Source organism: Amphiura filiformis, chromosome 1, assembly GCF_039555335.1.
Source record: "Amphiura filiformis chromosome 1, Afil_fr2py, whole genome shotgun sequence".
NCBI classification, from domain to species: domain Eukaryota; kingdom Metazoa; phylum Echinodermata; class Ophiuroidea; order Amphilepidida; family Amphiuridae; genus Amphiura; species Amphiura filiformis.
In genome coordinates this window covers 81,347,056-81,419,144 of record NC_092628.1, presented here as the reverse complement: position 1 = coordinate 81,419,144, position 72,089 = coordinate 81,347,056, and the positions used below count along the sequence as shown (strand labels likewise).

General features: G+C 36.4%; 3 protein-coding genes across 3 annotated transcripts in view; 1 reads left to right on the top strand and 2 right to left on the bottom strand.

Annotated features, from left to right (window-relative positions):
- LOC140154476 (small ribosomal subunit protein uS5) overlaps positions 1-1,813 on the top strand; it is a 4,148-nt gene extending 2,335 nt beyond the window's left edge. Inside the window, exons 3-5 of the mRNA XM_072177047.1 lie at positions 1-75; positions 418-577; positions 1,252-1,813. The exon at positions 1-75 is cut by the window's left edge and continues 99 nt beyond it. Coding sequence (XP_072033148.1) covers positions 1-75; positions 418-577; positions 1,252-1,424 — 408 coding nt within the window. The 3' untranslated portion in view covers positions 1,425-1,813. The remainder of the gene's footprint in view (positions 76-417; positions 578-1,251) is intronic.
- An 8,174-nt stretch (positions 1,814-9,987) lies between these two features.
- LOC140163466 (guanine nucleotide-binding protein subunit alpha-12-like) lies at positions 9,988-10,599 on the bottom strand. Its single transcript, XM_072186784.1, has one exon. The coding sequence runs from the start codon at positions 10,597-10,599 to the stop codon at positions 9,988-9,990; it is 612 nt and encodes a 203-aa protein (XP_072042885.1).
- A 15,725-nt stretch (positions 10,600-26,324) lies between these two features.
- LOC140154467 (guanine nucleotide-binding protein subunit alpha-12-like) lies at positions 26,325-52,823 on the bottom strand. Its single transcript, XM_072177037.1, is given in 4 exon segments — positions 26,325-26,966; positions 26,969-27,298; positions 38,061-38,111; positions 52,328-52,823. Coding segments are annotated over 4 exon segments (1,080 nt in total). The 5' UTR covers positions 52,787-52,823; the 3' UTR covers positions 26,325-26,726.
- Positions 52,824-72,089: the final 19,266 nt, after the last annotated feature.

Here is a 72,089-nt window from a genome sequence, read left to right as displayed (position 1 = left end):
AAGCTGTCCATTGTGCCTGTGCGCAGAGGATATTGGGGTAACAAACTCGGCAAACCCCATACTGTGCCTTGTAAGGTAAGCAAAAAAAACACCACTACAGCGATCGTACATGTACATTACCCAAATTGTAAACAAATGATGATGCCATTCCCATTGCCAATTAAAAAAATACACATTATTCGGCCCAATTTTATGTCATTTTGGCCGAAATCAGATTCAGATAAGCCATTTCATACATTTTAGTAAATTTCATATAATAAATTGTGCAACGTGAAGTTTGGTGCACAATTATACAACCAAATGATGCAGATCAGCAAATAAATAAAATCTGACCAATAAATAGGCAAACTTCAGATTTTGGAACGTCAGTTTTTCTAAGAAGTTTGAATTGACTTGATTTTTTATTAACTTCTACAGGTGACAGGCAAGTGTGGCAGTGTATTGGTGCGTCTCATCCCTGCACCACGTGGTACTGGCATTGTCAGTGCTCCAGTTCCCAAAAAGCTGTTGCACATGGCTGGTATTGAAGATTGTTACACCTGTGCCAAGGGAGCCACTGCAACTCTGGGAAATTTTGGTACGTTATCAGCTGACTAGGTTCTTGGGCTTGGGGAGATTCAGTGGTGTAGCATCATAGGGGCACATGTCTCCCCTGCATTGATCTGAAAATTAAAAAATCCCACAGGAATATAAAGAATATTGCCAAAATCTGGCTTGTGCCCCACACCCCTAGGGTGACTTGCCCTACACCACTGGGTGAATGCTGTGAACGTATCGGACACATAGCACTTGCATGGATATATATCTATGTGTCGCGTTTCTTTTCTTTGAACAAGTTCATTAGGAATGTTGATTTCAATTGTGACTTTTATTTATTTTGAACAATTCCAACTAAAAACGAAGGTGATTTACTCAAGTTTTTTGAACAAGCCAGTCTGAAGAAGCCACTAGTGTAGTGGTGAAACGTCACTAAAAAGTAAAATATGAGTAAATCACCTTCGTTTTTTAGTTGGAATTGTTCAAAAAGTCACAATGTGTCACGTTAACTGTTTAAAGCACATGATGACAATATTGTTTATTCAAAACTTTGGGAGAGTTTTTTGAATTGACTAACTGCCGAGTTGATTTATCATAAACAAACAATACTATACCCAGCTTCAAGTTCAAGCGATAGATTATAAAATGATCTACATTGAAAATAGTTTGGCTTTAACTTACCTTAATTTTTCATTTTGATGTTTTTTATTGCAGCCAAGGCAACATTTGCAGCTATCATGAACACCTATAGCTACCTGACCCCAGATATGTGGAAGGACACAGTATTCACCAAGGCACCATACCAGGAGTTCACAGACCATCTGGCTAAGTCGGCCAAGAATCAACCCATGGCTGCCTCACAGCAACGAGAACAGACAACCTACTAAGTAGGTCCGTCTTTCCTTCACCAAGTATTTCATACATGCAACGTGGGTGTAGTATTTGATGAAGATGAAAATCCTTGACTCAAAATTTAGTCCGATCATGATACATGGCTCTTTCATTGAATACATTATCAACAAGCTGCTACAGAATCGTGTTTGCAAAGTATTGAATTGCGCTTGGCAGCTGAATTGATGATGTAATCAATGCAACCAATTATATAAGCAGTGAAAAGAAATTGATATCTATTGAGTTAATGTGATTTTATTAAGATGTAAGAAATTCAGCAAAAGCTGAATTTGCTATACATCATACATTATTTGCCTAACAAGACGTCGTCTTGGAAGACACAATAAAAAGAAAAAGTTGAAAAAGATGGAAACTAAAACAAAAAGTTGTCTTTTGTATCATTTGTTGTACATTTCTTTAAATTTCTATTGTTGCAGTATGTAAAATATGCAAGATGTATGAAAAGTTGCAACAACATACCTGATACATAATTGGGAAACTTGCAACATTTCAGAAAAATCTTGCAACAGTGTCCGATTCCAGACATTATTATGCTTTGAGAATCTGCCATCCTATACTTTATACACATTTTTAAAAACCAATTATTCTGGATATTGGCGACCAATTTCACCTGAACACGGAGGTCTCTGCATCAGCTTGCAGTCCACGATCACCATACATGTAGTGTATAGATATCGTAACACCGTTTAACAACCCCACTTTTAGGCGGTTACAGAATATAATCGAGAAAATTAAAATTTTGACAAAAAATCACATTTTTGACCAAAAATCACTTTTTGACTAAAATCACTTTTTTGACCAAAATCACATTTTTGACCAAAAACAGATTCTCAAAGCATAATAATGATAAAATTGAATGGATCCTTTCAGACGATACATTAAAGATATTGGTCTTGCTGTGAGTTTAAAGATATCATGCTCGCTATCGCCGCATACGATATCTTTTAAAACTCACAGCTCGACCAATATCTTTGTGTATCATGCTCAATCCATCCAATTTTATATCAAATACAGCACCAATTTTGTTTGGAATGTTTGCCATATGCATTATGCACCCATGTTTTGTTAAGAAGCACTCGCATATTTTGACTTAAGTTTAGACTGTCTTGCACCTGTACATCCTATCCTATTAGAATTAACTGGCAATAAAATAGAAATAATGATATGTCAAATTTATGGGAAAAGGGCCAAAACCTGCAATTTTGCATGTTTTTATACAATTGCAGTTCCAAAATTCAAAGACAATCGTATTATTTTATGTTGATTTTAATAATTGTTATTAACTAGAATGCAAAGTGTTTGCTAATGCTATAGATGATAAGTCATTGCTAGTGGTAAAATTAGAATTGTATTGCCAGTTCCATCTAAAGGATTGAGGCGGTCTCATTTGGTAAACAAAAATTAGTGTTGTATTTTCCAAGAATGGAAAAGCCGTAGCTTGATGGCAGGTAACAACCGGGCTGTAGAGCCAGTTAGCACCAACTTGTGAGATGAGACCTGGTTTTAACTGCAAACTGCTTGGATGCAGGGCATGGAATTAGTGCTATAGTTTCATTAAGTACAATAGGGCTTGAGGTAATACACTAAGCCAAAAAAGAAACTTAAAATTTTTCACAAGGTCATATCTGAAAAATCCTCTCCATAAAATGAACAAAAATTGCACACAGGATTACTTCAATACTTTACTCTAAACACATGTCAGTAACCAAGCAGTTGTCCAATTGACACAACAGTAAAATGCACTGACACGGAACAGCTTCCGGGATCACATTCACAGGCGAATAATTGGAACCCAGCCAAAGAAATATGTTGCGCTGTGAATGTGGTCCAGGAAGGTATTGCATGTCAGTGCATTTTGCTGTTGTGTCAGTTGGACAACTGCATAGTTGGTGACATGTGTTTAGAGTAGAGTATTGAGGCAATCCTGTGTGTAATTTTGGTTAATTTTGATAGACAGGATTTTAAGATATGACCTTGTGAAGTTTCTTTTTTGGCTTAGTGTACTATATGGTTCAGAGAACCGGAGTGGTAAGGATTTTGGTACCAAAATGCGAGGTGGGCTTTTGTGGTTGTCAACCCTAGACTTGTTGAATTGAAATGAAAGCCTTAATTACAATTCGGTCCAACCTCCCTTATCCGGACCTCATTCATAGATCCGTTATCAAATTCCAAATAAATACACTAACAAAAGCATTCGTTCTTCTTGTTAAACTAGTGGGTCGGATGATCAAATTTTCAGTGAAACCCACTTAACTCCATTGGGCTATTCCAATTGAAATCCATATACCATTATGGAAGATGTGACCTTAATCTCCCATCATAGGGGTGTAGATTTCAAATGATGTTGCCCATTCGAGTAACCCCATTTGAAATATACATACACACACTGTGCGAAAGATTAAGGTCATGTGTTCCACAGGGATGTATGGATTTCAACTGGAATAGCCCTTAGACTCTTACCATGTACCTTAATGTGTGATTGCATCCTCAGAACAATCCATAATTACACCGGTAAACATCCAATCATAATAATTGTGACAACTTTTTCCCATAACCAGTTTTATTTCAAATGATCGTGCCAATTTACAAATGTTATAATACATTGCTATACAAATTTTTTTTCTACAAGGGTAATATTAAGGAAACTAAATATACTGTGCAAAACAAAATATATTAACATTAGGGGTACTTTACCTGCCCAATTTATGCCTATTTTTGCATTTTCTCAAAAATTATAGCGCATTAGGAACAAGTAAGATATGTATATTATAGGGGCAAGGACTACAACTACTGCACTGGAAATTTTATTTCAGCACAGACAACAGTTGTGGAGTTACAGTCAAAAATGAGGGAAACCCAATATTTGATCAATAAATCAATAACTACTTGCTTTGAGTTGCTGAATTTTCAGTACAGTAGTTGTAGTCCTTGCCCCTATAATATACATATCTTACTTGTCACCAATGTGCTATAATTTTGAGAAAATGCAAAAATAGGCAAAAATTGGCCAGTGTAGTACCCCTTAAAACAAAAACAATTTCTTAATTAAGGGGGTACTACACCCCTGCTCAATTTTGTGCCTATTTTTGCATTTTTCTCAAAAATTATAGCATATTGGGGACACGTAAGATATGTATATTATAGGGGCAAGGACTACAACTACTGCACTGGAAATTTTATTTCAGCACAGACAACAGTTGTGGAGTTACAGTCAAAAATGAGGAAAACCCAATATTTGATCAATAAATCAATAACTACTTGCTTTGAGTTGCTGAATTTTCAGTAAAGTAGTTGTAGTCCTTGCCCCTAGTATATACATATCTTACTTGTCACCAATGTGCTATAATTTTTGAGAAAAATGCAAAAATAGGCACAAAATTGGCCAGGGTGTAGTACCCCCTTAAGACAAACTAAATTGCAAAATAAAGTGGTTGAAAGATGGAGAATTTTGTTCTGCATACTTCGCTACCTCATTTGGCATGATGCGACTTAAGTGATATGCATTTGAATGACAAAAGGTAGGGTTTCAAAAGTGACAAATTCTCCTTCAGAGGCCTCAAAATACTTTTTTGATTACGAGGGCTATTTTTGACAGATTCTATGAAAAATAGCCCTCATGTATACATGTATTTTGCCATTGACAATTTTTTCTATAGGGACTATTTTGGGGAAATTGGGGGCGAATCGCCCTTTGGCCCGTGTATTTTGATCCCTGGTGTTCGGATACTTGTGCGCAGTATAGGTTTGCCGCTGACATACCCCGGCCTATTGCAGGCTATTTATGAGGGCTGAAGTGCTATAGACTGGGCCTTGAGGCTCCCCAAGTTAATTCAACATTTGGGGGTGCTTTAAAGGGCACTTTTGCCTGAATGTGCCCAATTGGTCTTTACTGAAAACCCACCATCGATATACTAAATACCAAACTGACTGAAAAGGCACCCCAAGATTGTGGCATATCCCTGTACACCTTCAACTAGGGAGGTTCAATACATTCAAATATATGATGTCATGTGACCTTGTTCCGTAAATCTGATCAATCAATTTTCATTTTCATTTTGGCATTTATTCAAGGCATACGCATGATCCAACTAAGACACTGCCCCTTGGCCACAATGAACCAGATATTAAGATTACAAAAAGGCACATCTATAGGTTCATAATAAATTTATACAAAAAGGCAAATCTGTGTATCATGTTAGGCCACGAGGCTATTCAATTAAAAAATACCTTTGGTGCTGCTTATTTACAGTGTTAAATGTTTTAGGTCTATATTTTGTGCTACATGATACCAGTACCATTGCAAATCTTGCAAAAGTAGTACATCAAGCAAGGTGATAAAGCATAATAATTATAACTCACTCCTGGACACTAACATTGACAGAGAGCTACAGAGCCCTTTGAAATGGGAACAATCAAAGCCATATTATAACATTTTTGTAAAAATAGTATTTATTCTCCATAAAATGTTAGCTTTTACAGTCAGATATGTCCCCTTTTAATTTTGAGTCAAACAAGTGGAAGTAAAGCAAAGAAAATTGGAATTTACTACTAGCGCCAATGCATCTAATTACTCCAGCGGTTGTAATACGGTATGACTGATGTGTGTGTATGCGTGTCCCGCATGCCGTGTACGTATACTGTGTTATGAACATCGCATACGTGTTCGACTAATATTTCCATCGTAATAATAAAACGACGGTTCCGGCGTTTTATTCAAAATCTCGGATTTGGACAAAACTACAGCACCTAAAATCTTGGTGGCGTTCTCCTCAGCAAATGTTATAATATGGCTTTAAGAAACCTGAACCAAAATTTTAACGATGTCCCCAGATTACCCCTATTCCACAGTAACTCTTGCCCGATCACTCCGCTGAAGTTGCATCAAAATCCATCAAATTCTGCAGACAAAGGAGCATTTTTAACAATTTTGGAAAATGACATGTGACGTTAAGTATACATGTAATACATCTCTAGTCTACTCATGGACATTTGTATGCAAGTTACATCATGACCAGAGGCTTTCAATTTATATGGAAGTGGACAATTTGAAAAACCTTAACCCTAAATAACCCCTAGATGACTTTGACCCCAAAGTCCTTTCATCTGAGAAACCTTCACCCAAGGATTACTCCAATAAAAATCCATCAAATTCTGTATCTAGTAGGAACATTTTTGGAAAATACCTTCCCAAAAAATGTATGTCCAAGTTGCATGGACAAGGGTAATGGGTAATTAGAGCCATTTTTAGAAACCTTGATCAAAACCGTAACACCCCAACATACACACACATCACTACAGAAAGAATTTGAAATGGTCATTCAGGCGACACAAAAACCAACAATCCCCATCTTTTCTTACAAAATCCATTGGATGTATGGCCCCTTCTAACATACGTGGGATGTATTGAAACAGGACACTGGACTGGATGTTATGGATTTAGGAACAGCCATGCAGGACAGAAGGATATGGCATACTGTTGTAGTTTGAGGACACCACTCATCTTAAAGCAAGTATGGCCAAACCGGGGGCCAAACAAGAAATTTTCTGGTGGACTAAGCAAGCTTTAAAAAGTACTCTGCAATCTTTGTTCGAGAACTAATATAAGCATGTATGTTCAGCCTAGTCATATCAATAAGGCCAAAGTGGTCAAGAAGGATCGAGACAAAACTTTTCCATTTTATTTCTTTTACTGCCCCAATTTCATCCAAACATGTTTTACCGAGGGGCTTTGCCACTTCCCCTGGTCATGCCCTAACATATTTTCCCTTTCTGGATTCATGTAGCTGCTGCTGCAGTGCACTCCAATTGCCCCTAACATATTTACTATCAAGGAGTTTATATAGGAAGGAGAGGAAATAGATTATGTAACGCTTATTGTTCCTTTGTGCCAACTGGAGTTCCCGACACGCTATTCATCGAGAGGTACCTTTTGTTCGAGACAATTGGCTTCCGCCATTAAATCGGTACCTGCCCTGACCAGCGTATTAACGCTATAATAGGCAGGCTACTGTCAATAAGTGACTAAACGAAAGTCACGTAAAAGCGCCTATACGAACGAGAGGTACCTTTTGTACTAGTCCATCCCAAGGGTGTGCGTGAGTTGTCGCATGCACACAAAACAGAGGTTCACCTACAATACAAACCAATTGCAGCGCCCAAATTGGTTTGGGCGCTCATTTGATTATACTCAGTGAACACGCTTTGCTCTACCATTTCGCTACGGACAGTTCAGCAGCATAGGCAAAGTGTGCGCTCTGTGTGGCGGATATAAGAATCTACACAAGTAAGTTGTCTACATTGTTTGCTAATAGGTCTACATATAAGGATTTGAAGTAATTATGATAGGCCTATCACTCCTACTGTAGTATTTTTAAGGACATTAGTCGCGGTCCACATCGTGTTTTATATTATGTATAGGCTAGTCGAGATTATGCACTTTCAGTTTCTCACGCGTTTGAACGGGAATTGGATTGCGTACTTTTTCGATGTCTAGTGAGCAAATTTCTTCAATATTTTGAGAAAATGTTGTCAAAATTTCTATTCTATATTGTTTGGTAATAATGTCTTTTGCCAATAGTATGTTTAAAGTTGTAATTTTGTGTTTTTGATCGCAAAGATCGGATATTTTCGTCCTCGATTCAATTCTGAACCTTTGCAAGGGTGCCGATTTCGCAGAACTTTGACGATAATTTTGCCTTTTGGACACTAAAATGCATTCGATCCTTAATTTTGTTTCAACCGAGTCTTAAATTAGCAAGCACAATAAGGTTGGTACCACTTTTATATACATTGATACAATTTTAAAGATTTTTTTTCAAGTTTCTAACCGGCGCAAATCGTTAGGTGTGTATTTCCCATTGACATCCAAAATGGCGTAAGCCAGTCCTTAATATACATAGGTACGGCATATATAGGACTGGCAAGCAAGTCTAGTATAGGCCTACCATAGTATTTTACATGAGCATCGCGTATATAGGAGTCTACCCTGGACCTCAAATGTGATATATTTGCTGATAACTCGAGAAGCATATAGCCATACTATTTCTGAATCAATCAATAAAGCAAAGCAAATCATACTTGTAGGCCTATAATACTATATTAAATATAATTGCGGACCAACCGATACAGCTCGACACGCCCAATGAATGAATAAAAGCACCTAACAATAAAGTCGCCCAATTGAACAGTTGTAGGTGTCGATCGTACGACTTCATTAATATTGATTGGCAACATTTTCCAATATGTCAGCGCTCAAATCGGACACAATAGAACAATAGACTCTTCAGTGCGTTGTTTACTATTCTCTCTCTGGATTTATAGCTCCTGTCTTGCAGTGCATTCCATTTCTGAGATATTTGCTGAAGGAAGAAGCTTGATGATGTAACAGGATTAACTACCATAGCAATAGGTTAAAACAACTTTCGAATATATTGTCTTGCACCACAAGCAGGTTGCACTCATGAGAGGCCTGTCGAGTGCAGGTCCGTCGGAACACGCTTTTCAATACGGAATAAATGCGAACCTCATCGTGACATCATCCCAGCAGCAAAGTTCATTTCCTGTTGAAAAGCGTTATCCGACGGATCTGCAGTCGACAATTCTGTGACCTGTGTATCTGCAATCATACATTGAATACAATACCACTCTTTTCAAAGATACTAATCTTACAGTTGCGAGTGATCAGCATGATATATTTGATAGAATCACGATCAGGTCTTTATCTCTGTTCTTTGAAATCTATGGTTCAATATAGAGGTGCCGTGTGAGCGTACTAGTGCAGTGTGATATATTCAAAAACCTATTGCTATTGTAGTTAATCCTGTTAAAGTATTATTCAGATTTCCATTTACAAATTAAGCGTACTGCTAGCCGTCCAGCGCGTATTATTTTGCACAATTCCAATGCACACGCTTGACGTCGCGCACGTATACGCGTTTTACGCGATGGTTAAGCTGTCAAAGGAACCTTGGAAAAGATTATACATCATCACTTCTACAGACCTGCCTACCTACCGAAGTCAGAATGAGGGACATAGAGGCCAAAACCTTGCACATGTACACAAACCAGATACTGCCAAAATCAAAGACTTGAGATGTGCAATACTTTCAGAATTTAGGGAAGGTTTTGCAGGTCTAAATTTATCCCAATTGACTAAAGAGAATGCTATAGCAAAATTTTAAAGTGAAATTTGCATCATTTCTGCTATTTTTACATTTACATTTGCCCTCACTGAAATTGTCAGAAAACAGGACTGTCCCTCTTTTTCACTTTGGAAAACCCCCAAATGAGGGACAGTCCCTCAAAATGAGGGACAGTTGGCAGGTCTGTTTCTACGACAAGAAGAGTGATAGTGACAGCAGAATGGAGTGGATCAAAACAATGGGTAAAAAATTTTGAGTTGTCTTTCATTTGTTCAGTTCTGAATAGAAGCTAATATTAAAACCAAAGATTAAAACTTGTGGTTGTGGTTGTCTCTTTCTCCCATGAATACAGCAAAATGTATTTCTAGAGTTTGCTTATTGTCATTACACTTTCAGACTAATAAGGCGCATGTCCCTCTCCATCACTAGCTCCTTGGCCAAGCGTTGCTTCCAGATTTCTTTCTAAGATGATTTCATGAACAGCATCAAAAACTCTCTTGATGTTGCCTGTGTCAACTGCTGTTGTGAAATGATGGTAAAGCGACTTATTTTGATCTTCACGTCGTGAATTGTACATAGCCAGAATAAACCCTTGGACATCACCTAAACTTGCTGGATCTCCTTTGAAGCCTTGGAACCATTTGTTGATCCTAACACCCTGGTCCACTTTCTCTTCTAAAAGATCAGTCTTGTTGAGGAAAAGAATGACCGCTACTTTCTGGAAATATTTGTGATTGATTATTGTATCAAAGATGTTGACGGACTCCACCATTCTGTTGGTCATTCGATCCTCCATGAGGAACTGATCATACTCACTTGATGAGGCTAGAAAGATGATGGCGGTCACATCAGTGAAACAGCGATACCATTTCACACGTTCACTGCGCTGGCCACCAACATCAACAAAACGGAAGGGCACAGTCCGACTTTTGTTGCCGATTTCTATAATATGCTCCGTTATACCCCTGGTAGCCTTTCGTGCGTAGAGAATATCTTGTTGGGATGGCATATAGTCCTGCAATAAAATCATATTCATAAATTATTATCAAATTTGTTTTGTTTTGATGTGTAGTCAAACATTCATCATGAAGATGCAAATTGCTTGCTTCAATTTCAACTTGCACTGTTGGACCAGTAACCCTAGTATGAGTGTAGCACTGTAGCAGTATGTATTTGCTGACAAGGACCCCACCTTCACCCAAGTTAAAACAAGGAATGAAGCGGAATAGGTACAATGAACTGAGAACCCATTATTCAACATGAAGAAATGACTCTAAATAAAAAGTGTTTTTAATTTTTCCTTATCTGCTCTTCAAATGATCAATTATGCTTGCTGATTTATCCTTAGCTTTTGGTCCTACTACATGAAGCGTTTACAACTTTGTCACCAATATATGAAGAGCTTATTTCCAAACCGTGTTAAGTCCACAAACACATGTATCTGATTTCCTTGTGCGATATTGCAATGCTATAGGTATTTTAGTTTCAGTTTAATGCACCATTACAAAGCAAACCAACAGTAACAATACTGTGTGCGCATTTGTTTCCCGAATAAGAACAATAGTCTGCATATTGTTATGCAGCATTGTTAGTCTGCATATTGTTATGCAGCATTGTTATGGTAAATAATAGCTTGTAGAGGCCTACAACTCATGTCAAACTTGTCATGACAACACTACCTTCTGGAACTACATTGTAACTCTTCTAATCTAAATGCAATACATCCATTTGAAATTATGGGCCTGTTTCACATTAAATATAACAGTTTTGTTTATGGTTTACTGGAAATCGGTATTAGCATCAATCATTTTGATACATGTACAATGAAATCGATCAAAAAAAGTTCTGGCATTCAAACTTCATAAGAAATTAGCAACCTTTCAAAAATTAATTATATAATATTATCCTGATCCAAGTAGATGCTGGTCCAACAATTTGTCACAAATCTTGCATGGTAACTTACAAAAATGCTGTGTTAATATACCACCACCGTATTAGTGTGTTACATACAGTAAGTTATAAGACAAGTTATGCACACTCACCCCTACAGCTTGATGAGACTTGCAGTGTGGTCATTCTATTGTTACACACCATGTTGCTAATAAACAGGAAAGCGGATTGCAGGATTAACGCTATTAGTTAAATGTCGCTAGTTTACTATCGGATTAGTTTTCAAAACCTTATTGCCACTTGTTACCTGCTTAAAGATCAAACTATTCTTGTCGCGTATAACTGGCTACTTCTATATTTATGCAAGCGTCAATTTGAAGCTTGAACCTACCTACCTCAAGCCTTGACATATTATTGACATTGATTTGATGCGAAGATTGAGGTCATACTTTTGTTGACCTCATATCATCGTCATCGAATCGACAATATGCCGAGGCTTGAGGTGGGTAGGTTCCAAGCTTCAAATTGATGCTTCCATTAGCTTCATGTAGAGCACAGCCTGTAGAAATATAATGCTATCTTTCAAAGAATTAATATAAAATTCACATTATCATGACTTAATCCTTTTACAGAAATTAATGCTCTTGATTTAGTTGAAATTGAACATCTCAATTAGAAGAGCTATTTATCTCTGTAAAAGCTACATGGATGTGAATGGGTGATTTTAAAATAATGTTTTCTTTTTTTGTGTGTGTAATGTTTTTGTTTCAAAGAGGATAGACCAGCTAGGGCACACAGCAACTCGCTTATTGGTGAGTCACCATGTATTGATATAGGATGGCATGTAAATTTTACCCTACACAAATGTAAGATGGGACTTTATTGCGTAGTTAAGTCATGAACAGTATCAAACACTTTCTTGATGTTGCCTGCATCAACTGTTGTGTCATGCGGGCAATCTCTGGAAATAAGCAAACATACCGGTACATACATAAAAACCTCTAGTGAAGAGGAGGTTTGTGCATAATCTATCAGTCATTATATTTTAGACCTGTTTAAAACCAGAATTAACCTTCTGATGGTTATCTTGAGAGTGAGTCAACAGGACAATTTCAAAGTTATACCCCCAGGGGTTATATCTCCCACCTCCCTGAAATTTTACATAGTAAACTGCCAAGCCAGCACTGGCAATTCCCCCTAGTTTGGTGCCTACTACCCACTTCAATAAGATTGCCAACTCCTAGAGAGGCCTTTTGTGGAAGGACCGCTTCAGACGTTTTATTTGAAGTACAATATTCAGTGCAACATATCTTTTATATTCAACATGATTGTTAGACACGGCACAATGGAATAATTGGCCCCCATGAACAGTGCCGCCGAGAGCCATTACGGGCCAGGTACAATGAACGCCTGCGAAGCCCCTTTTTTACGGGCCCCCTGAGGTATCTTCCTCTGCTTTTGTTTTTATGGGCTCCCTAGGACGCCGGGCCTGGAGGTAGTGCACCCCCTTGTTGGCGGCACTGCCCATGAATTCACAGCATACAAAACACAGGGGGCTTTGACTGGTTGCGAATGGTCTGTAGTAGTCTGTGGATGCACTACAATGTAGATTCTATACAGATTTCATAGAAAAAAAGAACAAGACTGAATACACATGTTTATTTTTATAATAAACTTCACCCACAATGGTGTTGTCCATTGTATTTAATAATAATCGTACAAACAAGAATCAATATTATCAGCTCTTGACATCTGAGTACACAATAGCTAACAACATCAACCAAACTTTTCCCATTTTCAATAAAATATGAAGATCACTAATATTCTTCAATGAGGCAATATACATAATGACAAACAAACAAAAAACGAACATTGCTGTATAATATTGACGGATATGAAGACTTTTACATGTAAATGATACAGGTGGTATTACATGTACATTCTTACATGGTGGTGCTAGTGAAATAATGGACACACTACATAATACGCTCACTCAGTCACTGGGAACACATTCGAGGGACAGGGTCATACTCTTAAAAGTGTATGTTTTACATGATTATGTTTTTTTATAGTGAGCCAATTCTTTAGGTGCACTGACTGGTGTAAGGAACTTTATCAATTCCATTATTCCTCAAAAATGATTTACTCAGAAAAAGAGCTTACGATTTCCAAATGTACATATTGTACGCCCGTGCATCAATTCAAAATCACTCTCATGTGACAGGTTTTTGAATACATGCACAGGCGTATGATAGGTACGTTTGAAGATCGCAAGCTCTCTATTAAAAGTAAAATACTCCCTCAGACAGGAATTGAAGCCAATCAGAACAAACACTGTTAGAATATTGTTCTATACCCGATGCATCACGCAGGGACGCCACATATTACTATTAAGACACTAGCAGTAGCATAAGAAAGAGAGTGTGTAGTGTAGTAGTCAAAACATAATCTCCAAACAAAACCGTAATTACGAGTTTACAATAAAATGAACATGCAAATAAGATTTAGTTTACAAGCAGTGGATAAAACTTAAACTGTCTTGATGTAAAATTACCAGTGTATTTTTAAATCTGTTACCTCCAGGGACTATTATTTAAAAAAACCTTTTTATCATAATTTTGACAATGACGATATCATGGCTGACAAAATACTTTGGTTACATTAACCAATAATGCCATCTTGAGTAATTACATTTCCTCATAACAATACTTGAAATCCACATGCAACTTTTCAGCATTCTATTTCATATTTCCTGATGCACAACTTGACATGTTCGGGATCAAGCCTGTGATTAATCTTTGTTTCCACTGAGCATCATTTCGGTAACATGTCACAGATTCCTTACCCATCATAACACCAAGTCACAGCAGCATGCAACAGCCTAAGGGAACAAACCAAAAGATCGATGACGTCCTATAAACGAAACTAGTTTCGTTTAGGGGGGAGGAGGTAAAAATACTCAATTACGTTTGTACCAAAACATCGGTCTGAAGAATGTGTCATTATAATGTCAAAATTTTCAACATTTCATTATTACGTTTCTGGCAGGGAGGGAGGGGGTCGGCTGAGAAACGAAACTAGTTACGTTTATAGGACGTCATCGATCTTTTGGTTTGTTCCCTAAACTACTGAGTATTCATCAAGTTTTATTACTCTTCTGTTCAATGAAGAAGAATCATGTGTGATGGTGGATAAGAAGCTGTGGTGGCCCCAGTAGAAACACACCAGTAGAAACACACCAATGGAACATTTTTGGAATTACTTACAAAAGAATTGAAAACATGAAAACAGTTGTAGAAGCATATAATGGTAATGGTTGCGCCCATGTTACGTGATACAGTTTCAAGAATAAAGAGTCATATCAAGCATTGATATATATTGATAAATGACATTTAATAATAAATGACATTTGCTAATAATGATGTGCACTGACATTTGAGGAAGCACTTCAATTCTTTCACACAAAGGATTACAGGGAATGCCAAAGTCTACTATTTTGTCAGCCATAATTTTGCCACGTTTTACAAATTTATGCTTCATTCTTGACATATTATCCCGTATAATTAGTGAAACCTTCTACACACTTATTGAGGTCAAAATTATGCACTGTTCCAAAACCTGAAAATGGGAATTTTCGATTTAATTAATATTGCCTATATTTTTTTCGCAGAAAGTAGTACTTCTGGTTTTTTTGTCCTTCAGTGATACAAAAGAAGTTTTACATTGGATTTCTTCATTATATATATATACTGTACAATATTGATAATAGATTAAATAGCCCCCATTTGCATAGTGATACAGAACTAAAAATATGTTTGTTAATGACTTATCCAATATGGAAAATACGATACAATGACAATGATTGCAGGATCGAGCTTTACTACTCTATTATGTGCTTTTAATTACTACAGCTATATAACATGATGATAATTTTGGGAAAGTCACATGTAGACTGCATTAAAATGACAAATGAACTAAACCAAACCATTTTTGTATATAATTTACCAGTTACAAAAATTTATGCAAATGCTGACCACTTCAGTCTCTTAAATTCTCCTCAAAAAATATTCTCCTCAATTTGTGAGGAGAATTTGTATGTATATTGATATCATGTCCTTTAGAATATCTTAGTATGTACATGTACAGTAGCTCTTGAGTAAAAAGACATGCTTACCAAAATCAAGGTTTTTCATAAATCATTCTGTATAGTGAGAACATACTGCGCTCAAGAATGCACTCGAGAATTTTACAAAACTTGTAAAGAGGTCAGCAGCCCCCCTAAATGCATTCTGGATACACATGCAAGATTATCGTTTAAAACACAGATCAACACTTAAAACGTTAATAAGGTTCACTAAGTACACAGTTTTAGCTGTTAAATTTAAATGAACAATACATGTAGAATGCACTTGTCACTTCATTCAAAACGTCAGGAGTCAATGTTAATGATGCTATTATAAGGTGATATCACGAAAGGTATATAATTAGTTCCAATCTGCCTCCAGAAGACATGATGCACTGAACAAGTACAAAGCAAATGAGTCCATCAATACCACTTCAACTGGGGATTTCTTTGAACTTTATGCACACATCATGTCTTCTGGAGGCAGATTTAAACTAATGACCTTTCGTGAAATCGCCCTATAATTTCCAGCTACGGTGACACCTTGTGACATCACGCTGGATAAATTCTATTCACTGTCAGAGGAGGTTTGTTGGTGTAAGTGCAATGGAGCGCATAAACATGTAATCAATGATTTACTAAGAATTGAACAGGGCATCAAATCACTCTAACACCTGAAGTTGGAACAGATAACTGACTAATTACTTTCACTCTGCTTTCACCCATTGCGAATCATCAGTCCTAAACACAATCAAATGCATACCGGTTTGATAATACAATTGAGAAAAGATTTATGGTTTAACAATGATATTTTTGGCACATAAAAGTTTACCCTTCCCTTCACACACCTTTGTAATTGGTTTCTCACACTCCAAGCTGAAATTTTATAACTGACCAACATCCATTGCATAATTCATTGCAGTTGTGTCCAAATCATATATCACTCACAATGTGAGCTGCAAACACCAAATTAGGGGTTATCCTTTAGAATACCTTACTATATATTCCGTATACTGTGCATGTGTATGCACTATTCTACATTGAAAAAGGAATTCCAAATAAAGCACCAGAAAATATAACAAGTATAGCAAAGTAGGAAACTGGGACTATTTGTGATGAAGGAGTAGGTACATGGAAATCCTGATTTGAAACGTTTTATGCAATCAGGAATTTTTAATTCTTGGAATTCTGGAAATTTCCAACCACATTTGAATTTTTTAATAATCTTTTTTTTAAACCTACTGTTCTTTCACTTTTCCCTTTATATTTGGAAGGTCAACAATGGCACTGCGGCATAAAGGAACAATACACCATCACATACTTCCTTTCAGTGGATATGCATGTACATGTACTGCATGCATGTACACTGCAATGTACATGTACAACAGTATAAAATACATGGTATGGTGTCACATTTAGTGAACTATTTTACTTTTCCTTATTAAACTGAGGCTGTAATTGATCAGCCCCATTTTTATTACCAAAAACTTTCGCACACTATAAACCACATGACTGTGAATGAATTACACACAATCAGAATTAGGCACTGTAAAACAATAAATTAAAATTAGGTTAAACTCCAATTTAGTAAATTAAATTACCCCAAATATATTTACTTCTCAAGGTATCTGATGGTAGACCAACTAGTGGCGTAGCTTGGGTCATCCGATTGGGAGGGGGGCACCGACCATGATTGGAGGGGGGCACAGGGTCTGATTGGGGAGGCACAAGCCATTTTTTGGCAATTTTCCTATGGGATTTTCTAAATTTTGCAATCAATGGGGGGCAAGTGCCCCCCTGCCCCTATGACGCTACGCCACTGAGACCAACCATATTCACATCATGAAAGTTAACTGCCCCAGAGCATATAGGAACTCTTCCTAAACAAAATAATTGCTACTACAACAACTTGCTTCACAACATTGAAAATCGCAAGGTTCATTGCATCTCCTCTGACTCTTAAATTAAGGCAAAGATCTAATTCCAAGAACTGTTGTTAATTTCTTCAGGACCAATTAAATATACCATAAAAATATTGCAAAATTATTTTTTTTAATGATATAGTCCTACCTAAACCATCAAAAGAGAGTGTTAATTCCTAGAAAATGACAATATCGATGCTTCATATACGTATACAGGTAACAATTTCACATCATGCAACTCTTAAACTGATCTTAAAATTCATTTAATATCTTGTATATAATTGCAAAAAGGAAGCTTAGCTCACGGTACATGGTTCCTATCTGGCAACAGGTTTGGTGTACTCCAAATGCTTCATTAATTGGACATTTAAGGTGGGAGGTTAGAATCGTTCATATTCTGTTTTCTATCCTAAACACAGGCCGGCCAATGTAATTTTTCTGACAGTGCTACAATTGTAAATTGAAATTTTTCTACTTTGTCATAATACATGTCATCACTTTTTAAAGACATAACTGGTTTTGTCTTCTACAGACATGAAAACTGATCATGACAAAAATACTGAAAACCATACTAAAAGTTTTTTCACCATTTTCTCTGAATTTGATTAAAAAAATAGGCTGACAAATACACTGAAAATGCTGCAATCCGCTAGAATGCTGAAAATGTTCATGCCTGCTTATTCTATCACTGAAGAAGGCAAAGACAACTAACTATCTTGGTTCAAATACCTGCAGTACCATGTCACATTGTATAGATTGCATACTTCTCGCACTGCTAAAGGAATGATAACCAAGGTTGACAGGGTTCATCACTAGAGAGAAAGAGTGAAATGATACCCACATATCTCAGCACAATAAATGTTGGGTAATGTACTGAGGTCAGAAGGTTTAGTGCACTTCATAATCTTTATTGCTACATGGTAATCAATGTGAAAGATATGACCATGTAAATGAATAGGAGCAAGCAGAAGGCGTAATTTCATGCCTGTAATTGACCTATTATCTCCTGTTATCAATAAGCATGAGGTTAAGGCATTGCTTTTTATCACCATCATTGTCTGCTTATGCTAGAACTTGGTGGTTAAACATCAGTTACACAGTGATCTCATATAATTATGAGAATACAAGACTATCATTTAATAGTGTCTTTAATGCACTTCAGATTTTCTTGCATTCTCCCAACAATATGATTTCATTCCAGTCCAAGAATTTATTAACAAATATTCAGTTGCAATAGGCTCAATGTAAGTCCTGGTTCCGACTTGATTCAAGTGAACCAGGATTAAAATTGAAATTTCACTTGTGTAAATTTCAATCATCCCAATTCAGCGATGTCAGACAATAGATTTATGTCAAGCCATGCGTGGGCTCTAAGGCTACAATATTTTAAGTGAACTTGTCTGACACTACTATAAAACAATTCTCCTCAATGTTGGAAATTTCATACACATACAAATAATGGCAGACCAATCCAAACAATATGGAATTTTCATTATACCTGTTTACTTTTGATCAAGTCAAATAGAACCATTGAACATTTTGATTACAAAAATAAAAATTCAGAATTAACATTTTCAACCAAAGCACTTTTCTCAAGAGTAATTAAAGATGGAATTGTTGAGGAAACATATCAATTTTTATTTGACTCAACAAGAACCTACTGTAAAATTAGTTAAAAACTAATCATAAACAGATAATTTATATCAAAGAATTGGTCAGCATTTTGGTCTTTCATACATCACTTTATGGCCAAATATGGCACACATTCATAGAGTCATACTTTTCTGCACAAGCAGAGTGAGAGACAGGGTATTACCCAAGATATAAAGTGTGGCACTGACTAACTTTTATTTCCAGCCTCGAGCTGATACTAGATAACACCAAACTATGTTAAGACCAGGAAATACAATAAACACCGGTGGTTTAGTACTGGTATGGCCATAATTCATACCATATACCAGTATGTTAAAAAATGCTAATCAAGTAATAAAAATGTAAAAGTTTGAATTACAATTAACAATCAGAGTATTTTTTGTTTGTTTTACGTATCAAGCATAAAATAGATGAGCACTGATTGTTTGTAATGGTGGATTAAATTTTGAGGAGAGAAGATGCCAAAATATGGAAGAAACAAATACGCGAAGATATGGAAGATTAACAAATGTCTTCCTGCAGCTAGCCTGGCTGACAGCACCATCTTGAAAATTCCAGTTACCTGCTATCGACCCTTTGCACTGTCATCTCATGGTGAGGTTCTACCCCAATGTGAATTTTGTGTGCACTGTTTTATACCATGTGATTTAATTACCATGTAGACTTACAAAAACCTTCTGGCGCATTGCTAGAAAAGCATAAAAACTGTTCATTTTTGTGTATGCGTTTGCAAGGAGAACAGTATTTCGGCAAGATGGCAGATTAGTGCAAAGGATTATTAGGGCCTAATTGATTTGTTAGGTTTTCCACTTGACAAAATTATACCAGAGACAAAAAAACATACAAGCCATCACCAATAGGCAAAGTAGTCTGTGCTTTTATGCTGAGAATTCTCGCATATTCGTAGGGCTGATCGTTCGATCGAACGTATATAACAAATCACGCGAGAGCGTTGCGCTATGCGATAGCACAATGTTGTGTGTCTCGCGAAAGACTGTAAAAATATGTGGTATGTGCGTAGCAGGTACAACTCTCACACTCCGATTGGCCCACATCAACAGGTGATGAAAGGGAATTTTGCCAGTTGGTGATTGGCCTGTATCTCTTTAGTTTATGAACACAACCTAAGCTTAAAAATAAAATGACTACCAATTACATATTCATGTGATATACGGTAACTACAATACTAAATGAAAGATCAGGTCATTATAGGTATGTTATCTAGCAGTAATGCACTACATAATTCAGTCTGTAGACCGTACATAAATAGGAACAAATAGGCAATTTTTTGAATTCCTGAGAAAAGGACCGATCCCTTTAATTAATTGATCTGAAATGGGCTGCACCAAATGGCAGTATTTGTGGTATTGGCTATTTGAAAGGGAAATTGACAAAGAGGTGTACGAGCGATTAATTCACAGTGATATATCTGCCCGCTCTAACTTCCAAGTCATTGTATTACAATGTAAGGTGGTACTACACCCCTTGATAAATTTGTGATTATTTTTGCATTTTTCTCAAAAAATAACAACACACTGGTAACAAAAGTTATGTATATTATAGGGGCAAGGAATCCAGTTACTACACTGGAATTTCAGTGACTCAAAACAAGCGGTATGTTATTTATGGTAAGAAAAGAGGTACCACCTCATTTCTTAACATATATAATGAACCACTTGTCTTGAATCACTGAAATTTCACTGAAGTAATTGGATTCCTTGCCCCTATAATATAGGTACATGTAACTTTTGTTACAAATGTGTAGTTATTTTTTGAGAAAAATGGAAAATTAGTCACAAAATTTATCAGGGAGTGTAGTACCACCTTAACAATCACTAAGAGGCAATAGCTACATGTATAGTCACAAGTTAAATGAATTAAGGTAAATAATCATCATGGGTGATAGCAAACACCAATTCAACATACTTACACACCCTAACGAGTAACAAATATTAATAAAGAGATGAGATGATCATGTTAACCCCATGAGAACTAACTGCCAATTGGCCAAAATGAATATTGTGTCCAATTTTGAACCAATCAAGGAGGGTATTAATAAGATAATCTGCAAATGCAAGTTTGTCCATTAGTTTAAAGCCTAGTCATAATTGGTATTTGAAATGAGCATTTCAAGTTATCAACCAATCAGAAATGCTGTTAGATGACCAGTAGTGTCCAGGAAGTTAAGTTCACACAACTAAACCATTTATGCAAGCAAGCAAAGCGCGAAAAAAAATGCAGGTAGCACCGTAGCAATTCATTTGCAATAGGATATACAATCAACAGTTATGCCTTCTAATTAAATTGTGATTCTGAACTCTACTCGGCTCATTTTAGTAAGGAATTATATTAATACATTACTACAGCGGCTACACACTAGATGACAACTACAGAACTTAAAAGTAGCAGACGATATACAATGGGAGCTTCATAAGTCATCATAAATTACCTACATAAAAATAGCATGATCACTTATTCATATGACCTCTCATACACAGTAATTCCCGGCCCTCTCCCTCAAATTTGTGATTACACAAAAAACAGTTGCATAAAAATAAACAAGTATCACTTGAAAATGTTACAATATTATATTTACATATTACATATATATTCATTTATAACAAAAAGGAGCCATCGTTCATCTGTTCACCCTATACAGATAATTTACAAGACAATTGAGTCCAGTGAGTTGCTTCAGTTTTATCTAGCCTAATCATTAATAATATAATATTATAATGAGCATTATGTCTCTCATCCCAAAATCGTATGTGTGCCTATTCCACAAGGGAGAAAGCAACTCTAGTTTTTGTTCCTCATATCCATTACAAGTTGAAATCTATACCTATGAATGATGTACAAAAACAAGGTATTTCAGTTCAGAAAGAACAAAAAACGCCATCATAAATCTTCCACGCTGCCAAAGCAAGGCCTTGTGAGTATAGGATTTTAAAATCTGATCTGATGTCTATTAGAAATTCATTTGGCTAATGTATTCAGTTAGATTTGTGGCAGTAACACAAGATTTCTGACAGCAATTTTCAGCAAATATCATTACACGGGAGCCGAATAAAAATTCCCAAACACCGCTGAAAAAGATTTCCAATCACTAACAATACAATTGTAGGCAAATGTGTAGGAGAGATTTTTCATATTATTCATACTAATATTGGCAGCGTGTGTGTGTTTGTTATGGGTCATGGTAAGGCAAATAAAACTAACAAGTAGTGCATCATTGTTCATGTTACATGTCATGTTTTCTCTAATAAATGCCCTGAGCTATTTATTTTCCAAAATGGAGGAGTTTATAAACATTTTTTTATTACAATTTTAATTAAAAAACATTGGTAGTTCTGTCCGCCTAGTACTACTGCAGTCAACTGCGGTGCTCTGCAAACAAAAAGGATTTTCACACATAAACATTGTCAGTAACAATGGATGCATGCAGTAAACATGAGAAACCTTGTGAAATTGAAGAGATAATTTTTTTGTTCTATTTAAAAAAAAAAACTTGTTTGTCATAATTTGGCAGCTTACCGTGGGTAGATCAATTATATATATTTCAATTCGTCAAACCGGCAATTGCATATGTTTGAACGTACGAGTGACATTCTGTATAGCATTTTCAGCATTTATAGGACAGTTTGGTTGAAAAGAAATTGTTGAGGCATTTATTAAATGGGCGTTAATTAGAGAAAATATGACTGCATATGTGTGTGTAAGACTTTGTATTATCCATGGGTAAACATTGCACAAAAAATACATAGTATGGCAAATTTTAAATTCATCTTTTCAAGCCTGTGTAGCACAATGTCAATGCTTTTCAAATTAGCATGATGACTTTGCATTATTGTGACCTACTGCAGAGCAAACATCCAATCAGTTTCTTTCTTTGATAACTTTTTTGGTGTTTAAAGGTTTGCCTGCCTGATGAATAAAAATCACATCCTGATATTATACTAGTAAAAAAACCTGTTGTTTCTTTTGCTTTAAATTTAAAATTCAGTTGCACTGAGGAATAAAAACTGCACTGTAATATTGTGTATTAAGTTACTGTTTAGTCACTCATAAATTTTGCTCTAATTTAATAATTTACTGAATTTGTTTGTTCTCATAGCAATCGTCCCACACATTTGATCAGGAATAAGCACATGAGGGATGAGTATAAATGATAATAATAGAATAAATGATGATGAAGAGAGTGTAAATATAGCAAGACTAAATAAAGCCAATTAAGCCGGCAAATCACCTTATGCAAATGACTACTATACAAGATATCATATTACAGAATCTGGCTCCACAGATCCCACACGCACTATAAGTGTGGATATTTTCATATAAAAATTTGTTTGTACTTTAGAATATATGCATGTATAGCCAAATTTGTATATAAATTGATCCAGAATGAAATCAGCTTCTGTACAGCTTAGCAAAATAACATTGCTACCTGAAATGTTTATTGGTGTTTTTTATTTGATTCTTAAAGGTAAAAATAATATTCCTATGAAAATAACCACAATTATAGTTGACGAAAATGCACATTGGCTAAAGGCATTTTTGTTGTTGTTGTTCTTAGGAAGTGATTCACACATAGACTAAATTCTTATAAACCCAAGCAGCATGCAATATGGCAGCATTATTGCAAACAAGAATGCATCCTGCTCAAGGTTTACAACAACTTATCTATCATTGGGCTATTCCAGTTAAAATCCACACTACCCCCTTGCAAGATTTTGGAAATATCTTCCACAGGGGGAGTATGTTTTTCGAATGTAATTGGTCAGGGTTAATCATTTTGAAACTCATACTCACCCTGATTATGGCTTTACCTACATGTATATCTTCCACAGCTGGAGTGAGTATTTCAAATGGAGCTGTCTATTCTATTCAAAACTCATACTCCCTCTGTGGAACACTTAAATAGCTAAATCTTTTATAGGGGTAGTGTAGATTTCAATTGGAATAGCCCATTGAGTGAGTGAATCAACTCCCCATAATGGTCCTTAATTATTCAAATTCTAAATATACAAAAAAAAAATCATTATGCAACAGCACATTTCAATACCATGATCAGCATTACCATTGTGCGCATGTTATGAAACATGCCAAATGATTCCCACTCGGGATTACGTTGAGGCACATGTTATACATGATGTGCATACAGAAATTTTGGGTAGTTCAATCATTCAGATCTATACATCATTAAATGGACTAATGAATCCAGCCTAAGTCAGGGAAATGCCATGGCATACTTATTATCCCCACCAGCAATTATCACACGCATGTGTCATTTTTAGGATGTTACTTAATACAACTAACACAAATAGGTGCTTCTTGTTGCAAATGTGACAATTTCAAGTCTAAGACCTGGTTCATGTGATTATTTTTTCGTCATTCTGTCATAATTTCCCAATTACAACACAATTACACTTGAATGATGAGAGCGTTCACGCAGTCATTACTTCGTCACCATGTGCGCATACACACTGAAAGGACACACAATACTCATTTCAAAATGATTGTGCACTTATGATTGTAAAATGATCGTATGCATGCACCGAGTCTAAGAATAGTGGTTCTTGAAATGCTTCCTGAGCCACTCAGTCACCTGATGAACAATCTCGAAGCCAATGACTCTTAATATAAACATATGATCAGTTTTTGGATTCAATGTAGAGATGACTAGATGGACAGATTAATCACTAACTTCCAACATTCCACCTAATCAGAGCCGGTCTTTCTGGAAAAATTGCCCCATGAAGCGCTACAGACAAAATCATGCTACATTTGTCACTCGTATAGTTTCCAAAGCCCAATTGCAGTGCATTTTATGTAAATGCATGGGCATACATGTGATTTGTCCAGCATGTGCCATGGAATAATCAGCCCTCTTGAATATGCAAGAAACATAGCTATATAAAAACTATAAGGACTTTGCAAATGTGTGATTAATCTGCTCAATCTATGGACACAGTGAATTTTAAGGAAGCAATCATTATAAACAATAGCACAAATACACAATCTGTTTGGAAAATACTATTCAGGCAACATAATCATGGATGAAAATGTCTGTCTGCACGCATTAATGATTTCATACCAAACCATGAGAATGTCTGCCATACATAAGTTGCATGTGTGCTCGCTCATATACATGTACCAAGTTTATGTGAAGAAGATTGCAAGTTCATCGATATGACGATATCATTATGATCATATAACTTGATTAATAACAAGCTAACAATACCTCATCATACATGATACGTGTTGAAATCAGTATGCACAATTAATAATTAGCAGCCAAATCATTTGATCATTTTAGATGAACCTAGGTTAAGCAAGTACATGTAACATGCAGTATTTTTTGATGTCAGTCGCATGCCAAGTTATTTTAAGTTCCAATGTACACATAGTCAGGTGCACAGGATTTATTAACTGTTGGTACCAAAGTTGAATGAACAAAAGAGACACACGTCCCTGGTATGCAATTAAGACACCATCTTGTACTGCATACTACATGCACTTGAACTTTCATGTTTAATGCGCTCTTACTAGTACTAGAACGTTGATATAATGGGTAGAAAAAAAATCACAATTGCACATTGGGGCTTCCCCCAGTTTTCTGCAGGTTATTGTTAGGGGTGGCATATTCCCTGACCATTGTGGATAGCCGTAAAATTTGTTCCCATAGGTTATGTGTGTAAAATTTGGTGACTTCATCAATGTTGTATTATGAGAATCCTGGGGTGTGTAAATTAAAAATATATATTTAGAGAGAGAAAACATGTTTGTATTCAATTCCGCTTTAAACATAGAATCACACAGCTCAGGATTTTCACAATAAATATTAAGTTGAGTTAGTTGACCAAATTTCACACATGAAACCAATGTGATTGTTGCCCCTTTAAATTGCGAGTTTGTCCTACCCATACATTTGTCCATTTGACGACTGAAAAGCAATGTAGCTTTTTTAAGGCCTTGAAAAATTGTTTGGCTAGAGTTCAGCCATTACATATGTTGTATGGTCGGTTGGAAAATTACTTTATTTTATTGATTTACTTTGAATGATAAACAAAGCATTGCTCGTCCACGACTGTCTAAATCATGTTACTAAGAAGTTACTTCTGGATAAATGTGACCTGCAATCCTGCATACAATTTGGAGATTGTTTTTGCTGCAAAATTGCAGTTTCATATATGCATGTGGATAAGGAAAGATTTTTGAAATATCTATGTTAATAATAGAATTTCTAGACTCCAAATATTTTAAGTGTGGAAAGGGGGCATCTGAGCTATGGTCAGTCAGGCAACCAATACCAAACATTACATTTCCACGGTCTATAAATGGCAGTATGGCACAACATGTGGTAGATGTGTATGATCCTTTCACTTGTGTGAAAAATGATTAATTCCAATATAGGCACAAATTACTGTGAAGTATGTCATCATCCAGATAGCTGGTAACGCTAGCTTGTGATAGTAGAGAAATGGCTGTTGCATAAATGGGTACATTATAGTGCAGCATTCTGATGTAGAAAAACACAATCATCCTACATCACTGCAACATTAGCCTCTTGAGGTTTTCTTCCAATATTGTGTCTCTAACAGCCTGGAAAACATATTTGATGTTCTGCGTATCTACTGCCGTTGTGAAGTGATGAAACAAGGCTTTGCTTCTCTCCCGACGCCTCATGTCGAACATGTTGAGGATGAAGGCCTGTACTGTGTTTATATCAGCAGAGTTTCCTTGAAAGTTAGGGAACCACGTCTTGATACTGATGTGTTTGATCTTTTTTTTTCTAGCAAGTCTGTCTTGTTGAGGAACAATATGATAGAGACATTGGCAAAGTACTTGTGGTTGACTATAGTGTCAAATATGTTGCAAGATTCTACTAAACGGTTGGTCTGACGATCTTCCATCAGCACCTGATCAAACTCACTCGATGACACCAGAAACAAGATTGAGGTGACGCCCTCAAAGCACTGAAACCATTTCTGTCGTTGCGATCTCTGGCCTCCGACATCAACAAAGCGGAATGGTACACTCTTGATATCTATGCTGTGCTCTAAGATTCCCTTGGTAGCTTTACGTGAGTGAAGAATATCTTGTTGGGTGGGAACGTAATCCTGCAATTCAACCAAAAAATACAACAACAGTCAATTAGTTCATTGGTATATAGATCTGCTGAGTATGTCTAGGAAAATACACTAAACTACAAAACGACATTCTACGGATAGTAACACATGTGTATATTTCTGCCCATTGCCACTTTTTAGCCTAACTTGCAAGTTGTAACTCAGTTGAAATTGCCCAATGGCATCAATTGGCGAATTAGGCAGTGCAGTAATTATGAGCTCGCAGCCCTGGGAAGAGGGTAAAATGGGAGGGGGCAATTTTTGGCTGGTCGTAAGGGGGGGAGGCAAGCAAATTTTGGCACACATTGATGGGGCACCTTTTAAATAAAACACTCTAAAAAGGCTTAGGAAAACAATACAGAAACATTCAAAATATGCAACATTGGCATGTTCAAGGGGGCAAGCAAGTTTTGGTAGGCCATGGGGGGCGGGAGCAATTTTTGGCATGCCATTTTTGAATTTTTACCCTACCGGGAGGCTGGTAATTATTGCACTGCCCCTAAAAATTGATGACGGATTGCATAACATCAGTTACAAAATCAGACCACCACGAACAAAGACTAAAATTCATCTGCAAATCCATGTAAAATGCCCATGCAATATGCAATTAACTCCAAAATTCTATGCTAACACTAATTACCATGACACCATCACTGGTTTCTGTGTCAAGTATCATGTCATTATACTCATGCACAATTCTGTTACATGATCATTTTCTAACAATCTGTTTACATATACAGTCAATATAATAAGAGCTTAGGTTGTACACTAATTAATACACTCAGATATATCAATAGCTAATTAATCAATGAGAAAGCAGGTTCCTGTTATTTGTTCCTTGTATCAAAACAAGTGTCTGATTAAAGGTACACCACAGTTACATTAAAAATACGGACACATAAAATCAAGAATTTTGGTTGTCACCATTTCAGTCTATGCCGTAGGTACTGTTTCAGCCTTACAAATCGAGACTATTAGGCCTGCTATTATGTCGTTTTACCCATGTAGCTATCGCTATATGGAACAAAGCCATTGTTGATCTGCATTTGGTTACATGTCATGATGTCAATGATAACTTTAATATTGAGGAAGCATTACACAATATCACAAAGTTATGAAATTGTTGACATTGCAGAAATTCCTAAAGTTGACTAAAATACAGTTCTGTGACAAAAATAAAGTTCTATATTTTTTGTCAAACTGGATTTTTGTCCAGTTTTGAAGTCTAAATTGAAGATTTCAACTTTTTTTCGAAATGTTACTTTTTTTCCCTTTAAGGACTAGATGAACTGATGAAGTCTCATTTTCTGTTGCAGCTCATTCTCACAACCATAGTAAATCAAAGCAGTACTTGACTTCATGTGCATCACAAGTGATGGCTGCCCCACTTTTTGCAGCCTTGTGTAACTTTAGGTGCCCCGACTTCATGTGCATTCAACAACAGTCTCAATTAGTACTGCATAAATTTATCCTAATCAGCCTCAAATTGTTGGAGCTTTTGTGTACTATTTTGTCTTTGAGTGCTTTTGAAATCAACTATACCTCATTGAACAATAATAATATGGTTATCATTGTCTATTTTCACTTCCTTATATTAGGGAGGACTGGGGGAGGACAAGTGAGAAACTGACAATCTAAATATTCCAAAATATATTTGGCCTAGTAAAATAAGATACTGAAGTCTACACACTGATAATTCCTGCTTGAATGGCTTTAGAAATAAGATTTAATTTACTACAATTATTTTCAGAATTTCTGAAACACGAGAAGCTAAAATGGAGAAAATGGTATCAAGATGTATCACAACCCTTACAGGTATCTTAAATTCCAACTTCCATATTCCTAGTGTGTTCTGAAAACACTTAACCAAGTACATGTATCAGTGACAATTTTGTAACCAAGTAGGTACAAGGTGTCTGTTGCAAGGTCAGGAAGTATTATAGACATTGACACTGCCTTGTACATCTTTTAAGTGCTATCTACAGGACTGATCTGCTCCCACAATCTGCTATAATGGGTAAAACTAAGCAATGTGTAGAATATTATTGAGACTAAAACAAATCAACGCATCTGGATTATCATTTATAACACTTTATACATATTCATGAGCTAATTATATACCAATTCATTGGCCAATCACAAATGACAAGACTATGCCTCTCGACTTTTATCTCCGGGCATAGTCATGGTTAACAGGTTTTGAGATCACCTTGGGCCTATAGGCCTAATTTTAACCATGCTCCTCAATCATAGCAGTCAATATTTGTATACTATTTCCCTAGAACGTCTCCATCATATGGTGTAATATAAAACAAACACTACCAAACATGGTTTATAATGGGGGGATGGGGGGGGGGTACATGTAGGGCAACTATTTTCCTTCAATACTGGGTACAGGCCTATCCCCCCTCACCCTCCAAGTTCATGGATGGTAGGCCCATATTCTGTACCTCAGGGGGAAGAGTTGCCCCATTTCCCCTTTCCATATCCTAGTATTTGTTTAATATGTGCAATGAATGAACACAAGGAAGTAAACTTTGCACTTGACAGTGAGTTATCAAAACAGTGTACATGATGCCTTGGGAGTCCTACGTGTATGTATGTACATGTGCCTTCTACGCCATACTGTGTGTGACTACAGACTGCTGGTGTTTGTCACACCAGGATACCATCAACTACAAGTTTCCAAGTAATAGTATAAAATCTTCTTGGAACTTGCAATTGTAAAATATCATTAAGAGTTAATTGTTAATATCATTTGACAGAAAACATTCATATAAATAAGATGAAGACTCATACAATATTGACAGGTTTATCAGTGGGAGATCAGACATTATGCATATTGCCGCCATGTTTTGTGCATTACATGTTACACAAGGTACTGCTATAGGCCTACACTTGACGTTAGAAATTGTCATTCCTTGAAACTGAATGAATAATACTTCTAAAGAATCTGGCAAATACATACATGCATGCATGTACGTGTGGGTATGTGTATAATTTTGTATCCAGATCCATTCTCTGGTAAAAGTTCTTGCTGAAATGGTGATAATGTAATTTGCACAAATATTTCATGTATGTATCAAGTTCTAAAAATTCACAGTACAGCACAGCCAATTGAATGTCAATACTAAATATCCAAGGGAGAAAGCAACAAAGTGCCAAAACTTTTCTCTTCTTCTTTTTAGTTCACTTTAAAAGTGCTTCATAAACCAGGATTCACTTTCCCTTTTTATTTTAAATATGCCTTCTACATGTGAGTTAGTCTTGCTGACTTTGGTAAGAAATGTTGGTTTAAGGGATGGGGTATGGATGTTTGGACAGTATTTTTTGTGGGCCATGAGAGCACATCAGGCATATCGAATTGCATTCTGAATACTAAGAAGAATGTCCTTCTTATATCAAATAATTCTTTGAAATTCGTGATATAATACACTAACACATTTTATGGCAAATGATTAAAAAATGATATTTTTGATATTTAACAGTCCTCGAAGTACGTATGTAAACTTTATAAATCTAATGATATGTACTTAAAGTGTATGTAGCTGGGAAGAAAAGCAGACGATCAATTGAAAATTTTGACCTCTTGTATTGAAGATATGGATTTTTTCCCCAAAACACCAAAAAAAAAAAGAGGTCTTTTTGGGAAAAAAATGTATATCAATAATATAAAAGGTCAAAATTTTCAATTGATCATCGACTTTTCATCCCAGCTACATACACTTTCAGTACATATCATTAGATTTATAAAGTTTACTACGAGGACTGTTAAATATCAAAAATTTAAAAAATATCAAATTTTAATAATTTGTCATAAAATTTGTATTATATCGCAAATTTCAAAAAATCAAAATTATTTGATATCATCAGTACATTCCTCATATTCAGAATGCAATTCGATAGGTCTGGTGTACTCTCAGCTCCCACAAAAAATATGTGAAAACGTCACTAAACGTTAATATCCCATTCCTTAAGGGGCTATCATTTTCTTCAGAGCGGGAGTCCCAAATTTACAAAAAGTTGGCGTCAATAGAATTGTGACCGACCACCCTAGTATTTCGGCGACAAATATTTTTTATTACTCCCCAACACCGATATACCTTACCCCCTAAACAGGCTAAAATTGTATTGAAATCAGTTTTTTTGCATAAAATAAACACACTATCTATGGTCATCTTGTGACTCCCTAAATATTGGTCATCAAAGATTTTATGACCCCCCCTTATTTTTCTTTCTAAAAATGATAGCCCCCAAGGTCAAGCTGGCAACTGCAGGGCAAAACTAAAGACCCTATAGCCTAAATGGATGAGGTTGAACCCCAGACCTCTCGTTTGACAGTTTACTGTAATTTTCATACTGTTCAAGGGCCAACCACAATTAATTGGTTGGAGGGCCGGATGGCTGTTGGGCCGCCTATTGAGAACCCCTGTCTTAAATCAACTCATCTATAAGAATCATGTGGATCTTTTCACTCTACTAATGCGACTTTTGACAAATATCTTCAAAACTTAATTACAGGCTAGCTCATCTTAAGGTCATGGGAATGAAAGTTTTAGATTTGCGTCTGTCACTTCTTCAAATCACATGCGTTTGTTTTTAATTTGTCATTATTACTTTCAGTACCGATAGGCTTTAATTTTAAAGTGAATGCATTGAACAGAGGTATCATTCCTGAGTGCACAGATCGAAGCTATTATACGGACATGAACTAGTACTAGGGAGGCCCTAGGCTAGCCGATTATTGCGTAAATAAAGCGTTCACAAGCAGCTTGTTGACCCAGAACTTGACATTAATTTTTTTGTTTCAGACCCTTGTTTTGCATAAATAATGAAATTCGTTTAAACAATGAAAATTCCATGTGGTAGGTTTCGAAGCATGCGGACGGTGGATGCAAATCTAAAAATTTCATTACCATGGCCTAAAGTAAAAATTTCATGTTCAATGGAAGAAAAGCTTACTTACACATTTTACATGCAATACTGGTCAAGCCATGCTTTCTTTCTTCCGAGCCTTAATAGTTGTGGATGTAACAACACGAGTATGTGGATGCTGTTGCTCAACATGTGGGTGTACATAGTTTTTTCTCCAAAACTCGCAGCTATTTCTATCCAAGCATCATGTACATTATTCACTGGTTTTCTACAATCCTTTCTTTTTAAAACTACATGTAGGTAAGCTTACTATCTTCCATGGACCACATAATTATGTGTTTTTGTGCTTTTAAGGTTAGCAAATGTTACCACCGTATATGATGAAGCCACATGAGTTTTAGTATGTTGCAAATGAACAGGGCTTGAAATAGGAAGGCACTGACATATTGTTACTTGTAATCATATTTATAGCAGGGACTGTCTTTTGGAATTTGCAGAGAGCATTTTAAAATAGCTCTTCTGGAGCCTTAAAGGAGAGCTGTTTAGAGCATATAATTTTAATAGAACATAAGGAGAGAATGGTCAACTAAGGAGAGTTCAAAATCACTCTTCTATATCAGATTTCAGGAGAGCAGTAGAGAGCGATTGTTCTCACTCTCCTCAAAAGGCAGTCCCTGTTATAGGAGTGATGTATTACATAACATCATGTATAATAAGTATACACATGATACTTTTTCCTTTTAGTTTAGTCAAGTTTGCTCTTCTTTTTACCAAATGTTGGCATCCAAACAGTGCATTTTCATTTTAAAGATGATTTCTTACCCAAGTAACTTGTCATAATGTAGATTATTTCATACCCTGTCCATTAGAGGGGTGCTAAGCAAACCACTGCCACTTTTAGTTAGAGTAATGCTATACAGAGAAGACCTTTTCGGTAAATCTCATTTTTGCGAGTACACCGGAGATGTCATCATTTGATGTGTCACACCGATCAGGTCCGTTGCGCACATCGTTTAGTGAACATAGTTGCTACGCATTGCAAATCGGTGTGACGTCAAATGATGACATCTCAGGTATACTTGCAAAGGCTTATGGGATTTACCTAAAATGAGAAGCTGTAACTAAATGATTTATGTACATTAATTGATTTCTTCTAGGGTTAAATAAATCTTGCATCACACCAAAGCATTCCACATACTGGTACTGTTCATTCACATCTTGCCAATATCGAAATTGAAAGACACTACTTCTACATCTTCAATTAAGCATTATCAACTTTTAAAATCTCTATAGACGAATCCAATTTCACGCATTCCTACACCTCAATGGTAGCTATAGCTGGGTCCCGTCAGGTATATCCCACCTAAAATATGAAATGATACGTCCTTGGCGGGGATTTTAAACTGCATTTCATCACCGGTGTTACATGTTGACAATAGCATGATGAAAGTTTACAACACAATACAACATAATATCAGGCAGTCACAACACCAGTTTGGTACGCCGGGGACCCAGTCATTTTCAATCAATAGCTACAACAATTTATTTACCAACACGATTTGTTGTTCTTTACTACCTGCGACTGATGGTCATTGTAAGTGGTAATATGGGTCAATAGTAATTACAGTGTGGATAGGAGTGGGAAGATTAAAAGCTATTAAAAGTTGCTCAATCATCATTTGTAAAGTTACCATTGATAGTAAATGACCATATTTATAAACATTGCTGTGTCATGTAAACTGCCTTGTCTGGCCTTCTTGTACACTTTTAGGTCTTTCGAGCTCAACTGACCACATGTGGGGGCAATCTGCATTACTTACATCATACACTCTAGAGAAAACTATAGTCTATGCTTACATGTAGTATTGGTATTAAAATGTAACACTTTAAGGGCTCATATTGAAATTCCCTTACACAGGCAGGTGTGCGCTATCCTGCAGCTTTCCTGTGCTAGCCTTCTTTGTTAAAATCCTGGGCAGGGTGTATCACTGATGCATATAATCCATCCGTTTTATGACCGAGCTTTCCTGAGGCGCGCGCTTAGCGAGGGGAATCCTGCCTTCTTTCTGTGTGAAAACGTGGTAGGGTATTTCAATATGAGCCCTAAAGTGTTCCAGGTTTGATCATAGTCTGGCCCGAAATAACAAGTATTTTTCTTGTGTATTTTCAATTTCATGTAGGAAAATGCTAGGAATCATCAGTTCTACAGGGTTCAAAATCATAGTCTAACACACTCCCTAATCTCTTTATGAATTTGTGCACAGCAGTGTGCATACATTTCCTATGTGCATGTACCCTTTCTGTATCCTGTAGGCCTACTGGCCTAGTTACACCTTCCCACCATTGTGCAGTCTATCATGAGTACATACATGTGCAGCCCAGCAGAGGTGTACTTGCCGTGCATGACCAGCGGCGCATGTAAATTGTAAACATAAATGTTATGCACTTATGCATTTGGAAAACTGATGTCTGATCTTGTGCATGAACTTGGCGTAACTTGCATATTCGCTGACTGGTAGCAAAAGGCTGCAATGATGAGTTAGAATACAATTATGCACTCTATAACCATTAACCTGCTGACCTGTGCTGTGAATATGCAAACTCACACTTGTTCCTTTTTATAGCATTATTATCGTGCAGGCTATAAATGTTCAAGCAAACTAAGTCTGATGTCTAGCTAGAGGTAGCTACCATTTTTTAGTTATATGTACAAGATCAAGTAATTTTGCAACCACATGACAAATGCAGTCATTTGCTTGAACTGCTACCAAAATCATTTGCTTCTGAGATGCACTACACTATGTACATGCATAGTACACAAATATTGAATGCCTGCATATACAATGGTAAAATATATAGCACAATGTCAAATGTTGACTTTTATATTTTACGAGACCAAGTCGAGTGAAATTGAATAATCAAAATTTGACAGTGAATGATGTATTTATTATACCATTGAACAAACATAGGCAGGTAATATTTGTTTTATATAATGACAAAAAAAAAATCTTTTCCAGTCATTAACCCTGTGAGAACTACCTGCTGATTGGCCAAAAGAAGTTTTCATTATCAATTGGACCAATCAGCAACATTGTTAGAATAATTTCACCACACAAAAAATTGGGGTGAATTATTTGTAAAGCTCCATTCTGATTGGTGATTAAAGTGAAGATATCCTGTAATTGACCAATCAGAGGCAATGTTAGATTGTCAGGTAGTGCTCAGGGGGTTAAACAAGTACAAACTATTCAAAGGATCAAACCAATGCCATTGTTATATAATGTTGTCATAATAACAGGAAGCAAAGAAATGGAACACTTGTCTATGCCATATATCTGAAAAATCTATGTTCCTGTAAGATTCCTACGAAGGATGACACCACAGGTTGGCACTGACATTGTGCCAGGGTCTTTTGTGGCCTTCATGGACTCCTCATATCTAGTGCCAACTTCCTCAATATCTGGCTAAACTAACATTTTCATTCGCCACAATGTTTCTTTTACTTTATTATTCTTCCTAGTTACAGCCACAAGTTGAATCAGCTTAGGTGTCAATGTCACTTTTGGATGCAGAATTATCATCATTAGGCTAGCCCAGGGTAAACCTGCTTATCAATATATCTCTAAATATATGCAATATGCATGATTAATTGATTATGATTCTAAACTATCCCAGAACAAGAATTGAAGGTGTTCACAAATTTACTGTGTTTTGTAATTTTTCACATACCCCTTATTCTAAAACTAACAATTGATTAGAAGTTCAAGTTGCAATGCATCTAAGCTAGTCCTGGATTTCACTTGTTGGTAACACACACTACATGTGTAGGGTTGTAAAATTCAAATGAGAATGCACATAATTTTCACAGAAATTAGAGCAAACACATCACAAGATCAAACAAAGTCATATCTTGTAACTTTTCATAACTGCATAATAGTCAATTTGTAAGAATCATATGATTCTAACATATAACACTGTGCAATGAAATTCTATGTTACAGTAACCATATTCTTATGATGGGTTTAGGGAAACTGCTATGGGTTGGTGTAGTTATAATGATCCCAAAACTCTGCGGTTTACAACCACTGCAACAAGAAAACTGAACATTTCTTCAACCCTGAGGAAGCGGTTATTCTAGATAAGGAGGAGAAGTGGTTTGAGCGAGGAGTCAGAGAATCCATATGGGAGAGAGTGGAGGATCCGCCATTAACAAAAAAGGGGACTCCGCTTCCAGTTGTCACGTGCATGGGGCCCGGCGGGACGAGCCATTCCTCGGCGTCTGACGTCACAGCATCTGAGGTCATCACAACCTCTTCTATCAGATGCCTGGCGAAGTCCGATGTTTTCGGACATAGCGTAGCAAAGTGAGTTGCAAATTAGTTCCAGTATTAGATTTAATTTACAAACTAATGTTATAATGATCTGGTTTGTCACAAAATACCGTAGAACTCCGTCTTTAAGCATTTATGCCTCTACAAAAACTACATGAAAGTATATTTTGACGAAAGAGACAATTAAGGCAGACACCCTCCACAAAAATATTTGGAGCTTGAACAACTATATGACACATGCAGCTGTACAAACTTGTATTATTGTGCCACCAATCTATTTTAATGTTTTTGTTGATGTGTCTGCCTTTCATCTCTTGTTTTAAAAAAAACAACCTCATTTAGAGGCATATATGCTTGAAGACGGAATTTTATGGCACACAGAGTTTGTCCTGTAAATGTTTGGGAAATTACCCCCGTATGCCTAACACACACTAGAAGATATATCTACCTTGAGTCACCGGCACTAGCTTTGAAGTTCAGCGTGTACTGCATTGGCTTAGCGTTGTTTCTTGCGTGTACATACCCGCCACTTTGATCGTGCGCGTAACAGTAGGTACACGCACCAAGTAACGCAAAACTAACACAGTACACGCTGAACTTCAAAGCTAGTGCCAGTGACTCGAGGTAGATATATAGACTATTAATGCTTGAATGCAGTAAGCTTGTAATTGCTTTGTTAATGTACATAACTTTCTTACATTCCACCTGACAAAGTACATATTCTATATGATACTTGCAGCTATGAGAAAGAGGAAAAGCAGAAAGAAAAAATAGTTACTTTGGCCTCCATTGTATGTTCATGTGCCAAAAATTACTGCCAAACAGCAGGTGACATTAGTTTATTTTGATGATATTGTCAACTAGCTTGAATGCATTTGAAATGAGATTTCAGTCAATATCTAAGTATGATCCAAAATATACTGTTTCACCTTGAGTTTGGTAGTGACCTTGGTGTGTATTTCGCTGTTCGCAATATAGAGTTGCACACTAACCTAATAGCGGAGAGTGTATACATATGCGTACAATGTCAGCACGATTGCAGTGCAACAGCGTAAAACCACTCATGTTAAGGCGAAACAAAGTACATGTACGAAAGTGTTAGCAATGCACACACCAGTTTGGATTCCATGTCAGTAACTGCATTATCTTTTTCAAAGGCACTCAAGCATTAAGAAAATATCATCAAACTTCTTTACTTTTTGACTGGGCCACAAACATCTATTGTTTCAGAAATCTACTCTAATGCCGCCTAGACTAGTCCCGCTCACCAGCGTTGCACTTTTGCCTTCATCAAACTACAAAAAATCAATGTTACAAAACATACGTTTTCACCAATATACTTTCAAATGCTAATGTAAGTCAGATTTTGGCTGATTGAATCGGTTCATGAAATCCGACGCCGCACTCGCAATTAAACAAAATCTCACTGCATTGCACCTTTTTTTTCAAATGATCGAAACATTTGTTGGCATGCATATTGGCAATTGTGTACAGTTGTGTAACAATGATTTCAATGGCAGTTCGAAACAGAAGGAAGGAATCCTTACCCTTTGTCCCACTCTATCAACATCATCCAGGAAGTACTTCACTGAATCCGCCTGAAAAAAAGGGAAATGGATAAAACGTCACATTAACAACAGGATATAAAATTACAAATGAAAATAATACAAATGTTTCTTCTCATACATGCCCGCATACATGTACAATTGTACATTATTAAATCTTACTTGTGTTCAGCAACACATAGCTCTTTTGTAAGGTGAAGATGTTCCAGAATGTTCCACTTGCTTACCATTCACATCACTGTTGGCAGAGGGGTCAGACCCCCACCCTTTTTATTTTTGTGGCACCCTTTTAACCAAGGCACCCTTTTTATGTACAAAGTCAGGACTCCCACCACTTAATGCTTTATCCGCCATTTGTATACGTATACACTGAAGTCCCCCAAAATGCTGTAGCCAACATGTCGCTGTGTAAGTCCCTTTAACTTGTTAACATTACGGGTGTATGCAAAGCAATGAGAGAACCACATGCGGCGCTTGCGACCTAGTGGATTTGCGCTGGAAACATGCAAACGCATCAAATGGAATTTTATCTTGCAATATGGTTTGCACGTTTGGCAATTATTCTTGGAAACTAGGATGGTTTTATCATTCAGTAAAAATATATTGTAAGTTGAAACAACCTCCACCCTTTTCATTTTACTCCCACCCTTTACATCAATCCACCCTTTTTACTGACAAAGTTTAAACCCCCACCCTTTTAATGATTTTCCAAATTTCAAAGTGGCACCCTTTATAAAGGGTGCCCTGCCAACAGTGACATGTTACCTGTTCTGCCCCTGGCTCCTTGAGCTAACAGTAGTTTGGCTTCAATATGCTTTATTATTATCATTTCAATTTGGACTCTGTAAATAGGTTGCAGAATCGCACCCTTTTGAAGGGACTGAGTCCCGGGAATTCGAGTCCCGCCCGAGTAGCCTAGTACCCGGGCAGGAAATTCCATGCCCGGGTACCCGAAATTTAAAAAAAAAATTGAATGCATTTTGATATCATTAATAGAGTATGACATGAAAACAAAGTATAAATTTTCATATTAAAAACACAAAACTTTGTGCAAAATTCAATTTTTTTTTAGGTCAACCATGAATGATCCTAGCATTTAGGTCTAGGTCCAGGGACACTACAAAACCGGGGAAAAAAACTTTAAAAAAAAATGGTATTAAAATATGTAAGGCCCTGGGTTTCTTGAAGGGGCATCAACTTTTTGCACATAACAAGCCTATTCACTTTGAGTCATAGTCTGTGGCCCACAGTGAGTGCGGAGAACAAGGTAACCCCATAGGGCTGGACTGAGCGTGAGGTCAATCACTTTGCATTTTCTCTGGATAGTAGGCCTATACTACATTGTACAAGGCTTCATGAGAGGGCCAGCAAAACATTGCCATATTTCAACGCCTGTGTTTACATTATAATCCAGCCAAATGCAATTATGCAAATGTATTACATTTTCAATGAACATGTAGTGATATCAAATCATGATACAGTTCCCAGGTATTTTTACAACAGGTATAATGGATTTGTGTGACAGTGTACATACATGTACTGCAGGACAAAGTCTATACTTTGATACATATTTCGAATCCAGAGTAAATACAGAAATTATCAAAAAATCTGGAAACAAGCAAACATATTTGTATTGCAGTAAAAACTAGTTAGTACCCTGGTAATTGTAAATCTGATGTAGATGTAGATGACTGGCATTGCAGAATATTATGGATACTTATAATATGCAAGCTGCAAGTCTTTTAGGACATTTTGAATACAAACTAACATTTTGAATACAAACCAACATTTTGAATACAAACTAACATTTTGAATACAAACTAACATTTTGAATACAAACTAACATTTTGAATACAAACTAACATTTTGAATACAAACTAACATTTTGAATACAAACTAACATTTTGAATACAAACTAACATTTTGAATACAAACTAACATTTTGAATACAAACTAACATTTTGAATACAAACTAACATTTTGAACAAACTAACATTTTGAATACAGACTAACATTTTGAATAAAGACTAACATTTTGAATACAGACTAACATTTTGAATACAAACTAACATTTTGAATACAAACTAACATTTTGAATAATTTTGAATTTGAATACAAACTTTTACTGGGTTTTTGAACCGAGAATGCAAGAGCTGAAATGCTGTAAGTCTCTATCATCTGAATGATCAAGCCTCAAATAAAAGGAGTATTGCGGATTTAAGTTTTGACTTTAAATAATGTTGGTACTTTTCGATCTTTATTTGAAACATTATCCTAAGAGTCCCCTTGTCATTGTGTTTTCCAATAAAATAAATCCTAAAACTCCATCAACACTGCACATAATGAGGGAAGTAAAATTCACCAGGAACAAATAGGCTAAATGCACTTTATATAATATGATCGGTTTGAACGTTTCCATATCCATTATAAGATGGCAATCTGCTGCCAATACATGCTAGTAGATTGTTAGAAAACTGCTCAGTAGTTTCAGTAGCATCCTGACCTGAACCACCCTCTCATATCCACTTCCTGTTCACCTCTAAAATATGTCTAAAACGGTTCCTGAAATCTAGACACTTTGTAAAAATTGATTGGTAGACCTAAGTGAGAATTGTAAAGTAATCCTGCCTTTGTAATAACTGTGGAAATATGTTGGGCAATTGATGGGTGAACAGGGAACACAAGCATTGCACAACTTGCACTACCATAGTGCTCCATAGTAGAGTGAAGCAGGGGGACGAAATGGGCGCACGCCCCCGGGTAAAAAAAAGAAAAGAAAAAGGTCTACGTAAAAATAAATTCATTTAAAGCAGGTAAAATCCAGGAGCTTCATTGTGCCCCACCCGTTTTGGGCCTTGCTCTGCTCACTTGCTTACCATTGGCTTATGAATATTTTCAACATGTGGGGGCTGACGAAACAAAAGGTTGGTGACCCATCCTGGGGAGCCCCCAGTGTCAGGAAATTTTGCAAAAAATAGGTCAAACACACCAATTTTTCCCGGTGTCTGATCACTTTCTTTACTTCATGTGGAATTATTAGGGGCTGAGCCCCTAGAACAAAAATATTGAGGGGGCTGAGCCTCAGAGTCCCCGCAAGCCCCCCCCCCCCCACCCGGTTCCTAAGCCTATGCTTACTACTACTACTTACTACTACTACTGAGTGCAGTAAGCCTATGCTTACTGCACTCAGCCAATATTATTCCTAGGAACTGACACAAGGATTAAAGAGTATGAATTACACAATCTGCTTTATGTCTTGAAGCATGAATTTTGTGGAAGTTAAAAACTATTGAAAATGTGATTTCACTCAATGTGAAACTGAGGAGTGAGGTCATTTTATTGCAGTTAAATATTTTGCTTCGAGGCCACACTTGAAACAGGAATTTTAACATCGCTGTTAGCTTAATGAAGCACAGAATTCAGGATCTGTGATTGAAGGTAATTTTAATTTGACTATTTATTTCATTACTTGCAAATTGATAACAAAAATCTTATAGGCAAAAAGGAAAAAACCTCAAATTTCCTGCGATTTTTTGGCAACTTTCCTGATATGATATGTACCAGGCTACACTACAGCCCGCAATAGCATTTGCGATTGCTGGCATGTAGGCCTACATTACTGTAAATTTTTATGTATTATAAAATTTATAATGTATTTTTAAACATACATAATAAAAAACCCTTTAAAAGGGTTAAGCAGCGTCAAGGGATTATCTTTAAAATGTTGGAAACTGTGACGATTCATTTGGGTGGGGGGATTGACTTATTAAATGAGGTATACAAACCAAAGCAATAACGTGTTGACATGAATGTTTTAACATTCATGTTAAAACATTCAAGTTTAAAACATTTTAGTTTGTCCTAACAAACTTAAAAGTTTATTAGGATCGGTTTAATTACTTACACTGTAAATCCAAGTGTTTAGGATTTCTGTAAAACTTCCTGATTTCCAAGTTTTTTCCCTCAAAGCTGGTTAAAGTTGTATGTTTTAATTACTTAATTGCTTCTATTGAACAGCTAGCAATGCATACTAATTCAGTGTGTCCCTGGCTGTTCAATAGAAGCAATAGTAAATTAAATGTAAAACTTGAACCAGCTTTGGAAAAAAACCCTGTTTTTGACTTGTAGTAACAGCATTTCTCCGGTTGAATAACATTTTAATTTAGGGTCTATCATATAACTTCTTTTTTTTTTATAAATCTTTTAATGTTTTTTGGCATTTGGGTTGCCTGTAACTGGAATTTTGACCCACGTTGCTTACATGTAGGATGGGCGGGAACTTGGCTACCCAGGAACTGGTGAGAACCTTAGAGCGATAAATTTAACTCAAAATAATTGGGAATACAATTTATGTTTTGGCGATTGGTCTCCACATAGAGTATAGCGCCCGCCATGGAGAGCCCGGGATATGGCCTATGTATAAAACATTTCTCGGTTTGTAATGCAATAAACTGATCTTTAAAGCAAAGTATATCAGCAAAGAATGAGTCTTTCAAATGATTCCTTTTGATTCCTTTCCCCCCTTTTCTTTTCTTTTTTACATTAAAAATGTCTTCCCAATAGTTTGTTACTTGTGATATTGTATTTGAGAATATTTTTATAAAACATTCAAAGGGCTGTCAATAATGCAACATATTCGCTGCATGTAGATCAATTCTACACGGAACTTGATCATGACCAAATTTGTCAATTTTATCATGGCAGCTCAACTTTCTGAACTGCCAACAATATTTCTACTGTTCTGACATGAACATTTCCATCAAAAGCACCTATTGCTTGGGAAGTGCATGAACTACAGAAAACACTCAGTAAGCTTCCCTGGTGACCTCTGCTGACCCCATGTTCATTGCTCTGTATGGTAGACTGCCCTGCTGTTTGAGCTTTGTAAACAGTGCCAGTCAGCTGGTGCATACACCATACTGCACTGACAACTTTACTTCCTAACTCGCTATAGCCATGGCCTGCCTGCTGTACACACAAACCTAAGCTAGCCCAGCTCAGTGATAACAATGGCCTAGCTCGCTAGTTTTTGTACCCCGAAACTATTGAATGTTTGCTGGGAACTTTCTTTAAATAGCATTCCTTTGGGCACTAGAGGTATCTTTCTACTGCATGTCAGTACAGAAAAACATGCACGACTCGATAGATAGTTTGAAACTGAATGACTGTAATTATTTAAAAATGTAAAATTAAATTTTCATGGAATCATTTCTTTTTCTTTTCCGTTTTATGTACATGTAGATGCAGTTTAAGCAGTAAGTCCAACTACAGTCCAAGGTCAGCACCATGTTCATTGCAATCATTGCACAATTGTTATTTGCTGGTAGAATAAACAAGAACAATTTTACTTTGCTGAATATATGATATTGTCGCAGACCACAAAAAATAATATATAGGAGAAAACACCATGAACAGAAACACAAGGAATAGGTAACTCAGTAGGGAATAAATGCTACATTGTACACATTTTAGAATGCTATCCATTTTTGAGGATGCATCTATTTTTTGCAATATATATGTAAAATATATCCTCTCCATCCTGTTTGCCACTTCTGTAACTAAGTTACATTTTACTTCATATTCTGTATTTTCAACTAACATAGGCCATAACCTATGCTCGGTGCAAATTAAGGTGGTATTGGAGGCATTATGGAAGTGCTCTTTAGAAGCATGTTTTAAACAGATTAATTGAGTAGAGCAAAGCACACTTATCAATATGCCTTTTGTTTGAAGCCAATCGGACATACAGTTTTCAAAATATATCAATTTATATTTTCTTTGTTTCTTATTGTTTTAATCAATAATCAATAAAGTTAATGAGCTAAAATAACTGGAGAAGCTCATATACTTTTTGCCAATATTTGGCTAAAAATCCATGCAAATGTTCAGGGTACTTTTATTTTGCATACTTTTGCCTTGAAGCTTGGCCAAAGTATTTCTAATATATGTTCTAATGTATTATATAGTGAAGCAGCCCCTTAATATTAATTTGCATAATTAATTAGCATTTATGCAATTTAGCTCATTAATTAAATGCAAAATATAAATTGATGTATTATGGAAACCATATGTCTGATTTGCCCCAAACAAAAGGCATATTGATCAGTGTACTTTACGCTACTCAATCTGTTTAAAACATGCATGCTCAAAGCATTTCCTAATTTCTAGAAAATGCCTCCAATGCCACCTTAACACATTCAAAGGTATTCACTATGAAGGCCCTACATGTACATGCATACAATGTAAGGTAAGCCTATTCCTTTTTTTTTTAAATTATTTATAATCACTTTAATTTAACTGGTAGTCAGTAGGCCTACCTATATCATTCAATCCTATTACTTATGTTTAGGCCCTATAATTTTATTGGGCACTCCTTTCAAAAGGCGACTTTTCAAGTTACTGCAAAAATATTCGCAGCAGAATTCTTAAATGGCTGTAAATGAAACTTTCTTACACAAGTTGAGTAATTCTGACATTCTTTACTGACATTGTTTGTGGTTCTTCTTGCACAACCTTTTTGCACTCACCAAGAAAAAGAAGAGGCGATATTGACATCTAAAATAAGGAACCTCTCCTTAATTAAGGTGGTATTTGAGGCATTATGGAAGTAAACAGATTTTATGCAAAGTAGGCCTGGCATTTTCGGTAATTTTGTACCCGGTACCGGCGCATTTTTTGGTGGGTAACGGGCACCAAATTGCAAGTTTTTTATTTTTCGGTTTTGTAGTGTCGGTTTTTTAATTGAATTTTGCACGGTGTTTTGTGTTTTTAATATGAAAATTGATACTTTGTTTTCATGTCATACTCTATTAATGATATCAAAATGCATTGAATTTGAATGCATGCCTGCCCGAAAATGCCAGCCTTAATGCAAATGAAAATTAACAATTTGGCATTTTGTACAATGAGGTTATCAGTATCACTATTTTGGTTCAGGACATAAATTTTACATGGAAATGTGGAATGTAACACATGCCATGCTAAAAATATAAAAGTAAGAAATAGTAAGAATCTCCTCAATCTGCCTCTGAAAAAGTGTAAACTTATTTTGACTGAAAATTTCGTAATAAGTCATTCCGTATCATAACAGTACATCAACTAGGGGCAACCTTTTCAAAGTATACATATTTACATGTAGGTGGGCCATTGCCTCTACTCCGCACAAATAAGGTTGTTTTTTGATAGGTTATACATTATGGTTTTAGATGTAACATTTTTTGAGGGGGTGGTACTTGCTGACAGCATTTTTATGCATATGTACATGTACAAATAAAAGGATTTGCACTTGCCCCTGCCGAAATTTAAATGCCATATTTTGAAAGATTGGACATTTTCCTTACAGAAATTAATACTTTTGCTATGATAGTGTCTATAGTTTATCAATGAGTGTTTCAATGCAAAATGATGTGTGATCCTTGAAATTTACTGACAAGATGCAGAGGAACCCCAATTCATGACATACAGCCAATTGCATCTCAGCCCTATCGTAGCCAAGCCTTGAAATAAGCAAGCGCTGGGAGCAAATTTGTTCTTGTAAAGCCACCAATTGCTCCTAGTCTTTAAATATTCACATGAACCAGGAGCAATTTACTATCTAAAGTAAATTGCTACCAGTTCCAGTTCTGCACTTGATGCAGTAATACTGGTATGCTGTATTATATTAATGCAGAAAATGCTTTACTGTTTGAAAATTGCTCCTGTTTCTTCAGAAATTGCTCCCGGTTCTTGTAAAATCCCAGTGAACCAGGAGCAATGTTCAAAAACAAATTACTACTACAAATAGTATTTTAGCTCCTTAATTTTTGATAAGCTTTAAAAATTAAATTTGAATTTGAGTGTTGAAAATGCACTATCCTTGACAAAGATGGTATGGTGATATTATTTATTACAGTGAATGGTGATGATTGCTTTTGATCATGAATATGATGCACGACATGTATCATGATTGATGTAGATGTTTGTCTTTGTTTGACGACTACTGAATAATGTCTCTTCACTCTTGATAGATGTGTCTATTATTATCTTCAGAGTTCACTCTTTAAAACTTGTGAACTTGAACTTGAAGAATCATCATAAGAATGGTTAGAAATAAAATCCTTAAAGAACCTGATCGGCAGCCTCATCCTCATTTCTGTTGTGAGAATTGATCATAATTTCATCAATATATAGAAAGATCTATGTTGTTAATTTCCATTGGGATTCAAGACTGAAACCCCTCGCTTGCTAAGCACTGGATTGGCGACCAGTAGTAGATACAGGTGCGTCACTGGTCTGGCCAACCAAACCGTGCATATACATGTACCGTAACCACCCGGGTATAAGCCCACCTTCGGCTATAAGCCCACCCCCTGTTTTTCAAAACATTCTGGGAACAAGGGTGCACTCAGGTATAAGCCCAGTACTAAATTTTGGCCAAGTTCTTAAATCAAATCAATGCTTTGCTCTCATATTTAAGAACAAATATAAAAAAATATCAGTTGATAATTAACATTCCACACTTATAATTTTAAGAAATTGACATAGATGATAAAAATTACTGGTACATTGGGCATATACAAGTGGGGATGATTGTTCTTATTTTTGAATTCAAGCACTAGCGCCCTTCCCCGGTTATACATGTAAGCCCACCCCCATTTTTGAAGTGAACTCTACCATCTAGGGGGGTGGGCTTATACCCGAGTGGTTACGGTACATGTACATGTATGACTTAGGGTGACTGCATCCCAGGGATTGCATCATCACATCACCTTGGATGTATTGTATGCATGTGCAACAGCTTCGTACTGTAAGATTTTGTTTGTAATATTTATAGGTAATGGAATTATACATGTAGGTGTAGCACTGGTGCATGCAGCCCAAAAAACTACATGCACAGCAAAAAAAATTGTATGCACCAAAATTAGAGCAAACATAAAATCACATTGAATACCATTAGGCCATCTGCAATTGATTTTGAGTTTCCTGTTGCCGGCCGGGTCAGATTTGACTGCCGGGTCAAATAATTCATTATTTAAAAATAATTCATTATTTGTAAAATACGCAAAAATCGGCACGTCTTTCTTCATTTCTTAAAAAATATGACTGGCAATTGAGACTAACCTTTAGCATACCTGCCAACCGTTCCGATTTTGGTGGAACTGTTCCGATTTTTAAACCTCAAAGTCGGTAAAAAGCGGAACGTTCTGATTTTCTTAAGAAAAAGTCGGAACTTAATCAAAAGACAGAGGATGTTTAAAGACATTCCCACAACCCAATGGGGTTTCTGACCTTGTATGTCTGGCTTTTGTACACATGTAGTACAGTGGATCATACCTTGCATTGGAATTGTGTGCAAATATCTGGTGTTTTCATCCTATTATTTAACATTCAAATCATCGAGACTTAGGAATAAAATTAATGCAGTGGGACAATATGAATGTTTCCTGTAAGAAAATCAAATATCATTCCTAAGTCTCAACTATTAGCTCGTTGGCTGCAGTTTTAAAATTACCATTTTGTGTGTGTGGCAATGGGGACTTTGCCTTTAAAATTAGGTTATATTGATCAAATTTCCCAATCATAGTGCATTGTAGGAATGCCTTTAAGCCTCCTTTCTGGACTCATATATTTCCAATTTTAAAATGAAAATTCTTTAGAACCCTGACTAGATGACTCGGCTAGATAATGGTACTCATTTAACATGCATGTAGTCAAATCTTTTATATTATTGAGAACACCTTTTCATGCCCAAAATTGATGAATTTTGGTCCATTATCAGACCAGCATGTTATACTGATTGTGTTGGGTTTAGGGGTGTCCTCGTTTACACGTTTCATGTTTAACCGACCGTTAAATGCACTATCCGTTAAGGAAAATCACTAACTGTTTAAACGTAAAAAAATAACAAACTTTAGAGAACCACTGGACCTACGTGTATTGCCTGTAATAAGCGCCTGGAGGCGTTGCACGTTTCAAAAGGCGTTTTATTGAAATTAATTGAAAAAAGTGAAAAAAACTTTAAAATCAGATTAAATTTCCCGATGGTGCTCCTGTAGAAAGGAGGGATTTGCAAGAACCTAATTATGGCGGTGCCCACCGAACAGCATGGTTAATGATATAATACAACAAATTTAAACCTAAGTGCATCATCAAGCAATAATCTGGTGAAATTCTATCATTATTAGGCAATGAAATGGATGGAACTTTGAGTCGTAGTATGTTTATATAATTAGTCCATGCAATTGAATTTAGCGATCGCCAATGAAATGACTGATCATGTAAGTTTTAAGCTTACTCAAAAGTCAAACGATATGGCATGGAATTTGGAAATGTTTGCATTTTTGTCAATTTTTCATTGAAAAATTGGAGGGGCGTTTATCAGAGGGGGATTGTTTATTACAGACAATACGGTAGGTCCAGTGACTCCAGTGGTTCTCCAAAGTCGCTTGAAAACTTTTGAATTTTTTTTTTTTTGGTTAGTTGGGTTTTGCATTCAAAAACTCATCTCTTTTTCCTCAATGAATATTACCCTAGTAAGAAGTACATGTGTACATGTATACATGTAATGTGAATTAATGAACGATGACGTTTGAGATTATGCTGGACTGATGCGTATAGGCCTATATCAAGTCATTCTAAATGGAAGCAAACTTGGGTCAAAGGTTTGATACCGGTCGGTAATGAACCTTTTAGCTGTATCCTTTGGCTTTGTGTGGCCATCAGTTGGGGTGGCCTTGCAGTGTTGTAGTCCTCGAGTACTGTCCTCGGCCTCGAGGACTCCTCGAGGACAGGTTTTGAAGTCCTTGGTCCTCGGACATGTAGTCCTTGGCCTTGGCCGTGTAGTCCTTGGCCTTGGCCTTGGCCTCGGACCTCAAAGTCCTTGGTCCTCGACAACAAGGACCGGACAAGGACAGGCAAAATCATCAAAAATGCAGGCAAATGTTTAAAGAGTGAAAGAGTACAATCTCATGATCTGCTGTTTAGTTCTAAATTAAAACTTTTAGAGAAACATGACAAGGATAGCTTTTTATTGTACCTGTATACAAAACAGTTTGTCAATATTTTGGTGCACTCTTAACTATCATCTTTGCTCTTTGCAAAACATGCACATGGAGGCCAAATATGTGGTTTTATATTAAAATTCCACTCAGCTAATATGATTCCTAAAATAGGAATATCGAATAGACACAAGAGGTTCTTTAGATATTTTAAGAAACTCATTGGACGCTACTATACTGTAGGACATGTTGCGATTACCGGGTAGGCCTAACTGTGATCAAATTAATTTCATCTATTTTGGGTTAATCTCATCAGCTCACAGAATTAAATGCGGATCAAACACATAAGTGTGTTATATTATAATCTTCACTACTTGTCTAGATAAAGGAATAACCCAAAAGTTTGATGAAGTCCTATTAACAAAAGTCCTTGCGTTAGGGAGGGAGGGAGTCGAAAAGTCAGATTACGTTTGTAAAAAAAGTCGTTAAAACATCGGTCAAAGTTGATCTTTTTTAAGGATTTAATATAAAATTTCAGTATTTACTGAATGATTTTAAATCAATAAAGTGTACATTACTCGCAACCTGCAACTTGTAAGTTAATTTTGTGAGCAGCTGATTCTTTTTTATTTGAAAATATTTTACAATAAAATAGAATATTTGTTTCTTCCATAAACGTGATCAATATCCTAGCATTGTCGCACCCCATCCACCATAGCGACGGCACTGTATCCTATGCATAGGCCTACAGGTTGGAGTTTTCGATATTTGACATTTGCGTGAGAGGGGAGGGTGGAAGGGTTAGCGTTCTAGCGAAAGGACTTTCGTTTATAGGACTTCATCAAACTTTTGGGTTGTTCCTAAGACTAAGAAACAAATCGATGTAATGAACAAGTTGGGTTTTGTTGGTTGAAACTAGGATAAAGAGTCCATTTTAGGCATGTTTATTTTATAAAGTTCTATAGATAGGTTTACTGTGGAGCGGTATAAAAGTGCATAAAATTGCCTTATGTTGACAATATGACCCCCGATTGGGCGTGGTTTAGTATGGTTCATTATTATGAAAGTCCTTGGTCCTTGGCCTTGGCCTCGGAGACAAAAGTCCTTGGCCTCGGAGGGTTGTCCTTGGCCTCGGACACTGTGTCCTTGGCCTTGGCCTCGGACACCAAGTCCTTGGCCTTGGCCTTGGCCTCGGACATGAGGTCCTCGACTACAACACTGTGGCCTTGTGGTGGAGGTGTTGGAGGTTGGGTGGTGGTGGGTGAGTGTGTGTATGTATTTCCCTCGGGATAGGCCTACTATTTTAATTTGTAGTGACATCACTCTGTATGTTTAAAACATACAGTACCGAATTTTACAGATTACTCTTATCATACAATGTATTCTAAGTACAATGTATCATTAGTACCCCCCCCCCCCATGTGGGCCCCCTCTCACATACCCGAGGGGGTCAAAAATTGGATGAATCACTGTTTTTATATTGCACATTATCTATCAATTTCAGTCATGTAGGCCATGTTATTAGGCAAAAAACTTTGAAGAATGTCTCTCATGTACAAAAGTATAGGAAACTGAACATTTACACTTTTTTAGAATGAAGGAAGCATTTTTTCAAAAAAAGTCTAATATAACAGGTTTTTATGTCAAAAATGGTTTCTTTTGGGGTGCTAAATCTGCTAAAATCGCCTGGGCTTAGGTACCTAATTTGCATAATTTATGGTATAATTTTGAGAAAGCAAGCCAAGATATTAAACAGCCTTGAAGAATATCATAAATATGTTATTTAGGCTTGTTTTCTCAAAATAACCTTATTTTTTAATTTGAATGTAATTTTCCCCTCAGAAATGGTGTCTCCTGTTGTGTAAAATGTGTAGAAACCCGGTAGAAACCCTCTGGCTTCGGGGGCTTCGTCCACTCGACCCCCGCCCCTGGACCCCCGCCGCTACGTGTTCGGTCGCACAAGTGCTCCCTCGCAATATGTGTTCCACTTTTAGGGTTTCTGGTGTTGGCAGGTATCTCTTTAGTCTCTCGTACAGGCAAAAATATGTCGTACCGAAATTCCGTACCAGGGTTGTCACTAGACTGAATTTAGTGCTGGCTAAATGTCCATGATATTTGTCCAAAATACTTTAATGCGTCACTTTCCAGCTGTTTTTTAGGGTAAAAAGTACAATTTCTCTACTTTAGTGCCGGTTGGCAAATCCTCATATTCCCTTGAGTGCCGGTTGGTCTGCCTGAGTGCTGGTTACTACCGACCGGCACCGACCAGTGTAGTGACAACCCTGTTCCGTACTTTCGAAGAGATTGTAGTATGCGCACCAAGTCTATCAAACAACCTAGACTCGTACAATGTTAGTATGTTAGCACAGGCAATTTCAATACCTCGCAACTTCAACGCCACCGAGGCCACCCTTGACCACCTTCAATTTTTTTCAAATTTTACACAGGGTGTTTTCTAGCCCAATGGCACATTTTAAGACTAGGTAGAAAAAACCTGCATTATATGCATGCCATGAGGGGCGTTAAATGCACCCTATACATACACATTTGTAATCTAGTCAGATTTCCCGAAGCATGATGACACTGTGTATACAAGCAATGGAAGTTCAGACACAGCTGATATTACGACTGTCGAATCACATCAAAATGTTGCTGTCCAAAATAGACAACCTTTACCGTACTAAAAAGATCATACATGTACTGTAGTTGCCTCAACAAAATAATTTAATCCAAATTTCAACATTTTAACAGAATAAATAACATCTGTTGCAAAAAATGTCAACGGCAACGCTGACCGACTGAAAAACGATAATGCATACTCTGATTACTCTCAGGCTCAGCATCAAATGCGTAACGTACAATGTAATAATGATGTACTTGAGTAAACCCCTCAGCTCAGGCCTGTATGGTAACCTTAAAAGTTATACGGCTATGTAAAGTCTTGGACAAAAAGAAACTCAGTAGTCTATTTATTCATGTATACACAGACATTACATCACTGAGAATAGAGGAAGCATAATATCAGAATTGCTGACTGCAGGTACCGGTAATGGATTGTGCCTATAATTTAATGTGTTGTTGTTGTCAATTGTTGTTGTTTACGTTTACTTTCAGACTTTATACGAGTAAGTCACACATGTGCATTGCCAGTCATGTCAGTAGCAGTACATGCCACTTTATTATTCCATCTAAATTTTAAAACCCTGACCTAAAACCAAAGATTGCCACAATGTTTACATGCCCGGCCATGTACATGTCATGAATAGTGCTTACCAGTTGAAACTCTCTCCTCCTGTCATACGCATCTTGAATGCCCCCATCTTTCCACAACGCCTTACAACTTGCTACAATATTGAAAAAGGCACCTGGATCCAAAATGACACTATTGTCACAACTCATAATCCTCGCAGCATGCTGCTCATTCTGAGGATCGCCCCATTTGATATTAAGTTTGTCCCTGGCATCGGATAACACTTTGAGGCCTTTGATAATGTTCCCATAGATTATAGTGCGGAACTCACGGATCTCTTCGTCGTTAAATTCTTGACCGTGTATAATCTTCATTTGCTTCAAAAAGGTACTCTTTCCACTTTCTCCGGCCCCAAGAAGAAGCACCTTGATTTCTCGTCGAAGGTAAGACTTTTGCTTGTTTAATTCCTTGTCGATAGCTTTACTTTTACTTGCTGCATTTTGTTGATCGGTGGTCAGACAGCATGACAAGGGACCCGCCATCTTGACTCTACTACACGAAGAGTCGCAAAGTTCGGTGTTGCCAGAATAACATTGATCAAATACTCCCAACATGGGTTCTGTGCTCCCAACATTGCAGTGTTAAAATTTAAAAAATGACATGCTGGATATTAAAACTGACTGACCAACTGACTCAATCAAAAAAATCAATAAATCAATCAACTAATCAATCAATAAAAATAAATAAAAAATAAAAATAAATAAATTCTCTTTTCCTTGATCATATTATTTCTTTCTCTTCATTCCATCACCAGGCTTGAGCCTGGTCCTACTAGGACCCAAGTGTGTGTCAGGGTGTGTGTCTGCCTGGACTGAGTTGTTAAAACATATTACATACAACAAATAAACAAAAAGATATTCACCAGAGCATTTTATTTAAAACTGCGACGAGGTATTTTCATCTCAGCTTTGAACATGCCAGATTTTTGGGTAATTCCCAATTTGCAAACTTTATTATGGTCTAGATGATGCGAGCTATAGCGCGTTGGAAATTTCGCATAATTATTAGGACGTTTTGCATATTAGAATGTAGTGTTTTCCTACGCCTTTTTAGAGTATGTTATTTAAAAGGTGGCCCATAAATGTGTGCCAAAATTGCTTGTACCCCCCAACTCTTGGCCTTCCAAAACTTGTCTTCTCTGCTTGCCAAAAAATCTGTGCCCCCCCCCCATTTGACCCTCCCACATAGGGCTCATAATCATTGCACGGCCCTAAATAAGCCAAATCGCTTGCACTCACCCTAGTGCCCATTTCCAAGCCCATAATTTATAAGCTCCATGCAGCTTTTCTTTTTTTTTCTTTTTTTGCAGTATAGCCAAACTTTTACAATGGAAAATTAGTACTTAGCCTAACAATGATCATGCAATATTTAAAATAAATAAATAAATAAATGTAGATATTTATATAGCGCTTTATGCTGTAAACAGCCTCAAAGCGCTTTACATTTATTCCGCCGTCATAAGAATATGTCGGAACCATGTTTGCAGCCTACAAGAGGCGCAGGGTCCATCAGTACAATGACTGTGACTAGCACCTGGGTTTCATACCTTTTTTGCCAGTTAGTTTTGACGACAAAGTTGGCCCACCCCTCAACATCAACTCCTCCCCTCAATGTTGTTTTACAGTGAGCCCAACTATTGTGGCCATATCAGCCCGTGATCCTTCATCTGCCTCAGAATTGATCAGTGACAATAAATTAGGCACCTGAGAAGAACAATGTATAACACCTTCTTTCCCCAGGCACCTTTCACATAGCCATAGCCGTGCATGTGAATATCATTATAAATGTAGAGGGCCCAATGCCAAACCTTGAGGTATTCCACTTGACTTAGGGGTGGTGCATTGTGTGATCCTGAGACCCGGATGGAGAATTATAGGGGGAAAGATTTTTTGCAGGCCAAAAGGGGAGGACAAGCAATTTTTGGTCCCATTTTTAGCACATTGATGTGGGTGGCATGATAGGCACAGGTAGGTTTTGGGCACCGTTTCTATATTATATGTCCTAAAAAGGAATAGGAAAACGGATCAAATATGCAAAATGTCCTGCTGGCTGCACTCACATTATAGACAATTTTAAGTTTTTAAATTTGGGCTCCCTAAATCTTGCATGTGCAAAGGGAGGGGCAAAGATTTTTGGCACATCAAAAAAAGGGGGGAGGTGTTTTGGCACATCAAAAGGGGGAGCGATTTTAGTAGACCAGCCAGGGCCGCTTCACAGCCCCTATTTAGAATAATCAGGGTGAATTTTGGTGAATGGGCTCCGCTCTTTTCCTTTTTCTTTGCCTCCCCGATTTTCTCTTTCATTTTTTGTCAGGGCACTGCCCCCTCCCAGCAACACTACCAATCTTTGTATCTGAGTCATAGGAATACACTACATCCAAAATCAACAGGGATCAGGTCCGTAACCAGAGGGGCTGCGGGCGGAGGCCCCTCATCCCCCAAAAGTCCCATTTGCGAGTAGAGCGAGCAAAAAATAAGGTTCACAAAAATACCGTTCACTAACACTTGTAAGGGGACCCTGATGAAAAAAATTTCAATATTTCGGCCCCCCCCCCTTTACAGACCTCAAAAATTTCAGGCCCCCCCTTTTTGACATGAAAATTATGGGTCTACCCCATTGAAAAGCATATAAACTAAATTTTCCCAGGAAATTTTGTGGTCATTTTTTTCAGGCCTCCTCCCCTTTTGGCATCAGGCCCCCCTAACAAGTGCTTGTGAACAATCCCTTATGCCTTTTTGGTCAAGAGATTTTTGAAAAAAAAGTCCACTTTTTCAAAATCCGCTCCCAGTCCAAATTTTGGAAAAAAAGGTCCACTTTTACAGATTCAGCCCCCCCCCCTCCAAATAAATCCTGGTTACAGGCCTGAGTGGGATACAAACATTAACTCATGGAATGCCTCAACCATATACAAGCACAACTTTCTTTTGTCTAGTCTCCTGAATTGTGTCCTACAAACACAACCAATTTTATAGCGGATTCCTTTTTATAGTGCCCCCGTGTGGGCCACTGCCAATATTTTTTTGTACTTTATTTGTGTCAATTTTGCTTCACTTAAAAGTGACTTCTCAAAACCACCTGATTTTACAAAAATGATTTACGATAAAAATATTGCATGTCGTGATATTTATATAGGCATTTTGCGGGGCATTTTGTTACCACCAGGCCCGCCACCCCGGGGGGGGGGCACTCCCTATCTGAAATGGCAGGGATGTGCCTCGGCCATGTTAAAAGTAGGGGGCATTCAGGTCATATGTAAAAAAACAAAAATATGGGGTCATTCAGTACACAACCTGAATAAAAATGGGGTCATTCGGTATGAAACTTTGAAAAAAGGATGGTCATTGGGGTAACAAAAAGTAAAATGGGAGTCATTGAGTACAGGATTGCCAAAAGAGTATCATTAAGTACACATAAATAAGTGCCAAACTGTGTAAAACAACTTGGCCACCTTGGAAATGAGAAAAATCTCATTATTTCTGGAGGAGAACACAAATACCACCTAAATTTGGTAATTAAAAGGGGGGTCATTGGGTATAGCAGGAAATAGAAAAAGGGGGTCATTGAGTACATGAATTTTTTTAAAGGGGGTCATTGGGTAATAGGTAGGACCATAACACAAAAAAGGGGGTCATTGGGTACAAGCCAGTTTGAAAAAGGGGGTCTATCCCGAGGCCCATCTGTCATGGAAGGGCCCCCCCCCCCCCGGGCCGCCACCAGGCAGTCAGGCACCCTTCTTCTGGAACAATCTTAGCTGCAATGGCACATTCTTTATAGCTATCCCCTGGCCGACACCTGTGTTTGTGCGACAAATACGAATACTTGGCAACACTGATAACCCAACCATACCACACCCGGCCATGACGTCATATACCGGAAGTAAACCTGTTTGATTGATTGTATGTTTGGGAGTGAAATGGGGGCGTGAAAACATTGTCAGTAAGCCATTACAAGCTAATTATAGAAACTCCTTTGGGGGAATTTGGGCGCAATAGAATGGTACACCACATGATGAGTGACAAGAGACCCTTACAATGAAGTATTTATAGCTATGCACATTGTTATTTACATCTGTCAAGTGTAAATTGATCATGTTTTGCCTTTTGCATGCAGAGCCCAACTACTTTTCTCTCTCATCACTGATCACCTAAGGCCTCAAAAAAAAAAATAGTTTGATTGGTGTAACGCGACCGACCCTTAAGTAGGCCCGACCCTAGACTTTTTTGTAAAAAAAAAAAAAAAAAGAAAAAGAAATTAAAAAATTAAAATAAATTTTTAAAAAAGATGCCTTTATTGAACGCAATTTACAGCTTAAAAAGTAAAAAAAAATCATGACCTCCCTACCCTAATTTTTTGTTACGCCAATCAAACAATTTATTTTTTGAGGCCTAATTATTGTTATTTTGTCCCAAATATGTGGAGTATTCAAATAATGCACAACTTTCTGTTTACTGTTGTTATATTACCTATATGATCACAATAATTAGGCCAGCACAATGGGGGTGGGGGGGGGGGGTTGTGGGACAAGTCAGGCAGTGTTGGAATTAAGCATTTTACAATTTTAACTGCTAACAATGCAACTCCTCAATAACTTATTAAACAGTATCCATTTTCATTTCAATAAAAACTTTTATTTTCTATTATGATGGAAATGTACATTATCAGCAACCCCAGTAGTTGATAAACTTTGCTTTCAAGTTTCAAGGTTGAACATATATGTGACAGGATCAAGGGGAATGAGTCCCATGTCGGCAATTTTCAACTAGAAAATTTTTACATCACTTTCTGGCAGCTTACAAATGCTACATTTGGGTGCTAACCCCATCAAAATCGGACATCTGGTTACCGAGTTATGAGCAGTATATCAATGGCTAAAAACAATATAAAACAAAAGAATTTCAACTCTGTTTTTGCCAATATCTCAAAAACAATATTAGCGACATCCGACTCATTTCCCTTGATCGTGTCACATATGATCAATGCACATGTCAGAATTCCTGGATTAATTTAATTTTAAAATAAACGTACTACCCTGCAACTCAGTTCCAGGTCTACTAGTCCCAGGTCGCGATTTTTTTTTCCACGACAAGGATGCGTAATAGGACTCTCATACACAGTTATATAGTATACGCTCCACATAGTTGAGTGACCACCACTGCACGCATAGTATTTGTACAAGAGACTCACCATGCTCACAGCAATACCAGTGGAGAATATCCCATGCGCTACCACGTATCAACATCACACATTGACATCGCTGTGACTTGTAATACAAGTTGTATGTGTAGTAGTATCATGACACACACCCACAGGCCGAAGCATTTGTGTATATACTTTGAAAATTAAATGAGGTTTTTATTTAGATCATTCTTAAAATGTTTCCGTTAAATATATCATAATACCAGGGCCTATGTCTCTACAATCTTGATAAGTGTTACAGATTTAATGTGATGGTATTCTTCCAGTTAATACTTTTGAGATACATGTACATGTAGCAATAGGACGTTGTTGTTGTTGTGATTGTTGGGGTGTACCTACATGTTTGTACCGCAAGCCGTATCGGATATTCAACGACAACAATGAAACTTAACGACAACGATGAAATTTTGCACACAAGTCTATGGAGCATTTCGTTGTTGTCGTAAGGTCAACTTTTCATCGCTTCGTGCATGCTCATCGTAGATTTTTATACGACCAAGCACCAATATCGCGCCAATGCAGGGGCTCAGCGAATGATCGTCGTTGTAACATTTCATTGTTGCTGTTTTCTTCATTGTTGCTGTTATACCATAAATAAACTCAACTTAACTCAACAGGTTGAAGACCCAGTTGAAGAAAGAAGGGAAAGAACGAATATGGATAGATGTAAATATAATTGAGTTTAATATAAATAGTAATACATGGCATAAATAGTAATACATGCATGGTCACAAGTTCTATGGCTCCAGTATTTACATCAAAACAGCATTTATCAAGGTTGCTGCACAAGTCTGCACTGCAGCACGCATAGATGAAGTTGGGATGATTTTTCTTGCAACTTTTCCCAAAAATATTACAAATACTTCCAGATTTTAGTTTACCTTTTGATTTCACATTATATAGGATCAATGTTAGCTCTCTTTAGCAATACAATTATTAAATATTAATTTGTTGAGTATTAAATCGCATGAGTGTTGTGACTATTTAGGCCTATATAAATAAATAGACATTCTTACATGCGGTCAGCGTGTTTCCCCTCCACTTGCACTATAATACCACTGCATGGTATCGTTGTGAGCATGGTGAGTCTCTTGTACGAATACTATGCGTACAGTGGTGGTCACTCAACTATGTAGAGCGTATACTATATACCTGTGTATGAGAGTCCTATTACGCATCCTTGTCGTGGAAAAAAAAATCGCTCCCAGGTCTACTAGTTCTGAAATACACATCGATTTATATTCACATAACCAGGTTATTAAACTGGATACAACAATTTTCTCATTTAATCCAAACCTGCAAAACATGATAAACAGTTGAGTACTCTAATAAATGCACACATAGTAATAGCATCAATTCTAGTCTATATAATAAGTGGTAGTCCTCTTTTGTATATACCCATGCGCGTATTTTGGGTTTGGGGCGCCAGCCCCCGGGGTCAAAGTAGAGGCGGCAAAAGCGAAGGGCGGCGGAAGAAGAAGGGCGGCAAAAACAGGGACGGCAAAAACGAAGGGGGCGGAAAAACGAATTAGCAAAGAAAAAAGGGCGCAAAAAATTGAAAAAGCATAAACATTTTTGAAAAACGTTGCTTTTAGGGCGCTAGTGCAAAAAATCCTTTTTTTTTTTTTTTTTTTTTTTTGCTCTTCACTTTTTAAAACGACCGTGAAAAAAATTGGGTCAACCTTTTCGGGCTGTTAAGGAAGGCGGCAAAATTGTTTCTTCTTCAGCCCCCCGGGGTTGGGGCGGCCACGGTACGCCACTGATACCTGTCATTGATGTCATGTTAAAGCAAAGTAACAGTAGATTTCCTGGGTTTGTGTGAAAGTTGAAAAGAGATTAAAAAGTTAAAAATACCGCACAAGACAACAAATTTCATAAAGCGTGCCCAAGGATCTCAAACACCAATAGTCTGATTAAGGGTGAGCGAGTTTGGCCTCGGATCTAAATCACTAGAACAAATTATTTGTCTAGTAATAAGAATATAGGGTGATTGGCAATGGCATCCATGTAAGGTAGAGAACATATCTGAACACACACAGTAATTCAGTTTGATTTTCTGCCTTACTACATGTGTACTATTCCATGTAGGAATAATGTATGATGTGACTGCAATTCACCTTAAGTTTTATAGAACATTATTTTTACCGTTTTTATATTTATACTTCTATCACTACAATTACTGCGAAATGGTGAAATTCAAGACCTTAAAATGCAAAGCATAATTCATTCAAATAGCATAAATACTGGACAATCACAGTTATTAATTTCGTACTTCTTATTAAATAGCATAAGGCCTAAAAAAATTGTTTGATTGGCGTAACCTGACCTACCTAAAAATAGGCCTGACCTGACCTAGACTTTTTTCTTTTAGAAAAATAAAAAAAATAAATAAAAAAGAAGGGAATGAAAAAGTTCCAAGGCCTTTATCATGTGCAATTTACTGCTTAAAATGTGTTTTTAAAAAAAAATTTAAAGAACAAAATTGCCAACTGACCTACCGTAATTTTTTTCATGATACGCCAATCAAACAATTTTTTTAGGCCTAAATGCAGAAAAACTATACCTCAGTTGAAAACATGAGATTAGATCAAAACATGACCCTAACTTGTTGAAGTATGCACACTATGCACATACCAAATTTCTAGTTAAAAGTGTCTGTAATAATGATCAGTTTTCACCACTAGATTGATTGGCCAATGGCTGTTACAATTAATTTGTATGCATGGTGTGTGTACCATAAAAAATATACTCAAATTTCAACACTTTGGCCATCCATCTTACATTTACAGTTGATATCTTCTCAATTATGCAAGTCACATTTACTTTTCTCCAACGACAACATCATAGAAAGCTATATGAGACCAGCTCTAACAAAACCCAGAACAAATCGCCAGACATGTTTTTGAATTATAGGCCTTTAAAGATGACATTCCCATTAAAAAAAAAAAAAAAATTTTGGAATTCTTAATTTCATAGTATTTGACTGTGGTACTAAGTGGACTTTCAAATCCCTGAAAGTTATTATTAAATACCGTATTGGTATTTTTATTTTTTTTTAAGTTTATTTTTTTCCGGTTTTGGAGTGTCCCTGGACCTAGACCTAGATGCTAGGATCATTCATGGTTGACCTAAAAAAAATAAATAAATAAAAAAATAAATAAAAAATTCCAAGATATTTTGTATTTTTAATATGAAAATTGATACTTTGTTTTCATGTCATACTCTATTAATGATTTCAAAATGCATTCAAATTCAATGCATTTTGAAATCATTAATAGAGTATGACATGAATGCAAATGATCAATTTTCATATTACAAAATATCTTGATTTTTTTTTTTTTTTTTTTTACAATTTCTGAAATTTTTCGAAAAATGGGGGGTGGGATTATACTCGAATGTGGGACTATACTCAGACGAATACGGTACTTAAATAGAGGTTTATTTAATCAATATATAACAGTTGAACTATGATAATCCCCATTCAATCCTGTGTAAGACAGGAAACTAATTGGCCCATTAACAGTGTTGGAATTAAGCATTTTTTATGCGTAGCAAAATTTCATTACTTTTCTCTTGGTACATTTGTACATTCACATACTTCAGTGTGTAAGACTATGGCATAAAATGCTACTCAACTCCAAAATTGTGTAGCAAATTGATAAAATTGTGTAGCAATTTAGCAAAAATATCAAGGTTATCATTTACAAAATTATCCATATCTTGAAAAGTATTGATGCTAATCATATAATTTTGGTATCATTTTTAAAGCTTATTGTCTAGTGCTTACATTTTTATTCAAATTATGAAATGTCAAAAATGCGACTTGTTCCTAGTTTTGTCAGAGCGGGTCACATATAATCATGTTATATAAAAACAAACCTGTGTTTAGTTTTTCTTTACCAGCATATCAGATACAATAATCATCTCAAAATGTTTAATAAATAGTTGCATATCAACAATCAAATTTGATTAGCTTTTACTGTACATAATTAATAATATTATTTAATTGCTATAATATACACAGATTTATACATGGTGCTAAATACATCTCAATATCAATGATTTTTTTTTCATATTTTCATTTTCAACAATGATATGATGTCACCAGGGTTGTAGCTATGGTGAGTGTTGGAGCCCACCACCAACTTCTAGAGCCTACCACTATTGGTTGATTTCAATACTGGAGCCACCACTCAAACAACATTACAGTGTATTTTACTAAAATTATCCTTGACGTGTCCAGTATTGGTAAAATATCATTGCTTATGTAAATTGCTGTTTGGCACTCAAACTCTGCTAGAACTACACCCCTGTATGTAACAGGAAACAAAATATTCTTCATGACATTTACAGCAACATGGTTACAGCAAAATCATTCAGGTAAAGTTTCATTTTAACAATCATGGTTGAAAATGAAAACACTCACTAAATCTTGACTACACAAGAAGACCCTTCTATGACAAATGTATGTTTTTAAACATACCATATTTCCTACTGCAACAGTTTGCCACTTTCATTCCTGTACCTTGCTTCACTAAATACAAGCTACATGTACTGTAAAGAAATGTAGACCTGTACAATTGTGGGACTGGGTACAATTCGCTTGACTTGAGTCCAGTTATGGTTAGGGTTTATGGTTGGGGTAGGGCAATCTTGTAAATACTCTGAAATGTAAATGACAGTACCGTACTTGATCACACAAGACTATTGTCTGTCCAAATAACTTAGACACCCGGTTTTTAGGATATATTTCGAAAAGTTTTCACTTTGGCAAAAAGTCATGAAAGAAAAGTTGCTAAACACGGTCAGACCTAACAGAAATTATTAGTAAGGCGATGAAAAATATTCTTCCTTGTCTACTTTTATTCAATTTTGATCGATTTACAGCAAGATATCTGGGTCCAGCCGAATATTCCTAATGACTTGAAACTTTTGATGGGATAATCTATTTACAGTAAGGGGTGTTTGAACATGCATATTGATTAGTGATGCCACCCTTTTTTCTTTGATCCTTTTACCAATTCACAATAATGGCGGTCTACTCAAATGCATTCAACAAAAGCACATTTGCATCTACCGCGAGAGGTCGTCTCACACGCATAAAAAATACACTATGATCAAATAGGTTGATGACAATATTTGATTGAATGGACTGCACTGTGCCATGATTTCGGTGAAGGACACCGGTTCAAATCCTTTGTTTGGAGCTAATCAATAATTTCATGCACAACCTCTATACGCTGGCGAAGTTACGTAATTAATCGGATTAATTACCATAGCAATAGGTGAAAACAATTTTGAACATATCGCGCTGCACTATGAGCAGGTTAAACTCATCACCTGTGTATGTCTGCAATCATAGATTGATTACAATACTTGTCTTTTCAAAGATACTAATCTTACAGGTGCAAGTGATCAGCATGATATGGTTCAATGCAGAGGTACCGGTGAACGTACCAGTGCAGCGCGGTATATTCAAAATTTGTTTTCACCTATTGCTATGGTAGTTAATCCGATTATTACGTAACTTCGCCAGCGTATAGAGGCCCTGCATCATTTTATCGATTGGCTCCAAACAAAGGATTTGAACCGTGTCCTTCACCGTAGTTATGGCGGAGTGCAGTCCATTCAATCAAATGTTGTCATCAACCTATTTGATCGTAGTGCAGGGTTATGTGTGTGAGACGAACTGTCACGGTAGATTGCAATTATGCTGCTTTTGTTGAATGCATTTGAGTAGTCCGCCATATTTACGGGATGATACGTCACATGCAAGGCCTCTATAACTCAAAAGATGTCATAGTTGGTGCACTATAACAAATGATAGGGCAAGTTACTATGTGTCTGGAGTGTATTGTGAATTATACTCCTCACCAATAACATCAGAACATTCATAGAGCATACAATTTGTATTTTCTTGGAATTGGGCCAAGCCAAAAGCATGCACAGAACAAGATTCAAATACCGCGCCGAATTGTTGTAATTGGTTGAGGGACAGCTTGGATCACTGAGTTAATACACTAAGAATAAATATGCCAATTAGAAACACTGTCTGCATTTTATGAACTGAATTATATTTTTCATTTTTATAAAATGTTTTTGGTGAGGAGTATAATTAATTTACTATTCATCCATTCACTATCCAAAATCACAATACCTACAAATCTGTATAATGAGACCTTCCAAAATAATGGTACCCAACTTCTACCGGATTATTTTTAAAGTGTTGAGAAAAACCTTCCAATTTCAATAGAATTAATGGTAAACTCTCACTCAATGCTTTGGAAACACAAAAATCCCGTTAGGTCTCAGCGAATGTTAACACCTTTCTTTCATAACTTTCTTTGAAAGTGGATATTTTTTCAAATAAGTAACAAAAACTGGGTGTCTAAGTTAATTGGACAGACAATAGAAAATTTATCGAGTGAGACTGGTCGACCTTTATTTCCAGACCTACTTGGACTTATGCAGATTTATGTGATAATTGCAGATCAATACTGAAGGAAAGCATGATGTACATGTAAATATAATGGGCTATTCCAGAAATTAAAGGCACCCTAGAGAGAAGACATGGGATTCCCAAAATTTTCACCATTTTTTGCTCTGGGAATTCCCAAAATAGAAATGGTCATTATTTTCACAACCCTAAAGAAGACATGGGAATTCCCAAGAAAAAGACATCTTTTTATTTTAGGCTTGGGAATTGCCAAAAATTTTGGCAAAAATTTGCCTGTCTTCTTTAAGGACACTGGGAATTCCCAATTTTTTAAATCATTTTATTGTCAAAATGGGAATTCCCATTTTTTTGGATAAAATTTTGGTTCCAAAAAATTTATGGTACAAACTTACATATCTTCTCTAGGGGGTGCCATTAATTTCTGGAATAGCCCAATGGAAGTAAGTATTTAAATACAACCTTTTGTCAAAGAAGGGTTGAGTAAATATTAGATGAGAAGAATTCTGGTCTTCCAAAGAAACATAAGTCTCTAAGAAGTCTACGAGTGAAATATAAACAAACTATTTTCTTAGTGCTGTGTGTTGATCACATCTTGATGTAGCTGTTGTAGTCAGTATACAACCTGTAAGTTAAATATATGAAAAAATAAAAAAGAGTAAGAACATTTTGATTCATTACATCTGTGCATTAGGCATTTGTGTAAGTTTGTATCCTTACTATTTTAATTCATGTTTTTCCCTAAAGAGTTTGTTGGCTGTTAATCTAAACTTTTAGTGGTGCAAACATGCAGCAGAAGAATATGTTGAGGTAAGACTTAAAATATACAGAATTTGAGAATTTGAAAGAAAAACTCAATTTTGTACAGCCAATTAGCAATATTAAAATATTGTCAAGATTAATGTAATTATTATACCTTCAAATATTAACTTCAAATCAACTTTATACATGTACTCACTTTAATCATCGTCATCAGGAACAAAGATGTCATTTTCTTCTAGAAATGCTGCCCCTTCTTTACTCATGGTAGCCCCTAAATATATGAATGGTGAGATGAATAAACACACTGCAGGAATTCCAAATCTCATGACATATGGACTTGGTAAAATTGCCCCGGTTGATGTGGTTACTTTTGTCCTAACAATTTGGTGGCTTGGACGGCTTATTAGCTGTACACAGAGATAAAAACAAAAATGCAACACAAATCTTTATGAGTCGATCCCGGAGTCGATTTACAAAATTTACAATGAAAGTTTCTGAAATGATTTAAAAACAATCACACTAACTCGATGACTAAATGACTTTATTGATGTATTGCTGATGTCAGACATGTCGGATCTTGAGATTTGACGATGTAAAATTCTACTCGACAACAGCACTAGTTTAGAAGTTTCAGTACAGCCTTTTGCAAAGATCCTTTGCAGTTTTTCACACCTCGTACATGTTGTACACTTGTATAAGCTAATTCGATAATTCAGAACAGAGTGCATTGTGGGTAATATTCTTGGACAGTCTTGGGGATATAATAACACAATCCTCCCATAGACGGCTGTGGGAATGGACTTTGACTGATCGGAAATTCCTGTGATTTTATTTGTCATTTACAAAGTTGGTACTTCCAAGGTACCGTAGGTTCTAACTATCTTTGTTTGTTATATAAAAGTTCTATGGGGACAATCAGACCCAACAACTGGCAAAAAAAAAATTAAAAAGGTTTTTTTAAAAGTGCAAAGTTCGTCACCATTGAAATACTGTGCGAGGCCTGGCTGTGATATCCCGACAGACTTTTACCCACAATGCACTCTGTTCTGAATTATCGAACTTGCTTATTCACGCAGGCCTGCGTGATGCGTCACGCGATAGATCAGTGAATGATGATGTGCTGATGTGTTGATGACATGTTTCAACTAGCCAATCAGAACCTGACTTCATGTTTACGCCACAAATTGCACAAAAATAAAAACTGCGAAGAAATTTTGCAAAAGATAATACCGGTAATTCACTGAATTTATTGAGAGTAATGTAAAACAGTGTAGGTATGCTAGGTGAATTCAAATTTGCCATCAAACTGCATCATTTTACATATCAAATTAAAGCCCTTGAGTAAAGAAAGCCAAAACTGAAAACATTTTTGTCATAGCACTTTCTGTAACAAAGTTACAGCTTGTCAAAGATTGACTTTCATCAAAAAGATTCTGCTAGCAAAATTCCCCAAAACGGCATTTAGGGGTGTTTCTAGATCTTAGTCTCATGGCGATAGCAGCTTTTTTTAATGGAACTGCTATCAAAATCCTCTAAAATTCCATGTGCGACTTGATTATCACCATAAAAATCATTATATTTGGGTCAAGTGAAGGAATGCTGGACGGTTCGCACCCTTTCAATTTCGGACCGTGCACTTTCGCCCCTTTCTATTTCGCACCCGTGCACTTTCGCCCCTTTTTATACCATGGTATTGTGCTGCTGTCATGCTGTTGATTGATGCACGATCGATTGCTTGAACTCCCGGCAATGCGGCGTAGTATGTTTATAGTACTGGGCCGTCGGGCATGCACTTATTAAGTCATAATAAACATGGGAAGGAAGGAAAGAAAGGATATTTTAAAACAAAATAGAGGAACGATTTTTTTTTCTCAGAATATATTACAGGCCAGATATTTTAGTAGCAGGCTTACCCAAAATAATGAAATAATTAGAATTCAATGATAAAAATAGTAATAACAATAAATAGTAATAATAATAAATTTATATTTAATTATTAATTATAATATGTATAAAAGCGGGAACTTTGTTCCAACTGACGACCAAAGGATGGATCCAAAAGGATACAAGTGTCAACAAGCAATTGATAAAATTAAAAACAATGAAAGTATGACACTAAATCCAATGGGAGAGTAACACAAAACATATAAACAAAGTTAATTTAATAATATAATATGATGATAATAATATGATGATGATAATAATAATAATAATAATAATAATAATAATAATAACAATAATAATAATAATAATAATAGGGATAACAATATAAACAAAGTTAATTTAAAAATATAATATGATGATAATAATAATAATATGATAATAATAATAATAATAATAATAATAACAATGATAATAAGGGGCTGTGCAATAATTATTCCCCCCACCCCGGGGTTAATTTCCGAACGGCCCGCCAAAAATCGCTTCCCCTCTCGGCCTGCCAAAATCGCCCCCCCCCTCCCGCTAAAAATTCTTTGCCCCCCCCCCTTACACATGCCAAATTTTTGGGATCCCAATTTTCAAACCTTTTAAGGTTTAAAATGGTCTAGATATATGTTGCAGTGGAGCGAGCAGGATAATTGCATATTAAAGCATTTCCGTACTGTTTTCCTGTGCATTTTAGAGCGCTTTTATTTAAAAGGCGCCACATGAATGTGTGCCAAAAATCACTTGCCCCCCCCCCTTCACGACAGGCCAAAAATTGTTTGCCTCCTCCCTTTCGGCTCGCCAAAAAATTCTTGCCCCCCCTATTTTACCTCCCCCCAGGGCTCATAATTATTGCACAGCCCCTAATAATAACAATGATGATAATATTAAATAATAACAGTAATAATAACAATAATAGTTATTAAATAATAATAAATTGAATATAGCGTTTAGTTGCAATTCATAATATTTGTAGCTAAGTTCCAAAATAAATACTTTAATGTGTAAGAAAGAAAGAAGAAAGAAAAACAAAGAAAGAAAGAAAGAAAGAAAGAAAGAAAGAAAGAAAGAAAGAAAGAAAAAAGAAAGAAAGAAAGAAAGAAAGAAAGAAAGAAAGAAAGAAAGAAAGAAAGAAAGAAAGAAAGAAAGAAAGAAGAAAGAAAGAGAAAGAAAAAGAAAAAGAAAAAAAAGAAAAAAACCTAAATACAAAGAAATTAAGATGAACTGAACAAATCTAATTGATAGAAATAAATTATTATGTGCAGCAACATCCAAAAACAAGACATGTTTCAAAAGACATCCCCTTTACACGATCTTCTTTATTAATATCTAAGAAATAGATGCTATTACATTATTGACATCTTTGAGTTCAAACATCCTGCCTTAAAATTGTCGGCATAGAGTATTTAGCGGATTAAGATACCGCGTAAGATATGCCGTGGTGTTAATGAAGCATCGTCATAATGAGTCCGTGATTGACAGGCCGGTAAACAAAATGAATCATTTACAATGCAGAATTGGATAGCATTTTTTCCACAAATTTGTTTATTTACTTATTAAAACCATATTTATACAGGGTTACCCTTCAGATAAATCTGCTATTACAGGGCCCTGTGTCATGAAAACAATATACATAACAATTTGTAGAATTATACATAGGCCCTATATATGTAAGAATTTTTTTAAAACATAAACAAAAAAAAATCATACATCAAATATATCAAAATTCATTAAAAGTATTTACATTTCTTTGTTTTATACAATTTTCGTAACACTTGTAGAAATATCTATATTAAATTAATTAAGAACACAGACAAAATACATCATTCATTAAAAGACATAAAAGTTAAAACATTTGGTTCATTATTTACATTTCTCATTAAACTAACAGAAAACTTTCCTGATTAATAATATTTTATATTTGGCAAAGAATATGGATGCAATTGTAATATTTCTCAATGTGCAATCGTAACATATTGTTCATAAATAAATATCTTTCAAAAGTTTCTATGCTTGTATTTCTTGACAAGTTTATACCGGCACGCGGCCCCGGGGCGTCACTAGGCATATGGCACTTTTGCGTGTCTGTTTCGGTACCATTGATTGAACCCACACCATACCCGGCGCTTTCCGTAAGTCATTCATTACATAATGGGTTGAAGAAGTTACACCTTATGTATACAGTCACGCGGCGCGCGTGCCCGGAGACTTGTCAAGCAATCGATCCGCACGGGTATGGTCTGGGACGAATATATGCGTGCTACTGCCTTGTCACCGTAGGCTACCATTGCATTGATTGAACCCATGTCACGCCCGGCGCTTTCGCGTACTAGTGGCAGCTAATACTCGCGGTGAAGAAAGGTGGCGAAAGTCAGGACAGCATTATCGCAAAGCTGCTGCCAGGCGTTTGTTTTGCTTGTGCGCATTTGTCTTTGAGAAATTTGCTAAATATTTTTTCCCATTAGTTTCATGTCAAAGAAGATCAATTCGGCAACATAAAGACGGGATAAAATTATAAATTATAAGCCATCACATTTTTGACCATATCAATATTATGCCCTATATAAATTTTATAGGCTTTAAATAATTTAACACTAAATTATAAAGCTATTAATGAAGTGCTAATAAGGTAACATAATTCTAATAATAATAATAATATAATAATAATAATAATAATAATAATAATAATTATAATAATTATATGAAAATTATAAATAGGCCTAAAATAAAATAAAATAGAAATGAAATAAAATATGCCTAAGTAAAATAAAATAACAAATCAAAAACATAATGAATACCAATCTTCAGTCGAAGCACATTTAATATATTGTAATAATATAGGCCTATTAAATTCAATCGAACCGAGAGTCCATAGCCTGTCCATCAACATCCCGGGTAAACAAAACATACTATTTGCTTTTGTACACGCTGGACTCAGTACCGGTACTGCAAACACAGACAATCAACACTAAACAGTCAACCAATACAATACACATACAACACCCCACTGTACCGCCGGAGTTGAAGCGATCGATCGTGCATCATCAATCAACAGCAGCACATTACCCACGATTTAAAAAGGGGGCGAAAGTGCACGGGTCCGAAATTGAAAGGGGGCGAAAGTGCACGGGTCCGAAATTGAAAGGGTGCGAACCGTCCTGTTTCCAAGTGGAATATAGAAAACATATTTATGTAGGTTTCCTTCACCGACCTATTCTTGAAAAAAATTCAAATTTCTATGTAAATATGCATTGTGTTTGGGCCCCGGTTTCGGCGAATTTCGCTGACTAGCAAATGTGTTAAGGTTTGCCTGGGATCCCGCCTGGGATACCTAAACAGTGAGTAAGCTTACATTTTAGTTACACACATACACAGAACCTTGTCCTTGATTTATTGTTCTAAAATGTCAAACTTACAGATGTTAAACGTAGGACAGGTGTAAGAACTTTCTGCACAGCTGATGCCATTTTTTCCTAGCAGGTTGACCTTCAATTTAGAGGAATTTCTTGATATTTTTTATTGATGTCAACTCATCACACTCCTCAATTTTCTTCAGGTCAGGACAGGCCGTTGCAACTCGTATACCAGCGCAATGCAAAAAGGTGGCGACACCGTCGGCTTCCCCCGTGTATTACCGAATACCCGCCAGCGCCATTGATAAGTCACGGCCGCTGCACCGCTGTTCTCGACCCGTAACTGAGTTCACGCGTGACGTCACATCCGCTTTATTATTTTCCCGCGCAAACTGATCGCTATGTTGCTAAAAGTGACGCACAGTCATAAACAGGGAGCATCGGATCATATCTCATAACTTGAATTTGCCTCGGAATTGCGTTTTACCGGCTATATTTTTTTTTTATCAATAAAATGGTTATATAATTGTTGAAGTTTGTTGGCTTATATCTTTTTACTTCATAAACTTTCTGATATTTAATATTCCCTTTGAAAAGAAGGATTTGTTGATTTTTTTTTGATATTTTTGCACCAAAAGCACAGTATTTATCGCTTTAAATTAATTATTGGCGTGGTTTAGCCGGAATAAATTTTGAAGTTTTCATTTAAAACATCCTTTCAACTTCACAATGCAGTTTACGAAATCCGGGTAGCAGATTTTATTTTCTTGTACGAGTCTTAGATCCTCAGGCCTCATTTACCCGCATGCCGCACGTATAAACGCCATTTCATGATTTATAAAACTTACCGTCATCACTAATCCCAGTATTTATTCTGTATTATTATTGTTGATTGTTTATATTATTGCTGATGCTACATGCTAGTCATGTGAGCTCATGTACGTACTTGATGGGTTATGCACGGTCCTGCAGCCAATCAGAGAAGAGTGTCTGGTCCATGTTGCAAACTTTATTACCGAACAGACGCGCACATGTGTTACAGTTAATATTTGCACAGTAGACGTGACGGCGCGGTGTTAAACAACGCAACACGATCGTGCTGTTGGCCATGTTGGGTGATTGCTGGTGAACTTCTGAACGGAATATAACTGAATGCTGATTTAACAGAAAGATAAACCTGTCTTAAACGCAATTTTTGCAGTAAACATGCTCCGGGGAACTTACTTCATAAAAGGAAAAGTTTGTTTGCCTACTGCTTTTTTTGGAAAGTGTGGAAAGTCAAGTATCGCATGCCATGGACGTGATGAATATTTGAACCTGTTGAATGTATGGATTCGACTCGAGTGCAGTGCATAACGGGATAAAAAGGCTTAGTTTTTACCTGTGCTAGGAATAATCCCAGATTAATAAAGGCATATGAATATGCAACCCGGGGATGTAACCTCATGTTTTCCAATTGATTCAAGACAAGTAATATTTGAAGTACCATGTGTCGAGTGATCAGGATAATAGCTGTGGTCATGATTATGGAATTGGATGATAAGCCCGGATAACCTCAAGTTCCAATTGATTCAAGACTCCCAAGTGATCAGGATAATAGCTGTGGTCACAATCATTTTAACTGGAATTGGATGTCAGCCCGTGGATAACCTCATCAAGTGAGATTTCCAATTGATTCAAGTGATCAGGATAATAGCTGTGGTCACAATCATTTTAAGGAAATGGAATATGTCAGCCCGTGGATAACCTCAAGTGAGATTTCCAATTGATTCAAGTGACCAGAATAATCATTTAAACTGGAATTTTCGGGGCTCATATTATTTAATACATGCTCATGACTTTGAATGACTCATGCTGATCAATGCAATGGTATAAAGTAGAAAATATTTTTTGAGGCTGTCATGTTGCTTTTTAGGACCTTTGAAAGAACTTTCAACTGGAGGCTTTTTTCCTGCCTTCACAAAAACTTATGTGGGTGTCATCATTTTTGACATATTGAATTGAAGGGGGGAGGGGAATACCGTTTTAACTGTGTTAACCTAAAAATACATTGGATATGGCCATGGTTCAAGGCTGAAAAGGGGAAAGATAGAA

What these genes read in the sequence shown, in the direction of transcription:
- LOC140163466 (XM_072186784.1), bottom strand. Translation starts at nt 10,599, where the DNA reads ATGCCATCCCAACAAGATATTCTCTACGCACGAAAGGCTACCAGGGGT.